Below are 70,735 nucleotides of genomic sequence, written 5' to 3'. Positions count from 1 at the left end.
GAAAACCTTTGAATCAGGATACCAAGGTAGTTGAGGACAACAGTGTGATGACCAGCACTACTCCACATGTTGTGAATAACACCCATCTTATGAGCAGACAGAACAACTTTAGTGAGACACAAGATAATGTTCATTCATACAATAAAACAGCAGAACTACACACCTGCATCTCCTGACCGAAGAATCTGCAACATTTTCTCTTCACCAAATAGTCCTTAACCAAGGCAATGGTATCATTACAATTTAGTTCTCCTTTCATTTTAAAATGAGTGTGAAAATATTTATTCAAATTTGTAATTTTCTTGTCTGAAACTTCCAGGGCCTGCATCATAGTGCTCACTTTGTTACAAGCCACCTGTCAGTGAAGATAAATGCAATTCAGTATAATCACTCACTATAAAACATAGATACAAAAACTGCATGTTAGACATGGACACACAGACATGAAAAGACCAGATTTTCAAGAGACATTTTGGGACACTATCTTATTCCTCATTTCCTCCGATAAAGAAACCTGCCAAAGTTACCAACCCCAAATAATGCCATTGAATGGGTATCTCTCATTCTCTCATTTAATGAAGGATCCTGAACTTTACAATGTTTCTCTTCTCCAGTTGAAAGCATAATGGCACTACATATCACCTTGCAAATGAATGCAATAAAATTTTAAGCTTGATACTATACCTCTTGCATTCCATTTAGATTAACAAAAGACCTCTGCAGACAAAGTACATCAATATGGAGGTCTTTAGCAAATTTTGTAGATAGTTGAGGCAAAGAATTCAACTTCAAAGATTTACATTCTTGAACCCCAGAGCTTATGGTTTGAAATTTTTCCTGCATGCAAAAAGGAATTTCCCAGTGAATCATAATGATATAAAAACAAAATCAATAAAGCACAAGCTGTACCTGTAGCTTCTCCTGCTTCACACGCATCAAGTGCAACTTTGCCTTCTCATACATGACCCGACACATAAGCAATCTTGCTTCAGCTATCCTGCTCAAGCATTTATTCAATGTTTGAATGCAAGACTATTTTGAGCTAAACAAGACAGTTGATAAGAACAGAAAATGCCACACATAACATAAAGCCAGAATGAGAAATCACCTTTTCTCCTTTAGATTTTGAGGAGCAGATGTTTTCTGGAGAATACCGGAAAAGTTTGCATCAATAACTAACATGACTTTTGATTTTTGAAATGTACTAATAGCATGCATTTGTTTCTTCTTTTCCTTATTTCTAGAAAGATGACACCATGTATGCAGACCTGAGAGAGAAGTTCATGGTGCAATGTCTCATATGTTTTTGACTTTTGCATGTAAGGTATGAATTCCTGAAGCATGTCAATCTGCAACTTAAAAAACAAAATAAAATGGGAAAAATTTTCACCAGATAATAAGACAACTTAAAAGGATTCGCCTAAAGAGAGGTAGAGAGTATCTTGAAGAGCACACTAACTTAGAAGCATGAGCTAGATTGAAGAAAATTTAACTATATTAAATATGAAGCAAGCACTTCAATTGCAGAAAAGTTAACTTGTATTAAATTTGAAGCAAGCAATGCAACGGAAGGAATTTGTTATCATATACTATGAAGCAAGAAGAGAGTATACCTCATGTACATTAAGTTTCCCTATTGACAAAGATGCCCATTGATCTACATTTTCCATGAATTTTGACTTTATCTGCAAGTAAAATAGATTTTTAGTTACAGAGAAAATACTAATCATATATTTTACATTTTCTTCATTTCTTAAGAAAAGGTGGTACTTGCTATTAGATTATGCCCAAACTAAAAAACATACATACATCACTCAAATATTTAAGTTCAGTGCCAACTATAAGGTTTCCACTGCACACTTCATCAGGACGAGATGAGATATCTACACTCTGATATTTTTGTAATTTTGGACTCCTTTGCAATGTGATAATTTCATCCTGACTTTCTCTGTGTTCAACCAATAATTTGTTGTTTCCCCTTTCTTGAGCAGAATTATGACTAGATCCATCAAGCATGTTATGTGTGGCAAGCTGTAGATCTTGAGTCACAGAGAAAGGTTTACTATTATTAAGTTCCTGTGGTTGAAGATCTTTCCTTCCTGAACCATGCGTAAGACTTTCAGGAGTCTGCAATTAAGATTTGTTAAGTGCTAAAAAAACAATTGCAGAAGCTGCAATTACAACCTAAAGGAGCATCTGTGCACTGTAAAACATAACCATACATGTAAATCAACAGAACTTAGAAAAGGGAGATAAATCACTAACCTCCAGTGATGGCCCATTTGAGTTCCTCTCAATTAAACAAGAAGCAGGGTCATAAAGAACACAGTCAACTACACCCATAGAAAGGTCATTTTTTGAGTGCGTAGCAGTTTCACAAGTCTCATTCAGAACACTGCTTACCTTCTGCTGATCAAGCAACCTTGATTTTCCATTTGGGCTACACAGGAATTTTTGCAATGTTGACGACAGTTTTTCCGAGGATTTTCCTGGAGAAAAATGAATTTGTTGAGGGGTACCAGTTGCTTGTTTTTCTCCTATAAATTCAGCTTGGAGGGAATCTATTCTAGAAGTAAATAACATCTTCCCCTTAGGGTCTTCTGATATCAATGGACTATAATTCTTCCCTGAGCAATTGAATAAAGGGGAAAAAAGAGGGTGGTCAGTAAGATTTCTGTTAATCAGTACAAAGAATGCCAACAAAGATATAATCTGAAGTTTTCCAACACTTATAACATGGCCTGAAGGTTTTCACTAATAGTTTTACCTTCATCATGTGCCAAAGCCTTGAAACTTTTACTGTCCATGCCGAATGATTGTCTTTCCTGTCCTTCTATCTGAGCAACATCCGAGAATTGCTCTTCTGCACAAATGATAGGAATATCCGCAAGCTTCTCTTTGAGATCTTCATTAACTTTCTCCAAGTTAGAACTAATAGGAGGTGTTTTTATAAACTCCAATGATCTAACAAGCACATCATCAATTCTATCACCCATAGCAGAAGAAAATGCAGAAGCCTTGAGCCTTTCAAGTTTGGAAATGCTTCTTTGAATGGATGCGGAGCTCACCAGGGATATCATATTCTCTTTTCCAATAAAGGAATCATCTTGAGCAGAAATTACCCTAGAACGATATTTTTGTGCAGAGCTTCCTGTGAGTATTAGTCTTCTCTTAGCAGGTGAAGGTGATACAAACCCTGTCAGTGGAGATTTCAATTTATGAGTGCGTCCATGAACATGAAGCCTACTATCTGGACTCAACAGTGTGTCACAATTAACTGAAGAAAGCTTCTCAGATCTCCAGTCCTCAGAAGCATCAAAAGAAGCCTCCATATTGTTATGGATTAGCTTGTCCTGCAAATGAAACAATTAATAATTCCTGCTGAAAAATCAAAAGAAAACATTGAAAGGAGCATAACGATCTAGTCTTCTTCCCATCCTACTGTAACAACCAAATTACCCGAGGATAGAACTAAGAAATCGGTGAAACCTTTTGAAGAGAACAATCACTCTAGCATTTCAATACCCAGACTAATGGCATATACATATTGTGCAAAAGATGCACCGCATAATCAAGGCAACATATGTAGGAACTAAAGCAGGATTGAGGAATAGCTGAACTGTGCTTGTACTGGGCCGGAACATCATGAGCCACGTTTGTATTAGAGGTTGGTGAATTAAAAATAAAATTTAGTTGATTCTGTATAGTCTTTTCAAGTTAAAGATTGCAAACACACATAAGGACTTAAAAGCATGCATGAGATAATGTGTGCCGTAAAGGGTTGAAACTGAGTGGTCAAAATTTCAGTCTTTTAAATGTGTGTGTAGGCAGATATGTATACATAATAACTTGCCTTTAGCACTGATAAAGTACTGAAACAGCTCATTTCGACAGGAATTAGTCTTGGATCTAGAAGGCATAGTTGATATTGGAAGTTGGAAGAAATGTATAATGACAGTTATTTGAATTCCTTAATGATTCTTGATTGTTGCTTTGATAACCAGAGTATATTGTAAAGTTCTGTCTCTATTTAGTTAATGAGATATAAAATGAATATCAACCCCCAGACCCATCAGCATGTCAAACTTGTAAAAATTGTTGGTTTCAGAAGACAGAATGTCTAATGATTTTACATGGAAACACAACCAAGTGACTAGGAATGAGAGTCTTACTTTACTTAATTGATTAGACAACAAAGTTCCATTATCAACTGAAATGCCAGAATCTGGAGGATTGGATACAGGAAATGAGGAACCATAGGTATCATGAGAAAGAGGGGCTAGTCCAAGAGCACCATTTGCCTTATCCAGCATCCTGTCCAGAGTCTCAGATGGCATGTTATTAAAAGCCGTGGCACCTGCTTCCTGCTTACCATTCTCATTAATATCCATAAGACCACTTCCATCCTCTTCTAATGTTAAGTGGTTGGGTTTCTCGTTTGTAGGTAACGTTGAAGCACTGATATTATCTGACCTTGGTGCAATATCCAGTTCCATTTCTCCTTCCGCTAGAAGTGCATCTAAGTCAGGTGGCAATCTACCATACTCATACTTCTGCAAATGTTCACCAACCAGACTCATATCACTTGAATCACTAGTTCCACTTGCAATAACAGCAGGGAAAGAAGAACTAGAAATTGGCTTCTTTGTTTCAGTGAGCACCATGGAGTTTCCTCGAGTGCAAGTTGGTGTTTTCTCTTCAAAGGAGAGATGGATGCCAGTTGGGGTCTTCAAGTCTACCCCTGACTCTGACCTAGCAAGGCTACGGAAATGCATGGAGAAAGCTGTTGAATCCATGGTAATGTCATGATTGTCATCTGAAGCGGCAGAATCTGATAGCCGTCCAGGTCTTATAAAATTGGGTGATACAGGGCCAAAAAAATGATCTGTACAAAAGAAATGTCAGCCAAAAATAATGCACATAAACAATTAACCTAAATATATAAACATAAATCAAATATACAGTTGATTTTCTGATATACAACAATAGACACAAGCAGTGAAAACTGAAAAGGGAAGGGTGGGAGTACTGACCGTCATTTGAGGTAGCAGAACCAATTGTACTGCCCGGAGAAGGAGATTCCATAGGCCTTAGGAACGACCTCCGCATTGCAAGCTCTCCATCCTCATCGTCATCACTCACATTCCCGTCTTCTCCATCCTCCCCATCATCGTTGGCTTTCAAATTGACGAATTGAGGGAAACTTAGCTCGTTCTCTTCAACCGCATTTCCCTCACCCGCCATAGCGAGGGAATCTCGAGGAGTCTCCTCCTCGTCGCGGTCGAAGAAGTGCACGGAAGTCATCTCCGCGAAGCTCACTCTCCGTGCCTTCTTCTTCCGCATCTCCAACGCGGTACCGCAGCCATCCTCCGACGTCGCCGTATGGTTCAGCTGGCGGTCATCGCCACCGGGCGTGGGTCCCGCCTTGGAAGACATGGCGAGATGGATAGAATTCAAAAGATCAAAACTTATTAGGGCTTGTAATGTTTACAGAGAAGAGTGGGAGTGAGACTTGAGAGAAGAAATGATTTTGTGCGCCAAAGAAATGAAATTTAAATTTCTTCCGTAAAATATTCTCGAAATTACAATCCGCCCCATAAACTCTTGAATATTTACACAACGCTATAGTATTCTATATTTCTACCTACGAGGCCCCCAGTCCCCAGTCCAATTTCTTTGTCGAAAATTACCAAAATTACCATCAATTTCATTATTTTGAAAAAAAATTTCGCTTTCAATTTCGTTCAATAATGTATTTAACTATCAAATTTATATATTTTTTAGTTCTCAAGAAAATTAAAATTGATATAATTTTAGATAAAGCAATACATCCAAATGACTAAAATAGATTCATTGAGATAGTAAACAACATTATTGAACAAAATTAAATGCCAATAACTAAAATGGTCAATTCACTATGTTTAATAAACCAAATTGATTAGAGGCAAGACCCACGAGGTTTATGAGGAAGCTTTTATTGAGTGAAAGAGAATGAAACAAATCTCTAAACTCTACACTGCAACAAGGACATAGAATTTTACCCAAATTGCTAGTATGGATTTATATATAAATGATTATTTGCAAGTAGCCATTACAGTCATTTCATATCATATGGGAGAATACAATCAAACAGCTACAGCAAGATGCAAAATTTAACCATACAAGGCGCGCCAAGGCTCCTCGGTCTCCCTACACATCTTCGTTGGATCCAATGTTATCCTTTCCCGTGATAAACAAAGAGACGAGAAGCTGGCCAAATACTCCCCGATCTCATACATAGCCTGCCAAGCATATCAAAGAAAAAAGGAAGAGAAAACAATGAGACTGTAAATATGGGGTACTTTCTGAGTTTCTGCTTGGTGCTTGTAAGAGAATGGCTCAGCAACTGAAGATGCCAAAAGAGAGTGCTGTATGAAAAGTGTAGAAATGTTCATGTTGAATTAATAAGTTTTTTGCTATTGTTTTTTTCTTTTTTGATACATTAGGATTCTCAGCTAGACTAATCCTAAGCCCTCTGCCCAAAGGGGCTGTGGAGGAGGTAAATCGCAAATCACCTAATCAATCCTCAATTTCCACCCCTGCCTATACCCACACAAGGAGTTTTCATCGCCTCTGATCAAATTTTCCTGCCACTCGAGCAAGCTAAGCCCACGGGGCATTTTTTTTGCTACTGTTTTATTTAGTGCAAGTGCAGGTATTATTACTAAGGATGATATAAGCGCGAACATGGAAGTATGAAGAAAGGCTTAATGTCATAGTAATTGCTACCAAAAATGTCTGGCACTATCTATCTTGTCATGCTTGAACTAAAGCAGTCAAAAGCTGGTTTTCTTGCCACGGAGATTTATTTAGCAGCTGTAATAACTTACTGCCTGGCAATACACAAGCCAATCAGCTCGGCCAGCTGCAAAGCACGAGTTGGTGTAATGCTACTATAAGGACAAACCATATTAGAGTCATGACGATCAATATTTTACAATTCATCTAACGTAGCTTGTTACATTGGCAATGAAAAGTGGGTTATAAGTGACGGCAAATCTATTTCATTAAAAGAAAACAAGCTCTTACGATTGAAGCAGCAAAATGGCACATATCACTTGCCAATAGAACACTTCTCTAAGTCTCTAACCTTTTCTTCAAAATTTAGCTGTCATTATTTTCAAGTGCTTTAAGCTCCTCATTTATATTTGACAATGAAGATCCTACAGAATGTAAGGCATCATCTATCCTGTCCTGCTTAAACTCAAGCAGTCAAGAGCTGGTTTTATTGCCACTGAATTTTATTTTAGCAACTGTATCAACTTACTGGCTGGCAGTACATAAGACAGTCAGCTCGGCCAGTTGCAATAGCAATATTTGGTACAAAAATACTACAAAGGCAAACCATCATGAGTCAAGACAAATCTACATTTTGCCTTCTAGTACTTGACAAAAATTTGTCAAGAGACTTCATTATAAGAGTGATCCCAGACTTTATATTTTTTTAAAAATTAACTAACAAACAAACAAACAAACAAAACTTCTTGCCATAAGGATCTGATTTTTACATAATGATTTTTATATTTGACAATGAAGATCCTAAAGAATGTAAGGCATCATCTATCCTGTCCTGCTTAAACTCAAGCAGTCAAGAGCTGGTTTTATTGCCACTGAATTTTATTTTAGCAACTGTATCAACTTACTGGCTGGCAGTACATAAGACAGTCAGCTCGGCCAGTTGCAATAGCAATATTTGGTACAAAAATACTACAAAGGCAAACCATCATGAGTCAAGACAAATCTACATTTTGCCTTCTAGTACTTGACAAAAATTTGTCAAGAGACTTCATTATAAGAGTGATCCCAGACTTTATATTTTTTTAAAAATTAACTAACAAACAAACAAACAAACAAAACTTCTTGCCATAAGGATCTGATTTTTACATAATGATTTTTATATTTGACAATGAAGATCCTAAAGAATGTAAGGCATCATCTATCCTGTCCTGCTTAAACTCAAGCAGTCAAGAGCTGGTTTTATTGCCACTGCATTTTATTTTAGCAACTGTATCAACTTACTGACTGGCAGTACATAAGACAGTCAGCTCGGCCAGTTGCAATAGCAATATTTGGTACAAAATACTACAAAGGCAAACCATCATTAGTCAAGACAAATCTACATTTTTGCCTTCTAGTACTTGACAACAATTTGTCTAGAGACTTCATTAAAAGAGTGATCCCAGACTTAAAAAAACAAAACTTCTTGCCATAAGGATCTGATTTTTACATAGTGTGAATTTCAAAAGAGCATACCCATGGCCCTTTAAGTTGCTGGTTGATATTTTCAATTTCTAGGATTCAAGTAGCATAAAGTTACAGAGTACTATTCTGTGTTTTTTCTCTTTCTTCTTTTTTTTTCCTGGAATATAACAAACCACAAAGTGAAGAAACAAGATACAGTACAAATATTATATGTACCTCAAGCTGCTTGTCTGATGTCTGGCTGTGTATACTTTCAGTCTTTCTGATCAAAACAACTGTAGGCAACATCAATACCCGGACCAACTGGAGCAAGCAGGCCAATTGTTCATGAAAAATCTGCAAAGATGGTGGTGGAGTATGCAATTTTGACACCAAAGCTTGAGTTACATCAGTGGAGGGGCCAAACTGCAGACCATAAGTTAGAGCATGGTCCATTATGGCTGAACTTTTACTGTCCACCTTAAGCTTAGTTGCTGGCACAATGAAGGGGACAAAAACTGTAGGAATAGCTGATGATTCACCTGCTGCTAATACAGACAGAACTTCACTTAAAGCACAAGCCAAGATTGGAGGCTCATAATTTTCCAAAAGCAACACAGACACCTGAGAAACACCAGAGAACCAAACCTCATTTGCAATTCCAATAAAAGTGAGCACAAACCACGAAAGTTAAACATTGATTGTTAAATTACAAACAATAAAGAAGCCAATAAGCAAGTAGTGCAACAGAACTAGCACAAATCACAAAGTACCAAGCACGACAGCACATGTTCAATGTTCGACCTGGATTTGCTATTTGGAATAGATTAATACCTCATAAAGACCAGTGTGAGCTTGGAAATGAACGATCTGGCCAGAAGCTTTTAAATCTTTGATTCCGTACTTTTCCAATGACAAGTCGAATGATTCTTCGCTGGAAATAGAAAATAGAACCGTGTAAGCTAGGTCGCTTGCGGGAGAGGAGGGAGGGGCTGAAGAGATTATGCTTACCGAGATTGAAGGTCGGAGTTAGGGTTTGGTCTGAGAGCATGGAAGATGGCGGCGCCGAAGCCATGCAAATCTTTGAATAGCACTATTACTCTCGGAGCTACCTTCATTTTCAGGCTTTCAGCTTCGCTGCTTTCTTGCTATAAATCATGTAATGCTAGGGATAGGTTTATACCGCCCCGACAGCAACCCGCTTCAACTGTTTTTTTTTTTTTTTAAGAAAATTATAATTTTTTTTAAAGAAAATCATACCAATAATTCAAGTTTGAGTACAACACATTACTGATATAGGGGAGGGTTCAATAATCACTCCGAATAATCATACTTAGAAACAAACTATTGAGCTAACGTATGGACTGCCGGATTCGCTAATCATTTTACACTTGAGAAAATTATAATTTTAATCCTACCATTTTTATGCATTTATATTGTCTTCGCTAATTATCCGTTCTTTTAAATATAGTCCTTCAATTGTTTAATCTATAACAAATTCCACACCTATACTAATGAAGTCATGTGTATCAATTTACTTTATGGGGTGTTTGGTTCAAGGAATCTAACATCACCCTGGTAATCTAAAGAAGGTAATGTTATATTACCATGTTTGGTTTAAGTAATCTAAGATGTTAAGTAATATAAGATAACCACCACGTAAGAAATGGGGGTATGTTTGAGGTGATCTGATTAACAAGTTTTGATTAGATTTTGTGAGATTACTTTTTAATATTTCAAAATTGTCCTCAACTATCCTTCTTTGGTTAAGTTGTTATGGCCGAATGGAGGATTAATTGATTATGGATTGAATTATTTGGTCATGTTGGGCGGTGGTCTTGATGAATAGAGCGTGAGATAATGGAGTGGCTTAAGATTAAAACTCAATTGTTGAATTGTATCTTAATAATATTTTTATGCATTCCATTATTATTATTATTATTAGAAGCATTTTGTTAAATTTTGAACTATAAAAAATGAAAAGAGACTTGCAATTTACACTTTTCAATTTTTATGAGGGCATTTATGTAATTGATATAATATAACTTAAAACATAACCTTCAACCAAACAAGTTAATATTATATTCCTACAACTTTAACCAAACACATCGGGTAGTATTACATTTCCAAAATCTCACATTAGCTTCCTGCATGTAATCCTATTACCCAGGGTAATTTAAGATTCCGCGAACCAAACGACCCCTAAGAGCAGTGATTGAATATTTTCCTCGTTAATAAAAATAATAATGTATGTATAATTATCTTTTTACAAGCTAAGGTTTAAAAAGTGCCATTTTAAATTTAATTTATAAAGTAGTAAAATGTAAAATATGATTAAAGTTGTCGATAAAAAAAAAAATAAATTTGTAATAGTTTATAGAATAACAAATTATAATAAAGCTTGAATATAATGGAGTTTCGATTTCCATCGTCCCACGGGGCTCTACTGTAAGTCTGTAACCAGACTAACGACTCTGAAGCTCCTTCCAGAGAAAACGAAAATATAATTGGCAAAAAAAAATAAAAAATGCATAAAACCGCACAAGCGTGGTTTACGGGAGGCCCGAGCAACGATCTGGAGAAAAAATCGCCGTCTCTACTTGCGGATTGGAACGCATACGCCGCCGCAAAGGACGATGAAGCGTCGTCGAGTCTCGGATTTGATCTCGAAGCCGCCGTCCGTACAGCCAACGACAAGGTCACCGGGACTTTTGGCGTGTAAGCATCTACTCACTATTACTCCGTACAAGTATACAGACTAGGGAAAACAGCTCAGAAAATGCTAATTTCTTAACCCGAATTTCATTCAAGTATTTCTTTCGAAATTGAATTGAACATGCAGTGTGTCTTTACCGATCTTTTAGTGAATTGTGTCTGATTAATCAGGTGAATGATGTACTTGGTTTTAGTGTTTAGATTGGCATAGAAATTGTGCTTTATAATGTAAAGCTAGGGCTGTGATTGAACTAACAAGCTAAAGATTGGCATTTGGAACAAAGTGGGACTTAAATGTTGAAATTAAAGTGAAGGACTCAAGGACAAGTGCAATTGAAGCCTGCTAAAATGCTAAATTTTGATTCATATGATATAGAAAATAGAATAGAAGTGTATGGAAGTTGTGACCAGAACTGAAAGTGTGTGTGTGTTGGTGAAGTTGTGATGGAATTGTGATATTCCCATGTTAAGATCAATCTACCTCATGCTGTTGTTTATGAATTTGAGCTAGTCTCTAGGTTGTGACCATTAAGAAGGTTGGCTATGGCTGGAGAACACAAAAAATTTATCATTGCATATTTGATTACTTTTGGATGGAAAGGAGAACGAACGGTGGAAGGACAAAGGTCCCCTTTTCCAAATGTAATGGAATTACCTCGTCTGAGGGTTAACATTTAAATTTACAACTCTGAACTCCTATTAAGAGGACATTCACAATCCTTATTTCTTTTTGAAAGCTACTCTCCTTCAGTTTATTCAATATTCATTTCGCCACCGTTCCTATAAAATTTAAATGTTCATTACAAGTTAGCTTAGATGCACTCATTTTTTGTGGGTTTAAAACTTTAGCTTAGCTGAAGACAGTATACTTATTTTACGCCTTCATTCACTATGTAATTTCTTTGATGTATAGTCCAGCACATATGGTAAATTCAATTGGGTGCAATTCGACCAATTTTATACCAAGACAAATGGGCAATATAGATTTACTTTGGAACAACTAGATAACAATATAGGACTTGAACTGACCTACTCAGTTCAACTAAGCCATAATTCTACAGCTATACAGTTTCTATGTTTCCATTTCGATCTGTTTAGTGCTAAATTTGTAAATATCCCCATGGACCAACATGTCTTTCTTAAAAACTTTTATCCAATCAAGTTTTGATCTACGGCTTTCCTTTCTCATCTTGTATCGCTGCCTTATTTCACTCTATGCCAGGTACTGATAGATCCACATTGAATTAGTGCAAACCATGTTTAGTCTATTTTCTCTCAATGTCTACTCAGTTGGGATCACTTGTGCCTCACTCCGACTACAGTCATTCTAATATGTATTCCGCATTATCTATCTTAACATTCTCATTTCAACTATTGCTATTTTATTTTATGGGCATTTTGCTTCTCCATTGTTCATTATATTCTATTACTCATAATTCTCCACATTTGTGAAACTAGAATTGGTCACTTGGATAGAGTCAAACCTAGCTATTGAATTAGATTAAAGATGATAAGTGTATTACTAATGAAAGTATGAAACAAATGTGAACATCCTTGGTGAATGTAAAACATAAATCAGAACCAGTAATTATATTTTTGAGATTTACATAGAATGCCTTATCATACCATCATTATCACTATTTAATATTAATAGCTATCCATTCATTCATTTTCTTGTCTGTTATTTGCATATAGGGTCTCTAAAGGAGTGAGAGATTTACCCGGGAACTTTCAATCTGCCACAAGTACTGTTCCTTCTGGAAAGGCTCTTATGTACTTTGGGCTATTTCTTAGTGCTGGAGTATTTTTTATCTTCATAGCATTCACCATGTTCCTTCCTGTCATGGTGATAATGCCTCAAAAGTTTGCTATTTGCTTTACTATTGGATGTGGATTCATTATTGGCTCATTCTTTGCCCTCAAAGGTCCAAAAAATCAACTTTCACACATGTTATCAAAGGAGGTAAATTAAATCTGTAGCTTATGGATGTGTTTACTTGTATAATTTCCCTATTTCCTATGTTATCCACCTTTCATGTCTTAGTTTTTTATGCTTTTCCTTTTCCTTTTCAGAGGCTTCCATTTACAGCAGTTTTCATTGGCAGCATGGTGGGGACAGTTTATGTTTCAATGGTGATGCACAGTTATATTCTCTGTGTGCTATTCTCCGTGGTGCAGGTATTGGATGTTCTTTTCATATTTCATAGATTTCCTTCTGATTTCTTTTATATTGGTCCTTTAACTTTAATGGTTTTCTTTTTCATTGTGGTTTGATTGTATTCAGTATCATAATTTGTTCTTAACATGTTAATTGGAAGAGATTATAAGATCGTAATATTTGGTAAATAGCTTGTTAGGGTTGCATATGTTTCAGATCCTTCATCTAGGGAAGTTTGCCGTGCACCTTGTTTTCATTCGTTATATCTTCTCAATGAAAATCTCTTTCCGGAGAAGTGTTTCTAGTCACGGGGTTCTTATTTTCTTGTCATTTGAAGTCTGCAGAGAACAATTTAAGCATAATGTGAATACTATTAATATGGTCTGTCTAATGCACATGTGACATGTCAGACACCAATATGCCCTGAACATGTGTTTAACAGACACACAAAATTTAAGAAACGGATCCGTGTATTTATTTGTGTTTCCTGGTCAGGGGACATTGATGGCCCGTCAGTGGGACACATATAGGAAATAGATTGATGAATTTGAAGCAGTTTGAACTGAAATTTAATTCTTCCAACTTTTGGCGACAATGTAGCTTAGCTACCACTTTGAATCTTTGTAGGCTATTTCATACTATAATGTTCTCTTCTTTTTTGGGTTTTTGATTGTTTATTGTCTTGTTTGTTGGGTATCATTTGTTGCTTGACATGCATAATAGTAAATTAATATCTTACTTTTAGTAAAGAACTCCCTAGTAAATTAAGTTTAATATCAATTATGAGTCTAATTTTATGTTAATCATACTTAAAAGCGGATCATGCCCCCTATATTTGGAAATCTTGTATCCTTGTGTCTGTCTCCATGCCCAACATGACACTATCCTTGCTTCATAGGGTGGGGGTTTAATAATTGGCTAATGGGATTCCACTCTTGTGCTGAGCTTTTACTTATTTCATATATTCAAAATTTCAAATATTGTTTTCTGCTTTACACCCTTACACGTATGAAGTTTGCTTTAATTTCTTCATTAAGAATCCCAACTATAGAAATATTTGCTCAGACTGATATGTTCTGTTCCATACTTTATTAGGTTCTTGCTCTAGCATATTATGCTATCTCCTACTTCCCGGGAGGATCGACTGGAATGAAATTCCTCTCTTCCACCCTCGCGTCTTCAATACTAAGATGTTTCGGAAGGTGACAGATATATGCTCTCTTCACGCTCCCATAACCGAAACCATCCCTGAGCTGATTCACACTATATTGCCTCGGTGATCCATCACATCTAAAATTTGCTTTTTCACGAGATTATATATTTCTGTAAACTGCATTTTCCGAGCTATCGAGCTTCATGCTGAACCTGGTTTGATACGAGCAGGCTGGTCTACTTGTGCCTACCTGTACCAACCCACAGGTCAAAGTCCACACAAGAAGCTATTTGTTAACTTTGAATTCTGAGTTCATACGTGCTTTAAGAACAATTCAAAGTAGGTGGTGGCTTTCAATGGTATACATATATATATCCAGCTCATTTTTACGTGTTGTGAAAATTCTTGATCCTTGATAGCAAGACAATGACTGCCAGAAAATGAAAGATTACTGTTTTGTGGGGAAACATATATGATATAATATATTATTAGAACATCTATTAGCAGTGTGAGGTTGACCAAACAATATAGGATATCTTAAATAATTATATATTTCTTTTCAACTCTCGATTTTTTGTTTTTTAATGTCTTCTATTTCTGTTCAGCTGTTGGGCTAAATGCAGCTTCTTTGAAGCGTATGAAAGAATGTTTTGTGAAGTTTTACTTAGACATGAATATAATTAGGGTGCGTTTGGTTCGCACATGGGAATCGGAATCGGAATGGGTATTAAATATTTAGTAATGGTAATGGGTTTTAGTGAAAGTATTTAGCATGTTTGGTAGTTGGGTGGGAATGATTATTAATAGTTGGGGAAGAAATGAGGAAGGGAGATGAAACCCTTACTTAATAAGGGTATGGGTTTTCTCATTAATGGGGTATTCCAAACTCGTAGTAACATTTACAAAACCTATCAACCAAACATAAGCAATCACTTTCATACCCATTCCTTATGCTTAAATCCACCAACCAAACACACCCTTAGTCTCGACGTGTAAGTTCTTAAGTATACTTGATTGGTATACTTGATTGAGAAAATTTGTTGTTAAGCATTGTGCAGTAAACAATTGCTTGAAACTCTCTTTAGTTTACAACAATATGATTTAAAAATTTTCAATTTATTAAATGCAACAATATAAATATAGACTTTTATATGCCAATAACAATTTCAAATAATTATATAAACCTGTCAATTAATTGAAACTGAATTGTCTATAATTAATTAGTAATGGTTGAATATTCTAAAGGAAAGGGATTTATAGTGGCACACTTGTTGGGAAATGAGGTGACGGATTTGAACTAAAGTTTAGTGTCTAAAATATATATATAATTTATAATTTAATTACATCTTGAATTCCGAATTTATTGTAAACTTTTATTATAACGCAACTGGCTATATAGATAACACCTAAAATATTAAAGAAAAGTTAAAAGTCCCTTTATTTTTGTTATTTTTGGTTAACAACTTTCTTTTTCATAGTTGAGAAGGAACACTAAAGGACAAAATAAGAAGAGATCACATCAAAATTCTTTCAAGGGTTAGAATTTTATAAAACTAATCAATGGAAAAAAGAATAAGAGGAGGTGAATAAAATTTGGAAACTTGGAGAACCATCCTTTTTAAAAGAAAATGAAAGCACATAGTAAAAGAAATTGTTAGCAAATGCAACTCAGTTGGTTCCTTAGCAGTAGATTATGAGCAAATATCAGCCTACCTAATGAGTCACTGAGTCGTCGTAATTTATCCTCTATTATATATCTTGTGAGGGCCTAGGGCATGGGATTTCGGCTTTTGTGAGTAAGAATTGAAACCGTGTAAGTTGTGAAGATGAGAGCAGGAATGATGGTTAGACTTTGAATGTATGCAAATCCAAACACAAAACGACAGAAGAGGCAGATGCATAATAGAAATGCACAATGTGGAATTTTTTTCCAAAGTTTTCAAAATCTTTAGCTTCCTCCAAGAAACAACCACTTCTCATTTCAGCATTTTGATGGAGCTTTGAGCCTAACTTGATCGCGTGTTGGAAATGCTACCTGCTCTAATACTTCCAACGCAATCTCTTCCCCTATATATTATAATTTTTTTAAAACAATATTAATTAGATTAGGTATTTCTCCATTTTGATTTTTGATACATGCCACCACATTATACATTTTATATTCATAGGTCAATCCACCCTAATTTTCTATCTTTCATTTATCAGCTACTTATAGATTAACTATATTTCTTACAAATCTTTATCTATTCACATTTATATTCACCTTTATAGAAATGACGTGGTCAATATTTTCAGTATATATTATCGAATTATATATATATATATATATATAATCATGCATGATTTGAGTGTTTGACAAGGTTATATAGGTAGAATATATAATAAAAGCATAAGGTCTTCAAACCATGTTTGTCAATGTTCTTTCTTTGATATTTCCCTTCTTGTATTTACATATGTGAAGCTTACCTTCAAATAATAATGTTGAACCCGTGTACCATTTTACCGTTGATCTTGTTTAATCTTGTAGTTTGTAATGTTTTTGACCTGGTAAATATACATCATTGCATCGCTACACTACTACACCATTGCATCGGATGCACTACTCCAAACATCTTGGCCATTTGATCTCTCATCTAAACGGTCGATAGAAGTTCACAAGTTTACATCCAAACATAGATTCCCACATGAAACATACCCCCTCTCTCTCTCTCTATATATATATATATTTTTATTTTTTTTTGAATTAATCAAATAATGATAACTCTAACCACTGATATTGAACATAGTCAAACAAACACTGTTTGCACCTAAATTTTCTGTTCAAATCCGATGACCTCTACCGACAACATATCGGAATGTCCAAGTGCGTTTGGTAGTCGACCATTTTCTACGTACATATCCAATTTCCTCTTTCCCATTTTTGGTTGCCAATGGAAAAACCTTAATCAAATCCATTACTTCATCCAACTTCCACGTAAAAAATTAACTAGGATTACTTTTTTAGTCACTGAGCGGATAGAACATGATTTTTTCATATCAGAAAATTACAAGTTCGATTATTATTAATACTATACCGATCGAGCTCGTTGCACAGACTCTTCCTAATGTAGAATTCACATCTCCTGTGCAGTTTATAGACTATTACAAAGGAGCATGGTTTATTGAGTGCACGCCTTCGAGTATTGGCATCCAAAAATTTTATATTGTGTATGTGCTTATTGTTCCAAAAGTATATACCTACATATAGTATTTTAGATATAACAATCAAATGGATTAGAAAAGTATATATAGAGCAACTCTAAAAAGACAAGACTTGCTTCCATGAAACGTGGTATAATTTTTCATAACGTTTTTCTTAATTAAAAAGAAATATTGATCCATCTAACAACTTTTTTTTTTCTTGTTATCCTAATTTATATGTTTTAATCTTAATTCGAATCTCGTTATTCCATTGGACTGAATCTTACACGAAATATACTCCATATAGTTGAATGCATGCATATATATAGGTATTCTTTGGTCTTCTCTTTTTTCCAAGAGAAGAAGGGTCACACTTGTGTGAGACCGTCTCACGGATCCTTATTCGTGAGACGGGTCGGGTCGGGTCAAAGTACCATGCAAATGTCATACTTATATGTGCAAATGTCATACTTATATGCTCAAATATAACACTAATCAAGAATACAATTTTTGTTACTTATAAGAGAAAAAGTAATACATTTTTCATAATAAGTAATGTTGACAAGTGCCCCTTACTTATAAGGGCAAATATAATACTTTTGAGGAAAAATGTAATACTTTTAAATCGAAATGTAAAAGTATTGTATTTTCCCTTAAAAGTATTACATTTACTCTTATAAGTAACAAAAATTTCATTCCTAATTAATTAGTATTGCATTTGAGCATATAAGTATGACATTTGCATCTTGACCCGACCCGACTCGACACGTCTCATGGTGAGACGGTCTCACACAAGTTTTTGCCAGAGAAGAATGATAGATGGTAGGTTTGGATTATTTTGTAATGTATATTTATTAATCAATAAGTTCAAACTTTTAGTAACAAGACACGTTAAACAGACCTACTTCTACCTAGTTAATGAAACTTGTCAATATTACATTAATGATATGGTTGTTTGGATTAGTAAATAGGGAGAAAATTAGCAAAACTACAAACATACATACATGTAGACAAGTAGGGTATAGTAGTAGACAACAAATGGTTAGGTATGTATCTACCAATTACATACGCAATTATGTGAAAAAATTATAGTAGAACCGGGTTTATTCAACACATATGCTCGACTGTTCGAGTAGTAGTTGTGAGTTTTTCTCGTCATTCAAAAAAAATTATGCAAAAATATTATAGTTTTACAAAATACTGAATGAATTAGAAAAATTTGTTATGGCGCACCTTAAAGAGCATATGGAGTACTATTTAATTTGATGAATACAATTTTTAATTTAATCTTAGTTCTTTTTATTAAATAAATCAAAATGATGATTAATAGAAAATGTATTCTATAATAATTTGAATATTAACAGATCAATGAATATTTTGAGCACAATATATCAATGAGTATGTCGTCTCACTACACATGCATCTACAACAATGGATCATGATACCTCGAAAAGTAAGACCAACAATAATATAAACTTCACCAAAATTGCTCCTAATGAGGTTCAAACACATGATTAATTGAAGAGTATGGCCTCAATGTCCATGATTTATTTATTTTTATTATAGAAAAATGATATTTTGTTATAATTACAATATTCATTGATTAATGATGAATATTTTTAATACAATATATCAATGAATATATATGCCTCACTACAATAATTAAATACAAAACTTTTCAGAGAAGAACCAATGACCTTTAGAAAGAAAGACTAACATATATCTTACCAAAATTACTTCTTGTGATGATCAATCAAACACATGATAAAAGATATTAATAGTCTTAATTAAGGTCACGATCTCTTATTTTTATTATAAAAAATTAAAATTGATATTCTGTTACAAAATATTCATTTATCAGCGAATATTTTCAATACAATCAATTAATAACCGCCTCACTGCAACAATTGACCAAAACGTTACAAACAAGAACCAACAACCTTTACAAAGAAAGACTAACACCCACACACACATAAACCCTACCAAAATTGCTTCTAGTGAAGATCAAACACACCACTACAGATTATATATGGCCTAATCAAGGTCTATATATAATCTTTTATTTTTCTTATAGAAAAACTGATATTTGTCATGATTGCAAACATCCATTGATTAACGAATAGTTTCAATAGACCAACAGTGAGTATGTCCCTCTATAACAGTTTATCACAATACCTCATACATAGAAAACCCAACGCCTTTATAAAGAAAGACCAACATATAAACTCCACTAAAATGATTTTTAGCGATATTTTAATGCATGGCTAAAGATTTTTATTATAAAAAAATTGACATCTAGAATCAATTAACATTAAGTACAAATCTGAAATATGTAACATGTTAGTTTGTTAAAAGTTTATTGAAATCTTCCATCCTATATGAACATGTTTCTTGCATGCCCGGAGTTCAATAAAGTACTGTCTCAACATAGAATATCTTGTATTTATGGAATTCTCAAACATTAAAACCTAGTTAGCTAGGTCATTACAATATCTAGGATTATTAATAATTAATTAATTATGGAGAGTGGTCCAACTCCATCACCGGCCACTAAAAACCAAGATTTTTCACTGCAACTTTTCCTGTGTGTTTATTGATTCTATTAAATAATTTTGCAGAAGTGACAAGCTAAGAAATAGTGCCATGTATTTTCGTGATTGTGTTGAACTCTCTCATCTCCATAAATACATTACATTCTATGTTTATGTTGTCATTTAATTAATTAATTATTTTATGGGCATTATATTTTGTTTCGTATTAGTGAACATTCTGCAACACTTAATGGCAGGCAAACAAACATCCTCAGCTCCCATGTTCTTACTTTCAAATTCCAATATTAATTTGATTGTATGTATTTTTTTTTTTAAGATAATGGTGATTTATTTTATTTTATTTTATTTTTTTTGGAAGGAGGAAGAGGTGAAATGGAGCATGGTTCTAATATTAGAAGATTGCGAGTTTGATTCCTACCAACACCTTCTTAATTGATCTTGTCACATTAGGTTTTCTTAGTACATCGAGTTTATCTCTACTCAATCGAATCTGTAGCACAATATCGCCCTAGTACAGTTTACCTCTATTGTGTTAATTCACCAAAAAAAAAAAAAATTCTAAATAAAATCACAACTATATTTAAGCTAAATTAACATAAAAATTGGTTGAAGTTAAAGGAGTTTACCAATTCAATTGGCAGCCTTCACATCAATATGGAGATCTCATCCGGAATTTAGCTAGGGTTTCAAACAAAATTGTGTGTCAAAATCAATAATTCAAAAAAAGTGATAACATATTCTAATATTCATTAAACGTTCTACCACAAAGACTTTCTAACTCGGTGATTGACTATTAACATAAAACGCAACTCTTCTGTATTTTCTTCTTTTCTTTTAAATCAATTAGGCAAAAACTTGTGTGAGACCGTCTCACCATGAGACGGGTCGAGTCGGGTCAAGATGCAAATGTAACACTTATATGCACAAATGTCATACTTATATGCTCAAATGCAATACTAATCATGAATAAAATTTGTGTTACTTATAAGGGTAAATGTAATACTTTTAAGGGAAAATACAATACTTTTACATTTCGATTTAAAAGTGTTACATTTTTCCTCAAAAGTATTATATTTGCCCTTATAAGTAAGGGGCACTTGTCAACAGTACTTATTATGAAAAATGTATTACTTTTTCTCTTATAAGTAACAAAAATTGTATTCTTGATTACTGTTATATTTGAGTATATAATTAAGTATGACATTTGCACGGTGATTTGACCCGACCCGATCCGTCTCACGAATCCTGATTCGTGAGACAGTCTCACACAAGTGTTACCCAATCAATTAATTAAAGGCACGTAATTGACATATATGATCTTGAAAGTATTAGTCATATTTTCCTTTAATTAATCCGTAGCCATTCTTTATAGAGGAAGATTCTTCCAAGCTTCCGAGACCATAACGTTGACCAAACGAATGATGCGAAACACATAAAGGTCGTAACGGGGTTGTGCTATTTGACGTTTGACCCGGCCCGCCTTAATTTATGGCTGAGCATGCTCGCAAGGCAACTATAAATTATATATAAACCCTGCATTAAATAATAATAATTATTATTTAATGTATAAATAAATAAAGTATCTGTCACTTTTCAAATGACCCTCATTTTTTAATCTTTAATATAACCACCAAACTAATTTATTCTTTGGCGTCAATTATGGTTGTAATTGTTTTATTAATTGTCGAATTTATTGTAAATAAAATTAGAATAGTAGTAAATAAAATCATATCTTAAAATTAGATTCTTTCTTTTAATTATAATAAATATTTCTTCAATTGACTAATCTATTAAGGTGTACTATACTTTTTCTAATAGAACCAATTAATGTGATTTTTGTTGGATTCTCAAACGGTGTTGTTTACCCATAACAGTAGGGCAGCTAGTAAATAAACGGTTACGACAAGTATAAAGTTTGAAATTTGACTCTTGCATGTTTAAAAGCTCTACTTTAGGTATTTTTGTTAGTAAGAATTAAACATTGTTGGTGTAATTTAGTATTACTGAATTCTAGTTTTGTGTTATATAATAGTCGGCAATCATATAGGAGAGAATGAGAGATAATCCACACAAAGAAAATCATGTGGGCCAGGTTGAGTAAACTACGATTGTGTGCAATAGGAGAAATATCTTTTGTGTAGGGATGAGAATGGGGTTGGGACTTGGGAGTGGGTCGGGGAGGACTACATCCAACACCCAACCCATCTTATACTTTCTCCATCTTGTAGTCATGTCCATGGTTCGGTTCCGACTCCGAACCGGCGGTTTTCAATTTTGAAATCGACCGAGCTAGAATCGGAACATTGTATAAAGGTTCTACATTCGGTTTTGGAACACGCGGTTCCCATTCGAACCTTCTTGTTTTAATTTTTTAAAATTTATTTTGTATTTTAAAAATTGTCCAAATTCAACAATTAATTTAATTTTTAATAGAAATTTTTCATATTTTTTTGAAAACCAATCGCAATCCAATTTCATTAAATTAAATGTTCAATACAAAAAATTTTCATTTAAAAATGTTTTACAAATGGTTACATGAAATATTTAAACTTGAAAGTTACATTATTAAAAAAAATTATTATATGTAAACTTTAAAATGTTAGTCAAAGTTTAAACTTCAATAAAATAATAGTTAAACTTTAATCTAATAAAAATAATAATTAAGTTTTATTTTTTAAACTTTTTTTTGGGTTGGAATTGAAATATTATGGGTTCTCGTTCTTAACTAAAACTGGAATCGTTCATACGATTTCTGTTCCAACAGTGCATAGTTTAGAATTAACTACATATTACTCCGTAGTACTTATTAATACACACACACACAACAACAACAACAACAACAACATATGCTCAAGGCGGGTAGGTAGATGTGGAACGGATTGAAATTGCCATCCCTAACATTGTGTGACGGGTGTAACTAATAATGTGTTGATAAGAATTAAAAAAGTGACCTTTATTAGTCTTGGGGTGAATTAATGGTGTTTAATCCTTTATTTCCGTCTAAGATATAGTTGGTAAAATTGGAAAACCTATGTTATAAAAAAACAAAAGATATATATATTGAAAAAAAAAAACCAAAAGATATAAAGAGATTATTTTCGTACATAAATTTATTAAGTATTGACGCAATAAATAGTGTAAAACATGAAGCATTTTAGCATTGGACATACGTACGTGAGTAGTTGCAGGCGTCCCAGTAGTAGTTAATAAGAGTTTACCGGTCTGAACACCCCTACACAATTTGAAATTGAACATTACAGCTTAGCAGTTTGACTGTGTGGAAATTTTTATTCACATTCCGACGTTAAAAATTGCGGTTTTCTTCGATTACCTCTTACGTTTGAATTGAATTTCTCTGTTCCATTTCCATTCAAACTGATCATTTTTTTCATCAATAAAAATGTTGGTTTAGTTTCTATTTTTGTTTTGATTTCTGATTATTATTTACTGCTAATTTCTAAAATTATGATGAATATATAGAAAGCCAAAAGCGCGTAACATGTCTAACCAAGGTTCAAAGTCATTGTTCAAACGCTTAAAATTCCAACTCTCGACCCAAAAACCTCAGTCTTCAAGTCCTCTCTCTCTCTTTCTCTCTCTCTAAGCTTTCTTTACTTAATATCTCTCCACGTTTTTGGTTCTCACAATTCCTGAAAATCCCATTTCTGCAAGTTCCTGGGTTCTGATTGAGTCCTCCGTTCCGGGTTTTCAGTTTCTGATTCAGAAAAAAAAAAAAAAAAAAAGCTGAGTTTTTTTTTGGGGGTTTAATTTAATCATGGTGACTAGGTGGATTGTTTGGTTTATGGGGTTTCTGTTGTTGTGTTGTTCTGGGTTTGTGGTGTCGGGTGGGATTCATAATCTCATGAATGCCACTTCCGGGATTGAACTGCCGGAGCATCCCAGTTTCAACGCCGTTTCTTCGTCGTCGTCAAGCTCCGGTTGCAGCTTCGGGGCGGCGAAAAAGTCAACCACTACTGTTTCTCTGGTGGCCCATCAGAAGGTTGATTCTAATGGCGATGAGGAAAGAGAGGCGGTGAAGTTTCATCTGAAGCACAGATCAGAAGGGCGAGGGAAAATGGGGAAAAAAGACGCAGTCTTTGAGTCAACGACGAGGGATTTGTCCCGGATTCAAACGTTGCATACCAGAATAACCCAGAAGAAGAACCAGAACACAATTTCCCGCCTCAAGAAAGACAAGAAAAATTTTCCGGCAGGGGCGCCGGCGGCGCCGCTGCCGGAAACTTCCATCTCCGGGCAGCTGATGGCCACGATTGGGTCCGGGGTGAGTCTCGGGTCAGGGGAGTATTTCATGGATGTTTTTGTGGGTACACCTCCTAAACACTACTCTCTGATTCTTGATACTGGTAGTGATCTTAATTGGATTCAATGTCTCCCTTGCTATGATTGCTTTGAACAAAATGGCCCCCACTATAACCCCAAAGATTCTAGTACTTTCCGAAACATAACCTGCCAAGATCCTAGGTGTAACCTCGTATCATCCCCTGATCCCCCTCAGCCCTGCAAGTCTGAATCCCAGACTTGCCCTTACTATTACTGGTATGGGGATAGCTCTAACACCACCGGCGATTTCGCCCTCGAAACCTTCACCGTTAACCTCACAACCCCGGCCGGGAAGCCGGAGTTTAGGCGGGTGGAGAATGTGATGTTTGGTTGTGGGCATTGGAATAGAGGGCTATTCCATGGGGCTGCAGGGTTGTTAGGATTAGGGAGAGGCCCTCTTTCCTTTGCCTCTCAGCTTCAGTCTTTGTATGGTCATTCCTTTTCATACTGTTTGGTTGATAGGAATAGCAATTCCAGTGTTAGTAGTAAGCTGATCTTTGGTGAGGATAAGGCCCTCTTAAGCCATCCCCAATTGAACTTCACTGGATTAATTACTGGGAAACCAAACCAGGTTGAGACATTCTATTATGTCCAGATTAAATCAATCCTGGTTGGGGGCGAACCCCTTAATATCCCCGAGGATACATGGAATTTGTCCCCCGAAGGGGCGGGAGGGACAATTGTTGATTCAGGTACCACTCTGAGCTACTTTGCTGATCCTGCTTACAAGATCATCAAAGAAGCATTCGCCACACAGGTGAAACGCTACCCGGTTGTCAAGGATTTCCCTATCCTCGACCCGTGCTACAATGTTTCCTCCACCTCTGGCGGCCTCGAGGCACTGGACTTGCCCTCATTCGGGATCCTGTTCGGGGATGGCGCTGTCTGGAACTTCCCCATCGAGAACTACTTCATCGAGATCGAACCTAACGAGGTCGTTTGCTTGGCCATCCTCGGGACTCCTCGCTCCGCCCTCTCCATCATTGGCAACTATCAGCAGCAGAACTTCCATATCTTATATGACACCAAACAGTCCAGACTGGGGTTTGCACCAACCAAATGTTCTGATGCCTGATATTTTTGCATTATACATAAATACATACACATATATATTTTTTTGACAGAAGAAGGTGGTAATTAAGCTGTAAAAATTGGGTGTGGGCACACCTGGATAGCTTTGATTCTTTAATTTCCCAGAAATCTATAACTGCTGTAGATACAAAATACTCAGAATCTTCATTTGTTCTTCCCTTTTTGTTTGTAGTTTCTCATCATCATTATACATTGTTTAACATACATCACACATCCTATGTACTAGGTTGACTGCAGTTTGCAGAAGATCAGAACAGATGCTTTTTTTTGTTTCAGAACTGCAAATCTTGTTGTTTCTTCTGTAAAGGATATGAAATCTCCAATAAAATTACTCATTTTTCTATTTGCAGTCAGCTTGTAGTTGTAGCCCTGAAATATATGAACTTCACAGTTATCATTCCATCATCTGTACATCTGCAGGGAATACACAATCTTAGACAGATTTTGCAGGCGATTATTGGTATAACCTAGTCAACAATTAGGTTGTTGCATTTACTCCCAACAACCTTGAAAGATGTTTCTCAAGATCTTCTTGGGCCCAAAAACTGCTTCCTATATCAAATTGAAGGACATGCTTTGTTTCAACTAAAAAGTTTAAAGTTGACCGGGAGACTATGGTGTGTCTATTATTTATATATATTATACTCAGTTGCGAGACAACAAAGATGAGACGCTTTACAAGGAGGCAAAAGATTAGGATGGTCCCGGACGAGTTAATCGACTAGGTGCATATGATTTTCGTACTTATGTCACAAATTTAATTCTTACAAACACTTATTTATCTGTACAAATTATCGAACAAGTGGTTGCAAGTTTTATTTCATTCCAAAAGAAAAAAAAGGATGGCGTGGATGGGTAGAAGTTGCAAGTTGGCAGTGATGACTTGGCCAGCTCGCCGTGTACTTTGGTCTTCAGTTGATGATCTCAGCGTTGGACATGTTTTAACCGGTCAACTTAATTGAGGAAATTCAAAATTTGGACAAGAATACAAGTCAAATCTTCATTTAAACTATGAACAAAATATGTGACTAGTTAGTCTTATTCTTAGAGGTATCTACAATTCAGCAAAGAAATTAATCACTGTATTTGACAGAAAAAGTATTAGGTAATAAAAAATATAGGACTGTTATAATGTTAAAAAAAAAAAAAAAAAAGAAGAAACTGAAATAAGATCATCATATCTACTATTGTGTATATATTTATTTACTTAGGTGGGTGTATTCAATCATGACTTTTGTAGATTTTTAAAAACTTTTAAAATGATAGATTTTAATAAACTTTTATTGACTTTCATAAAGTCGTTCGAAACTTTTTAAAACTTTGTAATACTCTATAAAAGTCAATATAAAAAACTTGCATAAACTTTTATCAACTTTTTTATTTTAAAAATTCTACAAAAGTCATTAAAATTCTAAATTGAGTTTATTACCGAAACGGTCCCTAAACTATTGCGAAATTATCAATTTGGTCCTCGATAATTTTTTGTGCCTAATTAAGTCCCTCAACTTTGAAAATTTTAACCAATTTGGTCCTCCGTTTATTTTGCCGTTTAAATCGGGACCAAATTGGTATTTTTGCTATATTCAAGGGACCAAATTGATAATTTTTTTATAGTCAAGGGATCAAATTGGTAATTAATTTTTCACTGAAATGGTCCATTGACTATAGTAAAATTACCAATTTGGTCCCTTGACTATAGCAAAATTACCAAATTGGTCCCAATTTTAACGGCAAAATAAATGGAGGACCAAATTGGTTAAAATTTTCAAAGTCGAGGAACTTAATTGGGTACGAAAAATTGTCAAGGACCAAATTGGTAATTTCGCAATAGCCGAGGGACCATTTCGGTAATAAACTCTTCGAATACATCCTTACAAACTTTCATAAGCAATTCATAACAATATTAAACACTAAAATTTATAGTTATAGAATTGTTCAAATAAAATATTTAAAAATATAATTACTTTTTCTTGAGAAATTAATATTTAAAAAAATTATAATTACTAGTTGCATAAAATAAAAAAAATAGTATATATAAAAATTATATTTGATACACCCTTCGTCCCATTTTATCTGTCTTACTTTCCTTTTTAATCCGTCCCAAAATATTGTCCACTTTCTAAAAATAAACATCATTATATTCTTACTATTCCCACTTTGCAAGTACTCCGTATTTATTAGTGGGTTATACTATCAAATCAAATATATAGATATTCACGAATCACGAAGTGTTGTGTTTATCTTCCTCCTCTCACTAAAAGATTGAATTCAACCAATTAGCTAGTCTAACCCATAGCCTTATAAACTCATATTATCTTTCTTATTTTATCAACGTGGGATTCTTAACATTATTCTCCCCCGTCTCTCTATTTTTTTTTCTATACTGACTTGCAAAGAAAATTTGTTCACTATACTTGAAGACGCAAGCAGCAATCTGGTCGTATTCTTGTATTTTCAGTTCCCAGTCTGTTTGTTTTTTTTTTAAACCTTTTTTCCCAAAAAAAAAAAAAAAAGTTGCGAGTTCATTTTCGGATTTTTTTAAAGATAGTGCAGTAAATTAAGTTCTTAGTAGGAACGTTCTTCGGTTCAATATGGGAGACGAATTCTTCGGCTGACGGAACTTCGTTGAATGTTTGAATGCGAAGAGATTATCCACTTCCATGTCTCGCGGACCTCTACAGTTTCCAGTTTGCTTATTCTTGTATATATAGAATACCAGTATTTTATGTGAAGATAAATAAATTGTTTATTGAAGAAAGATTAACAGAGGTGAAGAAATGTAGAGATGAGATAAAGAAATTCTTTACTGGAGGAAGATGAAGAAATGCATAGAATGAGATGGGAAATTGCAAAGTTGTCAGGGCGTTTGAGGGTAAAAACGTAAAGAGGGAGAGTTTCTTTTAACTGTCTTAAAATGCGTGCCAAAAGTAACTAAGACATATAATTCGGGACTGAGGGAGTATATTGCTAGATATCAAACAATGAACTATTATTTGCAATAACAATATGGGACTGCTAACAACAACAATGTGCTTCTCTTTGTAGCCTCAAATTGCTAGTGCAAATAATAGTTCACTATTCATTATAGCATGTTGTTAAAAAGAAAAAAGAAAAAATATATTACGAATAAACATATGAATATTATGAAACATATAGTAAAAGTTGACGGTAATAGATAAAAAAAATTTACTCTGTTCATGTATTTAGGTGAAAAAGTTTAGATGTTAGGGATAAAAAGTTCATAAAAAAATCAAAATATACAAGCAACAATGAAATAATATTAATATTATTTTGAATTTTTAGAGGAAGATTGTAAAGTTTAGGAGAGAGAAAAAAATGGTAGAGTTTAGGTATGTAGAAAATATAATGAAGAAAAAATAGTTTATTGAATTTAGGTATAAGCTTTATAAAGTTTAAAGTTTTAAATAAGGAGAAAAAAATAGAGTTTAAATAGAGAGAGAAAAAAAAACCTTTCAGTGTTGGTAGAAATAAAATTTTGAAATCTTGGGATTGGGGGTTGGATTTCAGCTATTTATATTTGAGAAGGAAAAGTATATAAAAGTCTACAGAAATTCTAAAATTAAAAAGTCATTACAAATTCATAACTTTTTGAATACCACATGACTTTTAAAGATTCTTTAAAAGTTTTAATTGAATACCACATGACTTTTAAAAACTCTTTAAAAATCTTGATCGAATACCGCATGAATTTTAAATACTCTCTAAAAGTTTGAATTGAATACCTCCAAACTTTTAAAGTTCATAAAAGTCTTTAAAATTCTATGAAAGTCATGATTGAATACACCTCCCTTGATTTTAATTATTCTTTGTGTGCTATATATATTTTTTGGTTAACATACATGTTAGTAGTGGTCAAAATATTGATTCAAATGCAAATCACCTAAGTTAACATATAATCAACTTTGACCTAGGAACTAATCGTCAAGCAATCAAATTAGATCCTTTATTAAGAGAGATTCGACTTGAATTGACTCGAAACCAACCGTTACCTTGAAACTCCTGTAATGGTTTGAACTAGACCCTCCCCTCAGAAGTCTTGGCTTGAATTGACTCAAAATCGACCATGAACTTGAAACTAATAGTTCAGATTAAATTTGTCACGCATGGTCTCCCTAGTGTGATTTTATATCTCTTTTGTGATTTGTGAACTTTGATTCATGAATAAGATTTATCTAATAAACACCCTCGGATGATAATTACGATTTTTCTTGTAATTTTTTTTTTAAAGCAAGCTAGCATCGAGATTGACCCGGTTCACAACCACCTCAAATACAAAGTCAACGCAAATTCTAATTACCAAAAGAGGCAAAGACTCGGTTCAATTCACATATTGACTGAAATCGGTCCAAATCTCAAACGTAGAGTTGGGCCTAGCTGGCGTGGGCTTATAACAATTTTGAGCTGGTAAACTATGGCCGAATATCTGACTCACGGCCCAATAATGAAAAGAACCATGGTTAATTGGTTATACCCGAGTCCTGGACCATAATAGGTAAACCACTAATAATTATGTTCATTTTTTTTGAAAGCTGATATATGTGTTCATTTTTAATATATTGTAGGCCCATTTTTGTAAATTCATCATATTTTGATATATGTTTATTTGTAGTGTACTACTTAAAAAATAAAAATAAATCTATAGTACATTAAAAATTAACATGTATGATTGATGTTTTCAAAAAAAAAAAAACCTGTATGATTGATCTGTCTTGAACTATGGTTTACCATAAAATTTCCCTGTGAAAGGAAATGCATGTTTTTGTAAGAGATTATACCAATCTGACCAGGAAATGCATGTTTTTGTAAGAGATTATACCAATCTGACCAGCACTTTGTCATTTAGTTGGACTGGTTTGGTGCAGATGAAAATTATTTTGAGTATGATAAGGGCTTTAATGTACCTCTTACCGTTAAGGTATGCTCAGCTGCTCAGGACAGCTCGTGGTTTGACAAAAAGAAGAAGAAGATGAAGAATTTATTGTATTTTTTAAAATACATTTTGCAGATACATCGTAAAGCCCAAATCAAAGTGCATGCATGCATGTTAATTTCAGTAGCTGTTCTGCCATAAGCCTTCTTCAAACCCCATTTCTTCTCCCAAAAATGCACCATTATTATTATTATAATAACAATAATTATTATTGTTATTATAATAGTTATAATAATAATCAAGGCCATACTCTCCCATATCAAGCATCCCACCACCCACCTCCACCGCGCACGGCGGCGCCGGAGACATCTCAGTCACGTCCAGCAGCCACTCCACCTCATCGCCGAACACCTCCTCCTCCTCCTTCTTCTGGCGGCTGCCATTACTCTCCTCAATCCAACCGCCGGCCGGCGGCTGAATTGCGCATCCGCCGCCGCCCTCTTGCTCTTCACCGCCGGCAGCCGGCTCTTCTTCCAGCAACTTCATAAGCGTATCCGCATCCAGCTCCGCCATATCAATGTCCTCAAATTCGACAGACGAAGAAGAAGCTTCGAAGCTCATGATAGAATCAGACGCCATTAGAACTGAAATTAATTGTGTGTAGAGGAAGAAAGAAAGAAATCGGAGCTTTGCAGGATATGAACATATACAATATGCAGGGACCAATGGGCTTAAATAGGCAGCATGCATAGTGGGTTAGCTATAAATAGATTAAATATACATAATTCAATAAAAACTTAATTACAAGAAAAGTAATATTAAAGATGAAATATCTCATGTCTTTCTTATTTGTACTGTGTTGCCTCTAGAACGATAGACTACAACTCTACAAGAAAAAGATATTATGACTACTATAAATTTTATGTGCTATATATTGTACAATATAGGCTTATAGGTATAGCTTTTAATAAACTAACAATATCTAATAATTTAGTTGAATCAAACATTTTAATAAGCCAACCTAGTTAACTTGCAGTACATATATAATTAATGTCTTAATATATGAAATATATTATATAGGTTTATGCAGTTATGTAATGTACTGGCTCTTGGTAACATAGTTAGCCTATCAATCAATTTTGACTTATTGACCACTATTAGCTATTTGGCTTAGTTAAATTCAATATAACTGTTTGGTTAATTAGATTTTTGTAATAGTTTATTGCTATGAAATGTAAAAATTCAAAAAGCTGCTTAAAGTAGCTTTTTCTATAAGTTTTTTTTGCATGTAATAAGCCATCAGCTAATAGCTAATTACCAAACTTACAATCATCTAATGTTATCAACTAATCAAACACACTAATCAAATCGACTAACAACTATTTACCAAACACTCCATTGCCAGATTGAAAACGCCAAGAACCTATATTTTGCGGGAGAGAATTGAAAAGCACGAAAACGTATAGAAAGATTGGGAAGAAAGTGAAAACTTCTAGCTTCTTCGGCTTCTTGTTCTACTTTTTGCATATAAAATTGATGACAAATTATATTTCTAGTCAGCAGAAATGCCTGTTTTTTGCAAAAGTGGGATCTGCTTATCTGTTTGTGGATAGAATATGAAAGCGATGTGTTTGGTAAGTCCATTGGTTGCGTTTTTGGGCGGATTTCATGAGCTGCAAGTTGCAGTGAGTTGTGGGGGTCCATACATTTCCATTTCTTCATAATAAGTCACATATAATTGAAGTCAGAATCAACTGCTATACTAGGGTAAGTTTTATTTCCCAAGATTTCTACGTGGACTTCTCATGAAAGCTGTCTATAGGCAACTCTGGTAAACTATAATGTTTCAAGTTTCACTACTCATAGAAGTACAGTCTATTGACATTTTTTGTTTGAACGGTCGAATATAGTCAACCTGGTTACCTCATGGTGGTCCTTTGCAAGGTAATTAAAAGACACAAAACTGACTTCACATATAAATTATAATGCATATTCGGATAGCAAATGTAGCCTACAGGTTTTCTCGTAAATCAAAACAATCTGTAATTTGGATTGCTTTACTTTAATTTTTTGTGATTGTTTGTCGGCTAGAGACTTAGAGTTACACAAGTTTGATTTGTGTATGTTACTTCTGAACTAAGTTAGGTTGAAATTTTGGTGTTGGTATAACAGTACAGCAGTGGTTATTAGGGGGGTTTAGTTGTTTCGTTTTGAATTGAAGTATATATACGTACAACTCCGTAGTTAGAAAACATTTTTGTTGCGAGGATTCAATCTCCTTTTTCTCTGTTGGTAATTTTGTGTTTTGGAGTGTTTGTCATGTCTTTCTAACCTGCGGAAAAATGACATTTAAATGACCTGGTTATTAAAATTCCGAACCGTCGCCGCCGGTCTCCTTCTCCGGCCGGAGGCGACCATAATGGCCTTGTCATCTCAGAAAAGGTGATCAAGATTAAAAAGTAATAAGACTGGCTCAAACCCAGTAATTTGAGGTTCAAACCTACAATCTCTCGGTTGTAGGTGGATCGCTCTTAGCACTTGAGCTGCCCGTTCCATCCAACGGATTATCAATGCATACCATGAACAAGGGAAAGGTGGTTTCCACTGTCCAATTCACACATTAATTTGCTTCTTTAATTTATAGATATTTTTGACAATATAAATAAATAAATAAGTATATATATATATATATCCAATCATGATGGGTGGGGATCTCATATAGCTAGCCTTAACTAAGTTACAAGTCAGGCAATCATCTTTGCCCCCAAACATTGTATGATAATAAAAAATTCACTTGCCAAAACAATCATACTTATCATCATTTTTCTCAACAGAAACACAATCCATTATAATTAATAGTTCAAAATAACTGTTATCAGTACCGAGTTATAAACAAATTAAATCCACCAAGCCATTCTTCGGATCTTCTCATCTCTAAGAACTCTGATCCCTAAATTGTAGGCTCACCTGATTGTCTACGTGCATTATATTGCCATCCACATTAGTTTTAACAAAGTTGATAAGAGGTTTACTCTTGCTACTTCTAAAAAAGTATGTAGGCCAACTTTCCTCTTCATTCATGCCAAAATTTGGGTATACAGTTAGATAAGCTATGTATGTGCCTTTTAGGCAGAGAGTATAGTTGGAAAAGTGTTGCACTTTTAGGTAAAAAGGAAAGTATTTATCATATCTACCCAACTAAACCTATAAATTGGTAGACAAAGTCCTTAGATTATATGGGTCTGGCATTAAGTTTCCATTTGTGTTGCCAAATTGGCAGTGGCCCCTCATGACTTTGCTCCAATTCTTTGTTTTATTTTCTTTTTATTTCTACTTTTCATCTACCCATGTAACATGTTGGTGGATGGGTGATTTATAGGTGAACACGCTTTGGTATGAGACTAACATTATATTTTATTTATTTATTTATTTTTCACTATTGTAACACATTTTGATTGATAAAAAGTGAATCATTTAGGGAATTTTAAACATTTAGGTTTCTCAATTATTTATTTATTTTTTTTTTTTTTAAATTGGGGCAATGGGTTATAGGGTTGTTGAATTAAAATGTGGTTTAATTGAAAGACATTTTGAGAAGATATTGCTGGGAACATAGTAGAGATCCCCATTTTCAATTTATTGAAACTTACTATAGGATATTTTTCTAGGAGAGATTGGATGTTTAAATCCCAATATGTTCTAAGGAATGAAGCCTAAAATCTATGTTGATTGGATAGCATTGAGAGTTGGTGGTTTATCATTGGGGTTGCTTAAGTTTGATTGCCTTTTAAATTATATTAAGCAACTAAGAACTAATTGTGCGCGTGTGACATGACAAAAAAATTGTAATTTAATATTTTTTGTTCATGTCTGGATAGAGATGATAGAGTGAGTAGAGTATAATTCTTATATTAAAAGGATATGTGTTCAGTTTTTGTTAATATTCTCTTAGTTGAACTTGTCTAGAGTCTACTTCTCCTATATATTTTATGCCTTAAATTTACAGTGCATATTCTCGAATAATGGTTGCAAATTTGATCATAAAAAAAAAAATTGATAGGTCATCAATTGTTATATCATGGACTAGGGTTCATATTGTATTGTAAGTCTGGATACAAAAATTTTGTACCTTCAGTTAACACATTTTATATCTACAGTTAATCGTTTCTGTACATGTAAACAAATAACTTGATAATTGCCAACACATAATATGATAGCTACAGGTACATAAACGGTTAATGCAGGTATAACATGTGTCAACTACATATATAGAATATTATTTTTAGATCATGGTCTACAATGCAAAGTAGATCATAGTCCATAGTATAATTTGTCATAGGCCATGTCTATCATAAGCTAAAAGTATATTATTTTTATTATACTGAAAGTACATTATTTTATAGTACTATAAAATAATATCGTACTATAAAATAATGTACTTTATATATAAAAATAATGTACTTTTTATTTATGATTCAGATAGCTGTGTGGACCATGGTCCCTGCAATAATAATTGAATTATGTAGTTGCAGGCTTCTGAATTCTGGACTTTTGGATTGGTTGTCGTATGATGCCACTTGCAAGAAGCCCATTATTGCATTTGCAAGTGTAACTCTTTTTATTTCAAGTTGGTTGCTTTTAATTTTTAGGCTATTGAAATTCTAGAAGTGGGCCCGTAACTCTATATTCTAGACTTTGAAAAGTTATTAACCTTTTTATGCTTAGTTTTGGATGAATTGACTATTGGTATTCTTTTTCCAAAAAATTGAATCTCTAATCTTATGCGTTTCAACTCTCTGACCTGATAGCGTATGAGTATAAATACATTATGATAACTCAATAATTTAATAGAAATGACTAAATATCGGTGCATATAAAGAATTTGCCTACTTTAAAAATAATCCTTACACTGTTGCTGTCTAATTTTAGAATCGATATCAATTCTCTTATTATTTTATTTTATCTTTGTCACTTTTGATTATTCTCCATTATAAGTTTGGCAAATTTCTTTTAGGAAGGAAGACAAATTTATACTTTCTCACAACTTACCTCTAATTTTCGTGCTCAGAAGTTGTATAAAATTCAAAGGAAAACCTCAATTTATTTTCATCTCGTCAATTTATAATAATGAAGATGTTGACTTTCTTGGCGAACAAAGTTCAAATTATGATTTTCATTAAGTTTATACAACTATAAAAGCCATAAATTAGAGTAGAGTGTTGATAAATTACGCGTTAAGAAATCAGATATCCGAAATTAGTTATGACAGAGGACTAAAAATGACAAAAGTGAAATAGTTGGGGGATTAATATTGAGTTTGTTTGTTTTTTTTTTAAAAGACAGCGCGTTGGCTGCTTCCATGATTTTTGTTGACTTGCTGTCTTGTCTTTCTAAATGGTGTAGAAAATTAAAAAGAGAAATTAAGAAAATCTCAAAGAATTCTGTATTAATTATGAAATTAAGCCTATTGGGCATTAGCCCATACAAATGTGTCATTCATTTACTGATGACCAATCAAAATGCAGGTCAAAATTCCACAGAGACCACAGTCAAACATCTCTTATTATTATCTACTATACTAATAAGAGCCAAAGAGAGTTAGGCCTAAAATGGGTAGAAAAAATGGCGGTCAAATTATTTAATGAAATGGATGGTTCAGATGAATTATTTAATCGAATAGATGGTTAAGATAATTCAGATTAATATTATTAATAGAGATTACCTAATTTAACCTTACTTTTATGATTATCCGTTAGGTTTTCCGTTAAATATTCTATTTTCCGTTAACTTTTAACTTACCCATTAATTTCTATAAGAAAGGTCTTAGGTTCGAACCTCATCTCAATCAAATTTGGCATAATTAAGTTTCTCACTCTATTTTACTCTTATTAAATTAGTAGCTACAACAAAAAATGATACATATGTATTTCTTTAATTTAGAATTATTTGTCTACAATACCTTTATTTGAAAAAATTATTCATTATCAAAAAATTAAATTAAATAAGAGAAATAATTTCATTAGTTATATTGTCTTTATTTTCTCTCATGCAAAGATTCTTTACATTCAAATTTATTAATTGATATTCATTACATTGTCCATTATCTTATTTTTACAATATCTTGTAATTAAATAACAAAGTTATAGTATAAAATAATGTTATATATTTATTTACCAAGTATTTTATTAATACTATGAAAAAAAATTAAAATAATTTGAAGCTAATTATATTAACTACTTGGGTAATGGTTGACAAAGAGAGTACTCAAATAACCCAACAAATTGAAGCGGAATCACTCTATTTTACTCTTATTGAATTAAATAAATTAGTAGTTACACCAAAAAATGATACATATGTATTTCTTTAATACCATGAAAAAAATAAATAAAAATAGTTTGAAACCAATCATATTTACTTGGGGGATTTGTTGGCAATGAAAGTACTCAAATAACCCATTACCTAGCAAATTGAAGCGAGAAACTACCTTTTAATATCTTTGGAATACATAATATTTTAAATTTTCAAATTTTTATTAATTTATTTAATCTTTTTTCATAAATTAGGGATTTCTTTATCCACAATAACTCATTCAACAATAATGGTTGACCCAAATGAACCCCAAGCAGAACACCTAAAGGAAAGTCCATAACTCCTATATCATAATATATCTCATTGTATAACGTTGTCATCTATGCTACCAAGAATAACCGAATTGCAAATAACACACTACCAACAAAAAGGAAGAGAACAAATAGTAAAAATGAAGACAATGCCAATGTTACTCAAAAGAGAATTAAGAACACTTAGAAAAATTCAAATTAAAGTACCATTTATTTAGACTATCATTTTTAGACCAAATATTTAGACTATCGATTTTACAAAGTTGCAAACATTTATTTTAGTAATAATTATAATGAATTTTCTATATTATCTTGGATTTATATACTTTGAGTTAAGTTTTAAATAAAAAAATTCAACATTCAATTACCCATGTATAAGCTTCTTCTATATAATCTTGCATTGATATACTTTCAAATATTTATTTAAATATAAGCATTGAGCATTACCCATCCACGTAATACGCGTATAAAACTAGTTTTTTTTATAATGATTGAAAAATCACAACCACCATAAAGTAATGTATTGAATAAATCATGTTCTAATATAATAATTCATAAACTATATTAATATAAATAAATTGTTATATCCTTTCAAAAAAAGAAATAAATTGTTATATGGTAGGATTGAGAGTCAATAGATACACTACCTGAAACCATGAAACCCAACTATGTTTTCCTCCTTGTCCTCTGTTGCATACTCTCATCAGTTTCTAAGGCGAAGATCGCCGCTCCGGCGGGTTCCAACGGCTTCCGGGTTCGCGCTGTTAATCTGGGCGGGTGGCTAGTCACCGAAGGATGGATCAAGCCTTCTCTCTTTGACGCCATTCCCAACAAAGATCTCCTGGTTCAATATAATATAATTCAATTCGCTCCTCCTACTATATATATATATATATATATATTAACTACTTGCATTGTCGGTCATTAACGTTGTTAGTTGAAGTAATTATTAACTCTTCAAATTAAACTTGTTGCCAGGATGGAACAGGAGTCCAATTTAAATCTGTTACGGTCGGAAAGTATCTCTGCGCAGAGTCCGGCGGCGGGACCATCTTGGTTGTTAATAGAACTGACGCTTCAGGATGCGGAACTTTCTCGGTAAGTGATTATTTCTTTAAAATGCTCGGTAAATGACTGTTAGCTAATAACATTAGCTGATGGTAGGAGAGGTGCTTGGTAAATTAACTATTTGCTGAAAACGGTTAGATATAATTTCTTTTGAAAAAAGGTTAATTGAAAATGTTACTTTGAACAGTTTTTTAAATTTTAGCATTTTGACTGAACAATTATATTAATTTTTTTATTAAATCAAACATTTAATAGTGATCAAATAAGTTAAAATTAGCTGATAAACTAATTATTTTACCAAACAAGGCTTAAAACTGCTTAATCTGTATGTAATATTCGGTTATTCTTGTAGTTGTGGAGGATCAATGAGAATACCTTTAACTTGAGGGTGTTAAACAGACAATTCGTCGGATTAGACACGAGCAACGGCCGCGCAGGAGTCAACCTCGTGGCTGTCCAAAACACACCGGGTATATCGGAGACATTTCAGATTCTTAGAAACTCCGATGACCCAAACCGTGTTCGGATTAAGGCCTCCAATGGTCTTTTCTTGCAGGTGAGTATGCATTTCCTCATCAATTGTAATTTTATAAACATATTATCTTTCCTTATTTTTGTTCGTCTTTTGTTTTGCTTTGCCTTCTGTTTTTGGTTCTTTTTTGTTCTTTGTCTATTTGTGTTTTTGCATGTGACGAGAGATCCACTATATAGTTGCTAGTAAGGGAGAGATCCACTGGTTGCTAGTGAGGAATGGAGAGTGATTGAAACATTATTCTTTTTTTTTTTTTTGAGAAGGAAACATTATTCTCATACTTAACAATTAGAAGTTTAGATCATATTATTATTGTCTAACATTGATCAAATCCGTTGCATTTTTTTGTGTAATTTAATTCTCATGTATGTTTTCTGAATTTACTCGGTGCAAAATTAAAATAGTAATTATAAATTTCTTTTATCACTCGAAAAAAATCCAGTTAGTTAAGCCATTATATTCATGGATCAAAATCAAGTTGGGGAAATCACAATACTATAGTGGAGCATTTATTTGATTTTAGGGATGTCATGTCACATACATTCAAGAATCTTACATTATCTAAAACAATATTACTATATGTTTTTAGTTTTTGGGTATATGAGATTTTTGGATAGATGTAATTAATGTGAATTTTTTAGAATGATTCTGTAATTTGTTTCTTTCACATACCTAGTATTTTATTATTATGAAATTCTCAAATGATGTGATATTTATTAAAAAAAAAAACATTAGTGAGGGTTGATAAAGTCAACTAAAGACATTCTAAAGTATATTGGTAGAGTTAATTACCGATTTGGTCCCTCGACTATTGAGATTTCACCACTTTGGTCCTCGACAATTTTTCTTGTCCAATTAAGTCCTCGACTTCGAAAAAATTAACCAATTTGGTCCTCCCGTTTACTTTACCATTTGATATCCGTTAAATCGGGACCAAATTGGTAATTTCACTATAGTCAAGGGACCATTTCAGTCATAATTAATTACCGAAATGGTCCATTGACTATTTAGATTTCACCAATTTGGTCTTGATTTAACGGTTGTTTAACACCAAAATAAACGGAGGACCAAATTGGTTAATTTTTTCAAAGTCAAGGACTAAATTGGGAAAAAAAATTGTCGAGAACTAAAGTGGTGAAATCCCAATAGCTGAGGGACCAAATCGGTAATTAACTCTATATTGGTAGAAGAGTTTCACTTAATTTTGGTGGCCCAAGATGGAATTCTTATAGGGTGTTTTTTTCAACTTGTCAAACAAAGAAATTAAGATTGCATTTACTTTAATTTTTAAAACGTATTTATTGTTATTTTTATTGTTCAAATTGAAAAATGTATTAAAAAACACGTATTCTTTATTTTTTAAAAAAATTATTTTTAAAATGAATAAAAATTCTCTAATTAATAAACCGTTCTTAAGGTTAAAGAATTGTACCTCCTCTTTTTGTTGTTTAAATTTGAAGTATGAAAATATCTTCTTCTTTTTTTCTTTTTTTTTTTTAATATTGTCGATTAATGAAAAACCAATAATATGTTCTTAGGCGAAAACAGAGGAACTTGTCACGGCAGATTCTAAAGGGAATGAAGGATGGGGTGATAATGATCCCTCTGTTTTCATCATGAAAAATACTGGAGGATTACACGGAGAGTTTCAAGTTACAAATGGCTACGGTCCATTTGTAGCACCAAAAGTTATGAAGGTAAGTACACATACATACATATATACATATATACATATATGGTAGTGTAAACAAAATATCTACTAAGTCCAATGTATTTTTTAAAAAATAAAGCTAGATAATAATGCTTCTTATCAATCAATTATCATCAAAAAATAAAATTTTATACTGTAATATTTCTAACATTATTCAATTGTACATGGTGCTTATTTACAATAAGTATGAAAAATAAATATAAATGTTAGTAATTTGATAGTCGACAATATAATGATTAGAGCAACCTCAACAGTTGAGTTGTTTTTGTCCATGAGCCCCAATATCCATTTCATCATTCACTATTTCACTCAATTTTAAAAACCCCATCTTCCTAACAATTTTAGATTTTTTAAAAGTTTGTTGTGGACCCACTAAACTATAATCAATTATATTTTAATTATTTTAATCATTTTAAATTATAGTTATAATTAAATCATTTTAAATTTAATTAAACTAGTAATTATAAAATATTAATTACAACTAAATTATTAAAATGATCTATTACACCAAAAAATTATGTTACATATTTAATTTTTTTTATAATAAGGAAAAAATTAAAAGAAAAAAGAAAAATCCATTTAAATTTAACAACAAAGAAAAAGTTGGCCACGAGCATATATATTTAAATTTAATTTTTTTTAGAGTGGCTACAAGTTGACGGTCACCCTGAAGCGTCTAACATGTATATTTTGAAAATTCATTCACTGAATGCAGCCATATCTTCATGTGCCTCTTTTAATTTTTTATTTATTTATATATTTATTACAAAAACTCTCCCTCTTATATTATTAGTCAAAGATCTCACACCTAATATTTACTATTGTAACATAGTCAATAGTACTCAAAAAAAAAAAAAAAACTCTTAAAAACCCCCCAAAAATTACTTCTTGTTAAGTCCTCACTGTCAGCAGCCCACTAATGTAAATGCAGGCAAATTATGGTCCACACAGCTATGTGGACCATAATCAAATGTACATTTTTAATGTACTAAATGTACATTATTTTTGTATTGAATGTACATTATTTTTATACTATAAAAATAATGTACATTCAGTACACAAATAATGTACATCCCCTGAATATAATGTACATTATTTTTATACTGAATGTACATTATTTTTATATTGAACATGCATTATTTAATAGTATGGTCTACGCAACTGTGTGGACCATGATTGTGTAAATGCAAGAGTCGGCTGTCAATGACCAACACCTTTTGACCATTTCAATAGAAACGTCGATTTGTTGACCTGGGCCAATAAACCAGGTCAACGGTCAACGGTGCATTACAGTTCATCCATTAAAGGGGAGAAAAAGACATGGAATATGAACTACATTAAAAACAAGTGTCATATATTAATATTATATGTATTTATTTTCACCTTTTATATTTTTATTTACCGTAACCAAGAACATTGTGCTCAAATGGCACTTTTGTAACTCTTTTTGATTGATCTCAGGATCAAACCTTTGCAACAGATAGAACAAATATTGCATTCCAATAGAATTAATAGTACTAAAAAAAATATGATTTATTGTATGTTATATATGTCTGTGTATTCATTTTCCATTCAAATCAATGTATTCTTTTCATTCTTTAATTTCAAATACCAAGTATTCGGACTTTTGCTTACTCGTGTCCATACGACCGGAGGGAAGAAGCTCATGTCTCTTCTGCATTTAAGCTAAGGTCTAGATCATACCATAATGTCAAATATTAGCGACTTTGAATTCAACTATGCCCAACATGCAATGCAACTAGAAGGAATGAGACATATATGAGGTCTTAATCATATCATGAGTTCAACTATTTACTTGTCTGATATATGTTATGTTTGAATTAAATGTTGTTATTATGTACTTATAAGTTAAGAATAATAACAGTGTTAGTAATTAATTGTAATAATGTTTACTGAAATTTTCCTATACATATACATATATATATATATATATATATATACACTCTTGAAGGTGGGGAGGATCTTAATTATTTATAGCACTCACTTGAGTTCGTTATGTATAGAAACACTGGAAAACATTCATAGTGGAAGAGGACTTCAAATTCATCTCCAGGAACGGAATAAATGCAGTGAGAATACCAGTTGGATGGTGGATTGCTTACGATCCAAACCCTCCAAAGCCCTTTGTGGGGGGATCCTTGAAGGCTTTAGACAATGCTTTTAAATGGGCTACGTGCGTATCATACATACATTCAACACTATCTATCTATCTGACAAATTAAAGCTTATATATATATATATATATATATATATATGTTGAAATTTCACCTTTCTTTAATAATGTACAGGAAATATGGACTGAAGGTTATAATAGATCTCCACGCTGCCCCAGGATCCCAAAATGGTTGGGAGCACAGCGCCTCCAGAGATGGGTCTCAGGAATGGGGAAACTCCCAGGACTACATTCAACAAACAGTTGCAGTCATAGATTTTCTCACTGCTAGGTAACATGTAGTATATACGTTTACCGGGCAATCCAGCCTGGTTGGTTAGGCTGTTTGTCTGCTAACTATAACTTTTCAAGTTCAACTCTATTTAAAGACAGTCTATTGATTTTCTTGGTTTTGGCCAATCAACTATGACTTAACATGTGGCAATCCAGCTAAGTTGATTAAACTGTTGGCTTAGCTAAGATTTGAAGTTTGACTTTAATGAGAGTGTCATTTATGGTCGATTAGACTTGGTTTAATATTTACCTCTTTGTGATCAGGTACGCACAGAATCCGAGTCTATACGCGGTGGAGCTCCTGAACGAGCCGCTGGCGCCGGGGGTTTCTCTGGAGACGGTAACGGAGTACTACAAAGCCGGTTACGAGGCGGTCCGGAAGCACTCATCGACGGCGTACGTGGTGATGTGTAACCGGCTGGGGCCTGCATCAAACACGGAGCTACTCGCGATGGCCGGCGCGTTGAAGGGAACCGTGGTCGACGTCCATTATTACAACCTCTTCATCGACCTATTCAGCAACATGACTGCGCAGCAAAACATCGACTATGTTTACAACGAGCGGAGAGCGGAGCTGAGTGCTGTGACAACCTCAAACGGGCCTCTCAGCTTCGTGGGAGAATGGGTGGCGGAGTGGACCATTAGAAACCAGACAAAGGAAGATTATCAGCGATATGCTAAGGCCCAGCTGGAAGTGTTTGGTGGTGCGACGTTTGGTTGGGCGTATTGGGGGTTCAAGAATAATGTGACCGGTTACTGGAGTTTGGAGTGGATGATAAAGAATGGATATATCAAGCTTTAATTTTTTGTAATGGTATTTGGCAATAACAATATAATTATAATATGAAGCAATCGTGATGTAACCTGTTTGGTTTTGTAACATTTGGGCAGTACTATACCCGGCTTGCCAACATTGGATAAGAAATAAAATACTTAAACCTCAACATAGTGATTTGTTGCTTGACTTGAAATCATGACGGAAAGCAGCAGTGAGCATTCGAATAGTACTAGAAACATGAATAGAAAGGGTCTAAATTAAATCGCTTGTGCGCACAAGAAGATTAGGGTATGACCGATGGATAGATTGAGTAAGTATGCATTGGCTCTAGGGAATAGGGATGGGGTCCTGTGGTCTTATGATTAATTCCACGAAACTGATATCATCTAAGTATATATATAAAAGCCAATGACCTTGTGGTCTAGTGGCACCCGGTTGCACCAGAGTTAGTACATTAAAAATGTGCATTATATTCAAGAAAAGTACATTAAGTACTGAAAGTATATTTTCTATAATGTACATTTAGTACATGAATAATGTATATTTTGCTATGGTCCACACAGTGTGGACCATAGTCCATACAATAATCTGCCGAGTTCAGCATGAGGTGGTTGTAACTAGTTTCTCCTTTTTAGGGGGGCGGTTAGGTGCTTTATAGTATAAATAGCTACTTGAATGTCTTGTTAAGACATGATATGCTACATTGTTTAATTCGGAAAGTATGATAAATTTAGGGTTCATTTGGTTGGTAGGTTTAGGCATAAGGATTGTGTATAAAAGTGATTGCTAGTGTTTGGTTGATAGGTTTTGAGAATGCTACTATGGGTTTGGAATACCTCATTAATGAGAAAACTAATTATTAAATTAAAGTCTTCATCTCATCATTAACCGATGATTTTAGAGGCGTGTGTGTCAATGCTTCCATGAGTCTCGTTGTGTTGCCTTTCTAAATTATAATCTCATATATAGAAAATGTTGGATAAATAATAATCAATATTCGATGTCGAGTACCTTCTAGTCTAATAGAATTATTGCTATCATTTCAAACGGAAAGTCACATATTAGAGTCTAATAAATTAACTATCTAGGTAACCAGATAATTTACAGTTTCCTTTGGGGCATGGAAAGCAAGCAGCAGGCTTCCCATATAGCTACACGAAATATTAATAATAAATGTGACAGTACAAATGCTAGCTAATAAATTAACTATCTAGGTAAGCAATAGCTACAGTATTATAAAATAAGTTGTTATTATAGGGAGGAAATTAACAATTTCCTTTGTTCGAACCTATATATTTTATGGCTAAAATTTACAATGCATATTCACGCATAATGGTTGCAGATTTGTTCATTAAAAAATTGATAGACCATCAATTGTTATATCATGGACCGGGTTCATATTGCATTGTGAGCTTTGATACAAAAATTTTATACTTTCGTTAACACATTTTTGTATCTACAGTTAACAGTTTTTGTACATGTAACAAATAATTTGATAATTGCCGACACATAATATGATAGCTACAAATACAGAAACTGTTAATGCAGACACAGAATGTATGATGTGTCAACTACAAATACAAAATCTGAAAGTTATTTTTTAAATTTTTAGACCATGGCCCATAATATAATTTGCCATAGGCCATGGCTATCATAAACTAAAGGCCAAAAGTAGCAATTATGTAGTTGCAGGCTTCAGAATTCTGGACTTCTGGATTCGTTGTCGTATACTGCAACTTGCAAGAAGCCCATTATTGCAAGTGTAACTCTTTTTATTGCAAGTGTAATTCTTTTTATTGCAAGTTGGTTGCTTTTTATATTTAGGCTACTGAAATTCTAGAAGTGGGCCCGGGTACCACGTTCTTTTTATTGCAAGTGTAATCTTTTTACTTAAATCTTTTTATTCTTATTTTTGGATGAATTCACTATTGGTATTTTTTTTTTCAAAAAATTGAATCTCTAATTCTATGGGCTCAAAAGTTTTGACTTGACAAAATATGCGGGGGAAGATAAATCACGATAACTCAGTGATTTAGTAAACATGGCTAAATGCCGATGCATATAAGAAATCTGTTCGCTTTGAAAATAATATTCACACTGTCGTCGAATGTTAGACCTTGATCATAAGTGTAAAAAGAATAAATATTAATTCTCTTATAATTTTATTTTATCTTGGTCACTTTTGATTATTCTCCATCATAAGTTTGACAAATTTCTATTAGGAAGGAAGACAAATTTGTACTTTCTCACAACTTAGCTCTAATTTTCACGTTTAGAAATTGTACAAAATTCAAAGGAAAACCTCAATTTATTTTTCATCTTGCCAATTCGTAATAATGAAGACGTCGACCTTCTTGACGAACAAAGTTCAAATTATGATTTTCATTAAGTTTATACAACTACAAAAGATATAAGTAGAGTGTTAAGAAATTACGCGTTAAGAAATCATACATTTATTGTAAGTTATGATGGAGGACTAAAAATGACAAAAATGAAATAGTTGGGGATTAATATTGAGTTTTTTTTTTTTTAAGACATGCGCGGTGGCTGCTTCCACGATTCTTGTTGACTTGATGTCTTTCTAAATTGTAATCTATTTATAGAAAATTAAAATGATAAATTATTTTATTTGTAAGCAAATCTCAAAAGGATACTGTATTAATTATAATATGCATATTCTTCTTAACTTGTAGTATTTTATTATGAAATTAAGCCTATTGGGCATTAGCCCATACAAATGTGTCATTCATTTACTGACCAATCAAAATGCAGGTCAACATTCCACATAAACCACAGTCAAACATCTTTTATTATTTTTTTTATGATGATGAAAAATCACAACCACTTTAAAAGTATGTATTGGATAAATTCTATTCTAATATAATAATTCATAAACTATATTAAGAGGAATAAATTACAACGGAAAAATTTATTAGGCTGTTGATTTTGTAATCATGAAATTGTATGTCGATCTGACTCTTAATAAAAACAAAGAATGTAGACTGATTTATTTTTTTTTGAATCTATGGAGTCTATCAAGCAGGAATGTTCCACCCATTTTGGGGTTTTATAGTCAAACAACCATATAAAAAGAGGCAAAATCATGAGAATAATGCACAAGAAGTAGAATACAGTAGCTGCAGCCATGAAACCCAACTATGTTTTCCTCCTTGTCTGTTGCATACTCTCAGTTTCTCAGGCGAAGGTCGCCGCTCAGGCGCCTTCTAACGGCTTCCGGGTTCGTGCTGTTAATCTCGGCGGCTGGCTAGTCACCGAAGAATGGATCAAACCTTCTCTCTTTAACGCCATTCCCAACAAAGATCTCCTGGTTCGATCAATTCAATTCGCTCTTCCTACTATATTAACTACTTATCGGTCATTAACGTTGTTAGTTGAAGTAATTATTAACTTTTCAAACTTGTTGCCAGGATGGAACAGGAATCCAATTTAAATCTGTTACGGTCGGAAAGTATCTCTGCGCAGAGTCCGGCGGCGGGACCATCTTGGTTGCTAATAGAACTGACCCTTCAGGATGGGAAACTTTCTCAGTAAGTGATTATTTGTTTAAATCAATGTAAGAGAAAATGGGTTCTGATAATAATTAAAATGTCCTGGTAAATAATTGTTAGATGAGTTGATAACATCAGTTAATTATGTAAAAGATGCTTGATAAATGAACTATTTGATGATAACTGTTTGGTATAATTTTTTTTTTCAAAAAATTAATTGAAAAAGTTCTTTGAATAATTTTTTAAATTTTAGCATTTTGATGAAACACTTATATGGGTCAAATAAGTCAAAATTGACGAATAAACTAACTGTTTTACCAAACAAGACAACGGCTTAATCTTCTGTACGTAATATTCGCTTATTCTTGTAGTTGTGGAGGATCAATGAGAATACATTTAACTTGAGGGTGTTCAACAGACAATTCGTCGGATTAGACACGACCAAGGGCAGCGCCGGAATCAACCTCGTGGCTGTAAAAAACACACCGGGTATATCGGAGACATTTCAGATTCTTAGAAACTCCGATGACCGAAACCGTGTTCGGATTAAGGCCTCCAATGGTTTTTTCTTGCAGGTGAGTATGCATTTCCTCATCAATTATAATTTTATAAACATATTATTTCCTTATTTTTATTCCTCTTTTGTTTTGTTTTGCTTTGTTTTTGGTTCTTTGTCTTTTTCTGTTTTTGCATGTGATGAGAGATCCACTAGTTGCCAGTAAGGAGAAATCCACTAGTTGCTAGTGAGGAATGGAGAATGATTAAAACATTATTCTCACACTTAACAATTAGAAGTTTAGATCATTATTGTCTAACATCGATCAAATTTGTTATATTTTTTAAAATTTTTTTGTGTGCAATTTAACCCTCATGTGTATTTTCAATCTGAATTTACTCCGTGCAAAATCAAAATAGTGACTGTGACATTTTTTTTTTGTTACTCAACAAAAAAATCTAATTAGTTAAGCCATTATATTCATGGATATATAAAAATCAAGTTGGGGAAATCACAATAGACAATACTATAATGGAGCATTTAATTGATTCTAGGGATGTCATGTCACATACATTCAAGAATCTTTCGTTATTATCTAAAACAATATTATATGTTTTTTAGTTTTTGGATATATGACATTATTGGATAGATGTAATCTGAATTTTTTTAGAATGATTTCTTTCACATACCTAGTATTTTATTACTCCCTATTATGAAATTCTTAAATAATGTGGTATATATATGTGTGTGTGTGATAAAGTCAACTAATAAAGCCATTCTAAAGTATATTGGTAGAAAAGTTTCACTTAATTTTGGTGGTCCAAGGATGGAATTCTTACAGGGTGATTTTTCAACTTGTCAAGCTAAGAAATTCATATTGCATTTAATTTAATTTTTTAAAATCTTTAAAAAGTTTTTATTGTTATTTTTATTGTTCAAATTGAAAAATATATTAAAAAACACGTATTTTCTATTTTTTTAAATGAACAAAATTTCTCTAATTAATAAACCAATCTATTTTTGTTTAAATTTGAATTATGAAAATGTCTTTTTTATATTGTCTATTAATGAAAAAAAAATAACAATATGTTCTTAGGCAAAAACAGAGCAACTTGTCACGGCAGATTCTAACGGTAACGAGGGATGGGGTGATAATGATCCTTCTGTTTTCATCATGAAAAACACTGGAGGATTACACGGAGAATTTCAAGTAACAAATGGCTACGGTCCATTTGTGGCACCAATTGTTATGAAGGTACGTACAAATATATATCTAAATGGTAGTGCAAACTGCAAACACAATATCTACTAAGTCCAATATATTTTTTAAAAAATAAAGCTGCGGCCACTCTGAAACGCCCAATATATATATTTTGAAAATACATCCGCTGAATGCAATCGTATCTTCACGTGCCTATTTTATTTATTTAAATATTTATTACAAAAACTCTCCCTCTTATTAGTCAAATATCTCACACCTAATTTGTAATTAACTCTTAAAAAACCCCCAAAAATTACTTGGTCTTAACTGTTAAGTGCTCACTGTCAGCAGCCCACTAATGTAAATGCATGCACACTGATGTAGGCAAATTATTGTATGGACAATGGTCCACACAGCTATGTGGACCATGATAAAATATACATTTTAATGTACTAAATGTATATTATTTTTGTATTGAATGTACATTATTTTTATACTATAAAAATAATGTACATTCAGTACACAAATAATGTACATCCCCTGAATATAATGTACATTATTCTTATACTGAATGTATATTATTTTTATATTGAATGTGTATTATTTGATAGTATGGTCCACACAGCTGTGTGGACCATGGTCCATACAATAATGAAAGAGTCGGCTGTCAATGACCGACACCTTTTGACCATTCCAATAGAAACGCCGATTTGTTGACCTGGACCAATAAACCAGGTCAACGGTCAACGTCAACGGTGCGTTACAGTTCATCCATTACCGGGTAGAAAAAGACATGGAATATGCACTTCATTAAAAAACAAGTGTCATATATTAATATTATAAGAATTTATTTTCTCCTTTTATATTTTTATTTACTGTAGTGAAGCATCTTATGATCACATAGCACCTCTATGATTCTACTTGATCTTGATGGATCGCATGATCAAATCCTTGCTACAGATAGAGAAAGTATAGAACAGATATTACCTTCTAATAGAGTACATAGTATTAAAAAAAATTATTTATTGTATGTTATATATATATATATGGTGGGGATGATTAATTATTTATAGTACTCACTTGAGTTCATTATGTATAGAATCACTGGGACACATTTATAGTGGAAGAAGACTTCAAATTCATCTCCAGCAACGGACTAAATACAGTGAGAATACCAGTTGGATGGTGGATTGCTTACGATCCAAACCCTCCAAAGCCCTTCGTGGGGGGATCCTTGAGGGCTTTAGACAATGCTTTTTTATGGGCTACGTGCGTGTCATACATACATTCACCACTATCTTATTTATATATGTTGAAATTTCACCTTACCTTTCAACAATGTAATCTTGATTTTTAATAATAATAATAATGTACAGGAAATATGGACTGAAGGTTATTATAGATCTCCACGCTGCCCCAGGATCTCAAAATGGTTGGGAGCACAGCGCCTCCAGAGATGGGTCTCAGGAATGGGGAAACTCCCAGGACTACATTCGACAAACAGTTGCAGTCATAGATTTTCTCACTGCTAGGTACCATGTATTTATGTTTATGGGGCAACCCAGCCTGGTTTGTTAGGCTGTTTGCCTGCTAACTATAACTTTTTAAGTTCAACTCCATTCGAAGGCGGTCAGTTAACTTTTTTAGTTTGAGCCAATCAATTATGACTTATTTAGCATGTGAAAATTCAATCAAGTTAATTAAATCTGTTGACTTGATTTCAAGTTTGATTGTCTTACTAGCGTTATTGGTTTGAGATGATTATTTATGATCAATTAGACTCAATTTAATTTACCTCTTTGTGATCAGGTACGCCCAGAATCCGAGCCTATACGCGGTGGAGCTCCTCAACGAGCCGCGGGCGCCGGGGGTTTCTTTGGAGGCGGTAACGGAGTACTACAAAGCCGGGTACGCGGCGGTCCGGAAGCACTCATCGACGGCGTACGTGGTGATGTCGAACCGGCTGGGGGCTTCAAACACGGAGCTACTCGCGATGGCCGGCGCGCTGAAGGGAACCGTGGTCGACGTCCATTATTACAACCTCTACATCGACCTATTCAAGGACATGACTGCGCAGCAAAACATCGACTATGTTTACAACGACCGGAGAGCGGAGCTGAGCGTTGTGACAACCTCAAACGGGCCTCTCAGCTTCGTGGGAGAATGGGTGGCGGAGTGGGACGTTAAAAACCCGACAAAGGAGGATTATCAGCGATATGCTAAGGCCCAGCTGGAAGTGTTTGGTCGTGCGACGTTTGGTTGGGCGTATTGGACGCTCAAGAATGTGAACAATCACTGGAGTTTGGAGTGGATGATAAAGAATGGATATATCACGCTTTAATTTTGTGTCATGGGATTCGGCAATAAACAATATAATGATAATATGAAGCAATCGTGATGTAATCTGTTTGGTTTTGTAACATTTGGGTAGTCCCTGACTTGCCAACATTGGATAAGAAATAAAATACTTGAACTTCATCTTAGTGGTTTGTAATTTGACTTGAAATCATGACCGAAAGGTAGTACTAGAAACACATGAATAGAAGGGGTCTAAATTAGATCGCTTGTGCGCACAAGAAAACTAGGGTATGACCGATGGATGGATTGGGTGAGTCAGCATGAGGTGGTTGTAACTAGTTTCCTCCTTTTTAGGGGGCGGTTAGAAGGTTTATACTTTATAGTATAAATAGCTACTTGAATGTATTGTTAAGACATGATATGCTATATTGTTTAATTAGGAAAGTATAATAAATTTAATCTACTAATTATTAAAGTCTTCATCTCATCATTAACCGATGATTTTATAGGCGTGCGTGTCAATGCTTCCATGAGTCTTGTTGTATTGCCTTTCTAAATTATAATTTCATATATAGAAAATGTTGAATAAATAATAATCAATATTCGATGTCGAGTACGTACCTTCTGGTCTGATAGAATTGCTATTATCATTTCAAACGGAAAGCCACAAGTCTAATAAATTAACTATCTAGGTAACCAGATAATTTACAATTTCCTTTGTGGCATGGAAAGCAAGCAGCAGGCTTCCCATATAGCTACACGAAATATTAATATTTATAATAAATGTGACAGTACAAATGCTAGCTAATAAATTAACTATCTAGGTAAGCAATAGCTACAGTATTATAAAATAAGTTGCTATTATAGGGAGGAAATTTACAATTTCCAGTGTGGCATGGAAAGCAGCAGGCTTCTCAACACGAAATATTAATAATAAATACAAGCACAAAAAAAAAAAGTTACCAATTAATAAATTCAAGTCGTATGATACTTACAATTTTTTAGTGTTGTTATATTAGGCGTTCAGTGAACCAGGTTGTTCACGTGCTTGTTAAAGCTACAAGATCTCAATATGACGCTCAGTGTTAGGATGATGTCTGTTCAGACTTTGTTATTTCTTTGCTCTAGCTTTCAATATATATAGCTATTCGATTTCCCGTTTAAAAATTCTTATTTACTATCTCGTCAAAAGTGTTAGTAGCGTTGTAGTCTAAGTTTTTCAGGATAAAAAATATATTAACTCAATTTTACCCTTCTATCACTATCCCTCTAGCATTAATTGCTCTCCTGCTAATTTTATATTTTAATGGGGTTGCAAACTATATAATTTTTTTAATGTATGTAGGTACCCAATGAAGGGGTGGAAAATAATATCCATCCTCTATTCATCATGTTAATGGACAATATTCCACATAATATATTACGTTGAGTAAACTATATTACTTTATATTTTCATATTAAAATATTTTTTGTTTGGTATGAAATTTAATTAATACATAGCGTACTATGCTCAAATATTATTGAATATTGTTAAATTTTATTATTTAACAAATAGTAGTTACAATTGATTTTCTTTCATATTAAATGTGTTTAAAGGTTATTTGTGATTGCAATACACTTTTTGAATATAGAGATTTCTGAGAAAAATATAACTAAATGGTAATTATAAAAATATAATAATATAATTACAAAATAAATATATTTTTAGCGGTAGTTTAAAGACAACAAAAGAAATATTTAATTATGAAAAAAATGGTTAGCAACACTTAATAGCCACTAATATTTTAAAGAAATAAATAAAGAAAAACATTTAGAAGTGGTTAGAATGAACCCCACTGTTATTTAGGGGCGGTTATAACTGGTACTATTATTCAAATGAATAAATGAACAGACATATTTAACGGTGGTTTCTAATCGCCGCTAAATGATGTTTTTGATGTAGTGTGTAATATCAAATAAGTTGGGGGTCGAAACCAGCTTGGTTGACGTGAGTGACTGTGCATTTTCATCTTGTCCCTTAAGAGAGGTTGTAAGTTAAAACTCCCTCTTGTATGAAAAAATCAATCTGACCAGCACTTTGCCCCTTAATTAGACCGACTCGTGCAAATCGGAATTAGTCCTGAGTATGATACGAGCTTAAAGGTGCATTCTATAGTTAGAGCCTGCTCATGACATGACCTCATGGTCTAACAAAAATAAAATTGGGATGCAGGAAATTTTCCTTTAATTTGTGGCATAGAGCATGCTTCTCAACACCAAATATTAAGGGTGGGTTTGATTCGCACATGGGAATCGGAATCGGAATGGGTATCAAATACTTGGTAAGGGATAATGGGTTTTGGTAAAAGTATTTAGCATGTTTGGTAGTTATTTTATTATATGATATAGCACTTATTTTTGTGTGGGTTCTAATATAAGTGTCAAAATCAAGATTTGTATGTGGGAGTAATAGTTGAGAGTAAAAAATAAGAGTACACATAGTATTTTTCTAAATCAACTACCTGACTAGCTAACAAGATAGCTACTATATTATTTATTATTTATGGTGTGTTTGATTGACAGATTTAGCTATCCAGAATGAATATTAAAGTCATTGTTATTGTTTGGTTGACAAGTTTTTAGAACGCTACTATGAATTTTGATTACACTTTAATGGCAAAACGCATTCCCTAATAAAATAAGCTTTTCATTACCTTTCTTCTCAGCCGCTTCTCCAACTTTTAATAATCATTCACATTCCACCTTATATATACTACCAAACATGCAACATACTTTCACCAAAATCCATTACCATTACCAAATACTTATACCCATTCCAATTCTGATTCTTATGTACAAACCAAACACCCCCTTACAATTTCCTTTGTGGCATGGAAAACGAGTTAGGCATGTATAAAAACAGGCAAAACTATGAGAATTGATAGAATAATATATGCACAGACAAGAAGATGGATACACTACCGATCATGAAACCCAACTATGTTTTCATTCTCGTCTGTTGCATACTCTCAGTTTCTCAGGCGACGGTCGCCGCTCCGGCGGCTTCCAACGGCTTCCGGGTTCGCGGTGTTAATCTCGGCGGGTGGCTAGTCACTGAAGGATGGATCAAGCCTTCTCTCTTTGACGCCATTCCCAACAGTGATCTCCTGGTTCGTTCAATTCGATCACTTATTAGTTTGTCATTAACTAACGTTACATTGTTGAAGTAATTATATATTATTAATACCCATTTTTATTGCGGCATGACCATTTTTAGTCATCCATCAACAAAATAGTCGAAATATTGTTTTTTTTTTGAAGAGAGTCCAAATATTGTTAAATGTAAAGATATTTTAATTTTTTTGTACAAAGTATGTTGAACTGCTATATTTTTTTATGCTTATTTTTTAAAAAACATTTATAGTTGAATACCGAAATGTTCTGGTATTTAACAATATTTAAATTGTTTTGTTGATAAAGAACAAAAAATGATCTTGCCATAATAATACTATGACAAAAAAAAAGTGAATGTTCTAATAAAAAACGACTTAAATGGACTGTAACCTATAAATCTAGGACAAAAAAATGAAATTAACTCTATTATTAACTCTTGAATTGAAACTGCTTCCTTTCCCAGGATGGAACTAATGTCCAATTTATATCTGTTACGGTCGGAAAGTATCTGTCTGCAGAGTCCGGCGGCGGGACGATCTTGGTTGCTAATAAACCTAAAGCTTCGACTTCGGAAATTTTCAGAGTAAATATTATATTCATTGAAATTGATGTCCGAGAAAATGGGGTTATGATCATCTATAAGGTTAAACCCGCTTGATTATCCATTAATCTGTTTGTAATATTCACTTAATTATTCCTGTAGCTTTGGAGGATCAATGAGACCACCTTTAACTTGAGGGTGCACAACAATCAATTCGTGGGATTAAACACGACCAACGGTGACACAGGAGTCAACCTCGTGGCTCGCGAAATGACACCAGGTATATCGGAGACATTTGTGATTCTTAGAAACTCCGATTACCCAAACCTTGTTCGGATTAAGGCCTCTAATGGGTTTTTCTTACAGGTGAGTATGCATATCCTCACCAAATATAATTTTATAAACATATTTTCTTTCCTACTGAAAAGAGGTGGTCCAGTAGTGGACCAAACATAGTTTACATATTACGAATTTAATTTTTGTTAATATTATTTTAATTAAATCTGTTGCATGTATCGTTCTAGTGTGATTTAGGTACTATTATTATATATGACGAATTTACTCGATACATACTAATATAGTGACTATAAATTTCTCACATCACTTTAAAAGAAAAATCGAACAAGTTAAGCAATTATATTCCATCCATCATAATCAAGTTGGAGGAAGCCTAATACTATAATTTTTTTTTTTTTGCTTAGACCACGAGATGGTCTGGATAAGCCCTAATTGTATAAGACGCATTTAAGCATGTACCATACTCAGACTAATTCTCGTTTACACCTGACCGATGGAGCATTTGATTCTAAGAATAATACCATCTAAAATAATATTATATATATGTTTTCAGTTTTTGTGTATATGAGACTTTTGGATATAATGTGAATTTTTTAGAATGATTTTGTAATTTTCTCTTTCATATACCTAGTATTTTATTATTTTCAAATGCTTAAATAATGTGATATTTAATAAGGTCCAGCTGCCATTAGAACTATGTCTAGGTGAGAATGTGTTGACAAATCTAAATCATCAATCTAGTAGATTTTACCCTTGAAAATAAAGAAAAAGAAAATAAAAAAGTATGTGTCATTTATATATATATTACCACAAAATTGTAATATTTATGAAAATGACATCCTTTTCTATCTATCATAGCTTGTATGATGATTTGTATTTATCCACAAGTTGTTGTGAGTAGTTATATATCCTATGATAAAGTCAACTAAAGTCATTGTAAATTGGGAGAAAAGTTTCATTTAATTTTGGATGGAATCCAATTTGAGCAAAACTAAGAAATTAAGATTGCATTTATTTTAATTTTTGTGAAAATTTTAATGTTTTTATTATTATTAATTTATTATTCAAATTAAAAATGTAATAAAAATGAATTCTTTATTTTTTAAATTATTTTTTAATAATAAAGATTTCTCTAGTTAATAAGCATACATTAAACTTAACGGATTGTAGCACTTGATTTTTTTTTGAATTATGAAAATGTCTTTTTTTATATTGTTCAATTAATGAAAATATAATAACATTTTCTTAGGTGAAGACGGAGGAGCTCGTCACTGCAGATTCTAAAGGGAATGAGGGGTGGAGTGACGATGATCCCTCGGTTTTTATCATGTCAAGCTTTAGACAATTCGAAGGAGAGTTTCAAATTACAAATGGCTACGGTCCATTAATGGCACCAAAAGTTATGAGGGTACGTACATATATGTATCTAAATGATAGTGCACTATACATTAAATTGTACACACACTAGTATTTTTTATGCGCGATGCACAATAATATATGCACAAAAATAGATGTCTAATATTAGTAATCTATATTAAAATCTTAGATGTATTTCGAATTTAAATAATAAATATTATTGTATAATAATAATAATGTAACCATTTATATAAGTTTGATTACTTTGATATTTATATTTAAGGAAATAAGTTATATAGTACTCCAATATATAATGTCTATAAATTATTATTATTGAAGAAGATAAAAAAAATATACTGTGGATGCATATACATGGTAACACTAATTAGAAAAAATAACCAACTTTAAGAATATTTTTGACCAAAATATTTATTGTACAACTCTTATAGGATAGTCTACGAAACAAAAAAAGGTAATGGAAAAAATGATCATTTGAGTTGATATTAATTAATTATTATATGTATGTATAGGAACACTGGGAAACATTCATAGTGGAAGAGGACTTCAAATGGATCTCCAACAATGGACTAAATGCAGTGAGAATACCAGTTGGATGGTGGATTGCTAGCGATCCAAACCCTCCAAAGCCCTTCGTCGGGGGATCCTTGAAGGCTTTAGATAATGCTTTTTTATGGGCTAAGTGCGTATCATGCATACATACATATATATAGTAGTTTTAAAAAATGTTGATGATTAGAATTTTTTTTCATAATCTATATATGATTATAGGAAATATGGACTCAAGGTTATCATAGATCTTCACGCTGCACCAAGATCTCAAAATGGGTTCTTTAATGGCGGCTGCAGAGATGGGAGTCTGGGATGGGGCATAGACAGCCTTGATCAAACTGTTGGCGTCATTGATTTTCTCACTGCTAGGTAGTACGTACTGTCCATGAATATATATATAAAAGATCGCGTTCAAGTGCGAACCACCCCGCTCAGAAAAGAACTGAGAATGCATGTCATCCGATCACGTGTCCAGATGTAGTTGTCGCTAACGTTATAATTAGGTGCACCTAGGTGCATGAATGTTGTAAGTGAAAATAGGTGCACTTGTAAGTGATTTTACTTGCAAATGTGTACCAGCTACTTGCACTTATAACACAATTACTTACACCAAAGTTCGAGTTATTTACAAAAATGTCACCACATCTTTTTTTAGGACACGTGGACGGCTGTGAAGCGTCTCATTTCCTTTCTGCTTCTGGGCAATGGTTCGCACATGAGCGAGCCCCTATATATATATAAAAGTTTGTTACGTTAAACATACAGTGTTGCAGAAATTGTGACTAAACACTGGCTGACTGCCTAGTTTATCACCGTAATTGGTGGTCTAGCTTAGGCGGCTGGCCAGCTAGACGACCAACTAGGCCGCTAGCATTGACCGCCTAAATCTTCTAGACGCCGACGACTAGGTCTCCTAGCCACAGACTAGGTCGCCTAGTATGCTGATTAGCTATTGTTCCATTCTTTTTTAAATGGATTATTTTACTCAAGACTAAATGGTTTTGGGCGAAATAATTCTAAATTGTTCAAATTCTAAATTAAATATTTTAGCACTAATTATTAAACTATTAAACAAATTTTAAAAGATAAAAAAATAGACTGTCGCCTAGGCGCCCTCAGTATGCCCGAGAAGGGCCTTGCAATTTTTTCAACCATGAGTGTAAACATATATATAATACACATATATAGGTACGCTGAGAACCCGAGTCTATACGCGATACAGCTGATGAACGAGCCGGTGCTGTGGGATTCACTAGAGATAGTGATGGAGTACTACAAAGCCGGTTACAAGGCGGTTCGGAAGCACTCATCCACCGCGTACGTGGTGATGTCCACTCGGATGGGGATCGCAAACGTGACGGAGCTCCTCCCCTTCGCTGCCGAGTACGAGGGATCCGTCATCGACGTCCATCTCTACGACTACGGGTACACCACCGTGCAGGACAGCCTGGACTTCATCAACACCTACTACAAAGACACGCTTAACGCCGTGACAACCTCAAACGGGCCCCTCAGTTTCGTGGGGGAATGGGTGGCGGTTTGGGGCGTTGAAAACGCCACAAAGGAAGAGTATCAGCGATTTGTTAAGGCCCAGCTTGAAGCGTTTGAGGTTGCCACTTTTGGTTGGGCGTATTGGACGCTCAAAAATGTGAAGAATCATTGGAGTTTGGAGTGGATGATAAAGAATGGTTATATCAACTTCACAGAGTCTAATTCCATCTCATCTCATCTCTCCATTTAATATAATATATAGTATGAAGCAATCCTAGCTAAGCTACCTTCTACCTCGGCTAATGCATGTAATCCTTCAAAATTTTAATAAATTATATTGTTGGTCTGGGTTGGTTTTAGTATAATAATAAGACAACAATTATATTATTATTAATTGTTGAGTTTTAGTTCCATAAACTTATGTACCTCCGCATAACAACCGCTTTTATTGCAAGTTGGTTGCTTTTAATTTTTAGGCTAATAAGAGCATCCACACCAATAGCTATTGGTGTGGATCATGTCAGATTAAATCCAACATGAAAGACAGAGGTGGGGGAGAGAGAAGGATTTAGTATCTTCTGCAAATGAAGAAATATTGCAGAGAATTTGGGTCCCACTGCTTTCAATACAACTAGTGACAGCCATGCGTGGCTGTCACTTTATGCGCCCAGCGGGCGCGTGCATTGCACGCGCGTTAGGCGCGCCTGACAATGTGCATTAATTTTTTTTTATTTTATAAATCAGATTTATTATTTTTTTTTCTTCCCACCAATTTTCTCTTTCCTAATTACACTTACAAAAACTCCTCAATAACCGCGAATAAACCCCATTGATAAGGATGCTCTAAAATTCTAGAAGTGGGCTCTGGTACCATATTCTTTTTAGAGTTATATATATATATATATATATATATATATATATATATATATATATACACACACACACACTACATATACTCCCAAATTCAACTCCCTGATGTGACAAATAAAGATTAGATATTTTCATCATGTGAGTCTTGAGACAAGTGTCTACATCAAAAGTTTGTGAGATGAAGTATAAGTTGGGAGTATGAAATGGGAATGCATGTAGTATTTTCCTTCTTTTTATTGGAAGTGTAACTCTATATTCAATTCTACACTTTGGAAAGTTATTACTTATTAATCTTTTTATTCTTGATTTTGGATGAATTCACTATTTTTTTTTTGAGTTTTAGTGACTCTGTTACAATTCACTGTTGCAAGTGTAACGACTCTGGATGAATTCACTATTGGTATTCTTTTTCCAAAAAATTGAATCTCTAATCCTATGGGCTCCAATGCTCTAACCCAATAAAGCACGTGGGAGAAGATAAATCACAGTAAATCAGTGATTTAGTAGACATGGCTAAATGTCAATGCATATAAGAGATCTGTTCATTTCAAAAATAATTCTCACACTATTATTGCTGTCGAATTTTAGACCATAGTCCTGGCGGTAAAATGCATCAATATTAATTCTCTTATTATTTTATCTTTGTCACTTTTGATTATTTTCCATCATAAATTTGACAAATAATTTCTATTAGGAAGGAAGAAAAAATTGTACTTTTTCACAGCTTTACTCTAATTTTTTGCGTTTAGAAGTTGTATAAATTCAAAGGGAAACCTCAATTTATTTTAATCTCGTGAATTTATAATAATGAAGATATTGACTTTCTAACAAACAAAGTTAAAATTATGATTTTCGTTAAGTTTATACTACTACAAAAGACATAAATTAGAGTAGACTATTAAGAAATTACGCGTTAAGCAATCAGATATTTGTTGTAAATTATGACGGAGGACAAAAAATTGGAGAGGGGGATTAATATTGAGGTTTTTCATTTTTATTTTTTTTAAGACATGCGTGGTCGCTGCTTCCATGATTGTTGTTGTCTTTTCTTTCTAAATTGTAATCTATTTATATAAAATTAAAATGAGAAATTATTTTATTTGTACGCAAATCTCAGAAAGATACTGTATTAATCATATTGTGCACATTCTTCTTAACTTCTAGTAGTTTATTATGAAATTAAAAACTTAGTGTACTGTTTAAGAACAGTACACATGCCCAATATTGTAAATTATGGCAGACATAATATGTGTTTATAGTACACCAATAGTTACAATTTGATTAGTACAATAGACACAATTTAGTACACTAATAGGCAGTAATTACAATATGATTATTAGTACAAGATCGAGCTAATTAATAATCCTATCTATCTTAATATCTCAATGAAAATTATATTACTAGTCATGACTTATTTTGATTGGTGCTGCTTTAAAAACAAAAATCATGATCTATACTAAAAATAATTGAGTAAATACCAAATTTGGTCTCACAAATATTAGTAAAATGACAGTTTTGGTTCACACGTTTTAGTGCCGAAATCATGGTTGAAAAAATTGTTAGGCGTTCCTCGGGTGCTCGGGGAGCGCCTACCGCCTAAGATCGATTTGAACATTAATAAAGGGACTTAAGCCCTAAGATCGATTCCAATTCACAGTTCTCTCCCTCGAATTAAGGTAAGATGCGGAGGAGAATTACAAATTAGGATGGATCGTAGGACTTAATCTCATTATTCATGCTCAAATTGGGATCATAAGTTGAAAATGACAAAAATATATTAAAATTTTAGATTTCGGCATGTCTTAAACGAATGAGTGACCGACATGACGAATTTTGGCACTAAAGTAATAGTCGGGAATGAAAATTAGTACTAAAACAATAGTCGTGGATGAAAATTGATAGAAATTAAACATGTGGACCAAAACTGTCATGTGGAATTAAACAATAGCCGTTATATTTTAAAAAATTTCGTATTTTTTGTGTGTTCATAACAAAATGAAACTACAGTGTATTTAAAATGAAACTATGTTACGTGTTGTGTTTATATTATGAAATGAAACTGTAATGAATTGAAGTGATACTTTAGTTGTGTTGAAATGAAACTGCAGTATGTATAAAACGAAACTGAATAATATGTCTCACATATTGAGTGTATATATATTGTCAAATAAAACTCTACTTGAATTGAAATGATACTTTAGTTTTGCTGAAAAGAAACTACAATATGTATAAAAATAAACTGAATAACATGTCTCATATATTGAATGTGTATTGTCAAATAAAACTCTAGTTATATCAAAATGATACTTTAGTTGTGTTATAATGAAACTACAGTGCATATAAAATGAAACTGGATAACAGTTTCACATATTTAAGTGTATATTGTTCAAGGAAACCGTAATTGACTTAGAATTACTATAATTTAGTGATATTGTAATAAGACTATAATGTGTATAAAATGAAATTCAATAACTGGTCTCACTGTAATAAGACTATTGTATAATGTCAAATGAAACTGTAGTTGAAACAAAATGAAACTTTAGTTATATATGCTGAAATGAAACTACGACGTATATAAAATTAAACTGAATATGTTATATAAACAGAACAAATTACACGGAACGGAGTGTCTTTTTGTTTCATTAAAAGAAACGAGACCATTACGGACCGGGTACACACATGGTCCCAAGTAAAGTTTGCCCTAGGAAACCAGAAAGCTACTGTATTATTAGAAAATAAGTTGGGATGGATGAAATTTGCAATTTCCTTTGCGGCATGGAAAACGAGTTAGGCTGGTATGAAAGGAGGCAAAATCATCGGAATTGATGGAATAATATAGTGCACATACAAGAAGATGGATACACAGACACTACTACCAACCATGAAGCCCAACTATGTTTTCATTATCCTCGTCGTCTGTTGCATACTCTCATTAGTTTCTCAGGCGAATGTCGCCGCTCCGGCGGGTTCCAACGGCTTCCGGGTTCGCGCTGTTAATCTCGGCGGTTGGCTAGTCACCGAAGGATGGATCAAGCCTTCTCTCTTTGACGCCATTCCCAACAAAGATCTCCTGGTTCTTCAATTCCTTCCTCCTTCCTATACTATATTTACTAAATTTTCCTTAAATTGCAGAATGTGTTTCATCTCAACTAAAAGTCTAAACTAATAGTTGGATTGCACATTTCTGTTTATATATTATTATATGTTCAACATGTTCACTCACGTGTGAGGGCTCTATCTCAACTAAAAATATAAACTAATAGTCAGATTGCACATTTATATTTATATATTATTATATACTCAACATGCTACTCACGTGTGAGGGCTCTGATATCAAATTAAAACATGTGTTCTATTTCAACTAAAAGTCTAAGTTAATAGTTGGATTGCACGTTTATGTTTATATATTATATGCTCAATAGTTAACCTACCGTTGTTGAAGTAATTATTATTAACTCTTGAACTGAAATGCTTTCCAGGATGGAACTATGGTCCAATTTAAATCTGTTACGGTCGGAAGGTATCTCTCTACAGAGTCCAGCAGCGGGACGATCTTAGTTGCTAATGAAACGGTGTCTTCGAAATTGACAGTTTTCAGAGTAAGTATTATATTATTCGTTGAAATTAATGTCTGAGAAAACGAATCCTAATTAAGATTAAACCTGCTTAATCTATGTAATATTCACTACTTATTCTTGTAGTTGTGGAGGATCAACGAGACCACCTTTAACTTGAGGGCTAGCAACAATCAATTCGTCGGATTAGACATGACCAACGGCGGCGCCGGAGTCAACCTCGTGGTTGTCGAAAGCACACCGGGTATATCGGAGACATTTCTGATTCTTAGAAACTTCGATGACCCAAATCGTGTTCGGATTAAGGCCTCCAATGGGTTTTTCTTGCAGGTAGGTAACTATATATGCATGCATATCAACAGCAATATAATTTTATAAATATATTTTCTTTCCTAATTTTTATATGTTATTGATTATTAACAATAACATTTCTTAATTAGGTGAGGACAAGGGAACTTGTCACGGCAGATTCTAAAGAAAATGAGGGATGGGGTGATGATGATCCATCAATTTTCATCATGACAATCTTTGGAGGATTCCAAGGAGAATTTCAAATTACAAATGGCTACGGTCCATTAATGGCACCAAAAGTTATGAAGGTAAGTATATCTATCTAAATGGTCTTTGATTATACCAAATATCAACCATTTAAAGGTCTTGATTATACCAAAATATCAAATATTAGTTACTTTGAGTTCAACTATGCGGACAAATAGATGGAATGGGACATGAGGTCCAATCATATCATGACTTGTAGTCTATAGGGTTATGAGATAGTAGTGTTAGTTAATATATTTAATGAAGTTTGGTGGTTATTAGAGCATCCTTATCAATGCGGTTATTTTAGGATTTTTGAGGAGTTTTTAAGTGTGATTAAGAAAGGGAAAATGAGAGGGGATGAATTAAAAACAAATCTAATATTAAAAAAATTTAAATGTGTCAAGGGCTCGGTGCAGGTGATGGTAAAATAGAATTGTCAGCTTTAACTGTTCTATTCTCCCTTCATTGCAGAAGCTCCCTTCCCCCTCTCTCCCCTCTCCTCTCTCATGTCAAGTTGGCTTACTTTCTGACTTTAAATCCTAAATATGCATCATTGTGGATGCTCTTAGGACTCTAGTGTTAATTTTTTGTTAATACGACTAACTCTATTATAATGCAGTATTTGTTCATAACTACTTTTTCAACCAAATGAAGCACAAAGAGTCAATATATGCTCGAACTCAAAACCTCCCATATGAGGGAGCAACTCGGTGCCACTAGACCATAAAGCCCTTGGCAGACTCTAGTGTTAATTAGTATCCTTGTGTAGCTCATGTTTCCTTTGTATCCTACACTTTGTATACGTAATTAATTATTCATTGTTCAGTTTGTATCCTAGTGTTAATTAAGAATTCCCAAGAACTCATATATTGTGATGATATTATTATATGCGTGTATAGGAACACTGGGAAACATTCATAGTGGAAGAGGACTTCAAATGGATCTCCAACAATGGACTAAATGCAGTGAGAATACCAGTTGGATGGTGGATTGCTAGAGATCCAAACCCTCCAAAGCCCTTCGTGGGGGGATCCTTGAAGGCTTTAGATAATGCTTTTTTATGGGCTAAGTGCGTATACATAATTTTCACCGTACATACATATAGTACGTAGTTTTCAAAAATGTTTATGATTAGAATTTTTTCATATAATATATATATTATAGGGAATATGGACTGAAGGTTATCATAGATCTGCACTCTGCACCAAGATGTCAAAATGGGTTGGCTGTAGGCGCCACCAGAGATGGGTCTCTGGAATGGGGTATAGACAGCGTGGATCAAACCGTTGACGTCATAGATTTTCTCACTGCTAGGTACGTATGGGACCACGACGGGTTGAATCTTAGACCTGTTAAACAGATTAGATCTTTCAGACTCATTAATTAAAGATTTGTCTCACAATTGAGATCAGATTTGCCAGACTGGCTGAATCTTTCTGACTCATTAATTAAAAATCAGTCTCATAATTTGAGATCAGACGGTCTGGCACAAGTGTTTATATAATATATAAGTTTGTTAAATTTGGTAGGTACGCTGAGAATCCGAGCCTATACGCGGTACAGCTGATGAACGAGCCGGTGCTGTGGAATTCATTAGAGACGTTGATGTGGTACTACCAACGCGGCTACGAGGCGGTTCGGAAGCACTCATCCACGGCGTACGTGGTGATGTCGGTTCGGATGGGTGTTCAGAACGTGACGGAGCTCCTCCCCTTCGCCGCCGGCTACGAGCGATCCGTCATCGACGTCCATCTCTACAACTTGGCATACTGGACTGTACAGGAGACCATCGACTTCCTTAACACCTACTCCAAAGACATGCTGAGTGCCGTGACAACCTCAAACGGACCGCTCAGTTTCGTGGGAGAATGGGTGACTGAGTGGTTGGTCCCAAACGCCACAAAGGAAGAGTATCAGCGATTTGCAAAGGCCCAGCTGGAAGTGTTTGATCGTGCCACGTTTGGTTGGGCGTATTGGACACTCAAAAATGTCATCAATCACTGGAGTTTGGAGTGGATGATAAACAATGGTTATATCAACCTCACAACCACCTCTATAACTCCATCTCCGATCATCTCTACGTCTCCTAGCTCCATCTAATGCTATTTCGCACTCACTAAGAATATATATATCTACTATCTGTTTACTATACTAATAAGAGCCAATAAAGTAGGCCTATAATGATAAATAGTAAAATGAATGAGAAATATTCAGAAATGAAATAAATGAGTTAGATTATTTTGTGGTTTATGCATCAAAACGATATGATGCCGCTTTGATTAATGAAAATAAATGGTTGAAACGACTTTCTTTCGCGTCGTTAACTCTCTATGTATAACATATTCCGTTTTGTTATATATATATATATTGGAGTTTCATTTTAATACAACTACAGTTCAACATTATACACTCAAATATATGAATTAAACTCTTATTCAGTTTCCTTACAACACAATTACAGTTTCTTTTATAATACACTACAGTTTCCTTTCAACACAACTATAATATCATTTCGATATAACTACAGTTTCATGGGACAGTATACACTCAAATATGTGAAACTGTTATTCAGTTTCATTTTATATACACTGCGATTTTCTTTCAGCACAACTACAGTTTCATTTTGATATAACTACAGTTTTATTTGATAATATAAAAACAAATGTGAGGTTGTATATTTTGAGATGAACTGTAGTTTCATTTACGGAGCTCCGTTAAGATGTTACGGCAACTGTTTCTTTACTTAATGAAACGGCGGCGTTTTGGGACCATGGTTCACCGTATAACGATTGATCTACGCAAATTATATTGTGGATTATGGTTCAAAACTGTGTCGTTTCTTTTAATGAATAGAAACGACATCCGTCGATGCCATTAGCAGTAAAGTAGCTCTACAGTAGTGTAACATATTCAGTTTCATTTTATATACATTGCAGTTTCCTTTCAACACAACTACCGTTTCTTTTCGATATAACTATAGTTTCATTTGACATTATACACTCAAATATGTAAAACTGCTATTCAATTTCATTTTATATACACTGCAGTTTACTTTCAACACAACTACAGTTTCATTTCGATATAACTACAGTTTCATTTGATAATATAAAAATAAATGTGAGACAATATCATTTGAGATAAATTGTAGTTTCATTTACAGAGCTCCGTTAAGATGTGACGGTAGGCGTTTCTTTACTTAAAGAAACATTGACGTTTTTGGACCATGGTCCACGATGTAACAACTGAATTATCTACTTGCAGGCTTCTAATTCTGGACTTCTGGATTAGTTGTCGCATGCTGCAACTTGCGAGAAGCCCATTAATCATATTTTGTTGCTTTTAATGATTGGGCTACTAAAATTCTCAAAGTAGGCCACATTGTTTTTGGGTAAGTGTCTCTATGGCAAATTATGGTGTGGATCGTGGTCAATAATGACGTTGCTGAATTTTATGAGTTAGAATAATTTATACATTATATATGCCAAAGATCTTGTGGTCAAGCGGTATGAAATGACTTTCCCAAATGAAAAGTTATGGGTTCGAGCCTCGTTGGGCTTCAATAGGGTGAGAATAATGTAAAACAAAAAATTGTGCAAATCATCGACAATAAAAATAATTAATATTATTAGTTCTTTGGCTACTTTGTCTTTGCCTCTTTTGATCCTTCACCACAATTTTGACAAATCTCTATTAAGGACAAATACAAATTTGTAATTTCTAATAGCTTTGCTCTAATTTACGTGTTTTGAAGTTGTAAGTATAAAACTCAATGGAAAATCCTAATTTATTTTCATCTCACCAATCCATAATGATGAAGATGTGGACTTTCTTGGCCAACAAAGTTTAAATTCTGATGAATATTTCCTTTTAGTTTATGCAACTACAAAAGGCATATATTAGAGCAGGGTTTTAAGATATTACGAGTTTAAATCGTACTCTCTCTAACTGGATATTTGTTGGAAGTTATGACGGAGGATTAAAAGTGGCAAAGATAGAATAGTTGGGTATTAAATATTAGTTATTTGTATGATTAAGGATAAAAGTGAAATTTCGTTAAGGACAAAAAATCAAAAGTGGAATTAAATTGTAATTTTTTTCCATGTCTCAAAATGTTCTAAATCAATACAATATCTAGACATTTACATCACATTTGGTCACGGAATTAATTTTGAAGGAATACAATATATATAAATTTCATTTGCATTATTTCATTCATTGAAGATATAGATTTTAGAAATTATATTATAATATCTGACTCCATTAAGGAATAGAATGCAACAAACATTCAAAGGATATAATTACCATGCGCATTGATGTACATAATTAAATTGATGGATCATATCAATCTTTACTTAGTAAAGTATAATAAATTTGAGTACTATGGAAAGTATAATAAATTTAATCTACTAATTATTAAAGTCTTCATCGGTCAAGACTTTATGGTCTGGTAGTACCTGGTTGCACTCTCATATGGATGGGGGTGGTTTTGAGACTCAATCGAGACGATATGGAAAGTAAGCAGCAGGCTTCCCATATAGCTACAGTATTATAAAATAAGTTGGCATGGAAAGCAATCAGCAAGCTTCCCATATAGCTACACGAAATATTAATAATAAATGTGACAGTACAAATGCTAGCTAATAAATTGACTATAAGGTTATTTCAAAAAAAAAAAATTGACTATAAGGTAACCAATAGCTACAGTATTATAAAATAAGTTGCTATTATAGGGAGGAAATTTACAATTTCCTTTGTGGCATGGAAAGCATCAGGCTTCTCAATACGAAATATTAATAATAAATACAAGCACAAAAAAAGAAAGTTACCGATTAATAAATTCAAGTCGTATGATACTCACGATTTTTCAGTATTGTCGTATTAGGCGTTTAGTGAACCGTGTTGTTCATGTGCTTGCTAAAGCTACTGGATCTCAATATAACACCCAATGTTAGGATGATGTCCCTTCGGACTTTGTTATTTCTTTGCTCTAACTTTCAAATATATAGCTTATTGATTTTCTATTTGTGAAAAAAAAAAATCAACTCATATGATACTCACAATTTTTATTTTTTTTTAAATCTTATTGATTATCTCATCAAAAGTGTTAGCAGCATTATAGTCTAAGTTTTTCAGGATAAAACGAATATATTAACTCAATTTTATCCTTCTATCACTAGCCCTCTAGCATTAATTGCTCTCCTGCTAATTTTATATTTTAATGGGTTTGTAAACTATATAATTTTTTTTTTAATGTATGTAGGCAGCCCATGAAGGAGGTGGAAAGCAATATTCATCATCCTCTATTCATTATGTTAATGGACAATATTCTACATAATATATATTAGGTTGAGTAACCTATATTACTTTATATTTTCATATAAAAATATTTTTTGTTTGGTATGAAATTTAATTAATACATAGCGTACTATGATCAAATATTATTGAATATTGTTAAATTTTATTATTTAACAAGTAGTAGTTACAATTGATTTTCTTTCAAATTAAATGTGTTTAAAGATTATTTGTGATTGCAATACACTTTTTGAATATAGAGATTTCTAAGAAAAATATAACTAAATGGTAATTATAAAAATATAACAATATAATTACAAAATAAATATATTTTTAGCGGTAGTTTAAAGACAACAAAAAAAATATTTAATTATGAAAAAATTGGTTAGCAACACTTAATAGCCACTAATATTTTAAAGAAATAAATAAAGAAAAACTTAGAATGAACCCCATTATTATTTTAAATAATAAACAAATAGATATATTTAGCGGCCGTCATAACTAGTACTATTATTCAAATGAATAAATGAATCTACATATTTAACGGTGGATTCTAATTGTCGCTAAATGATGTTTTTGATGTAGTGTGATATATCAAATAAGATGGGATGGAAACCAGATTGGTTGGCGTGAGTGACCGTGCACTCTTATTCCTTAAGAGAAGTCGAGAGTTTAAATCCCTTCTTGTATGGAAAAACTAATCTGGCCGGCACTCTGTCCCTTAATTGGGCCAACCCGGTGCCTCATACAATTAGGACTTGCTCAGGACACCTCATAAATAAGTTAGGATGAAGTTCCTTTGTGGCATAGAAAGTAGCGTCCGGTGCCTAAGTTCCTTTGTGGCATAGAAAGCAGCACAAAATGAATTTTTCAAGTTAACAAATTTGAGTCGTGTATACTTACTCGGTTAGGAGCCTTGTAGCCTAGAGTTTTGAGGATAAAACTAATTTCAATTTGAAAGTTGAGCAGTACTTAATGATTAAACCTGAAAAAAAAAACAAGAATAAGGTAGAACACGAGTTCCTCTTATTAGAGCTGAGGAAGGAATATCAAGAATAATTTAGGGAGAATTCTCAATAGAGAAGATGACTTAGCTTCTAAATTGTATCTCTTGAACTTGTTCTAATAACTACACAACTAAGGAGTATTTATAGGAGAAGATTATTAAAAATATTAATAGCAATTAATCATGACATTACAATTTAAATTAAATAGTCCTTGCTATTCTCACCAACAGGTAGGTCCAAATTAAAAATTAAATCTTCATCTTCCCTGTTAGTTGTTATCAGGGACAGAGCCAGAAAATTGGTTGAGTGGGGGCGAAATTTAAATTATGTTAGAAAGGTCAATGACAAAATACCAAACAACTATAATAAAGTTAAAATACAAAATACATTATAGATTACAATAGAATGTTTTTTGAAAGATTACATAATAGTTAGGGTCGGAGCCAAAAATATACTTTAAGTGGGTGAAAATGTAAAAATATTTATGACAAAATATGAAACATAATCAAGTAGATAAAATAATTTGAATAACAATATATTCATAAATACTTTTTAATTTTATTTTCTTTTAGTTGAAGCATTTAATTTGTTAAATAAATGATTCATAAAAGGTAGTTTAAAAAAAATATTTAAATTATCTTGTGTAAGAATGAAAGAGATTAAATAAAAATAAGTGTTGCTAATGAGATTTGAACGTATGACATAGGCTTTCTAAAAATAAATTTGGAGTTTAACCAACTAAACCACTAAAAAACTATTAACAATTTGAATATAAATATAAGTTTTATATAACCTTTAATACTATATATGTATATATACATACATATATATATAAAGAAGTGGGGTGGGGGAGTGAGGACAGCTGCGCCCACTGCCCCCACAATGTCTCCGTCACTGGTTGTTACGTAGTATTAATTAACTGGGGTAATAGTGGGGAAGTCATCTTTTATCAAAAAAAAAAAAAAAGGTTTTAAGGTTGTAGGAACGACCCAACCTTTGTTTAGTAAATATGTGTACGTACGTGCCTGCACAAATATAATGAAAGCTAATAAATGAATGAG

The 70,735-nt window shown here is 33.4% G+C and overlaps 9 protein-coding genes across 11 annotated transcripts in view; 6 read left to right on the top strand and 3 right to left on the bottom strand.

Moving 5' to 3' along the window:
• The window catches only part of LOC116011236, a 10,956-nt gene extending 5,298 nt beyond the window's left edge, over nt 1-5,658 (bottom strand). Inside the window, exons 1-12 of one of the 2 annotated variants that reach the window (XM_031250774.1) lie at nt 5,034-5,658; nt 4,173-4,885; nt 2,768-3,353; nt 2,266-2,627; nt 1,810-2,127; nt 1,614-1,685; nt 1,269-1,355; nt 1,109-1,143; nt 910-997; nt 685-837; nt 164-355; nt 7-86 (exon numbers count right to left, since the gene is read on the bottom strand). In XM_031250774.1, coding sequence (XP_031106634.1) covers nt 7-86; nt 164-355; nt 685-837; nt 910-997; nt 1,109-1,143; nt 1,269-1,355; nt 1,614-1,685; nt 1,810-2,127; nt 2,266-2,627; nt 2,768-3,353; nt 4,173-4,885; nt 5,034-5,436 — 3,089 coding nt within the window. In that variant the 5' untranslated portion in view covers nt 5,437-5,658. The remainder of the gene's footprint in view (nt 1-6; nt 87-163; nt 356-684; nt 838-909; nt 998-1,108; nt 1,144-1,268; nt 1,356-1,613; nt 1,686-1,809; nt 2,128-2,265; nt 2,628-2,767; nt 3,354-4,172; nt 4,886-5,033) is intronic. The other variant, XM_031250775.1, reaches the window with a different exon arrangement.
• Nucleotides 5,659-5,959: 301 nt separating this feature from the next.
• LOC116004706 lies at nt 5,960-9,386 on the bottom strand. Its single transcript, XM_031244868.1, has 4 exons — nt 9,232-9,386; nt 9,055-9,154; nt 8,458-8,844; nt 5,960-6,281 (listed from the first exon to the last, which is right to left on the bottom strand). Exons 1-4 carry the CDS (start codon nt 9,336-9,338, stop codon nt 6,153-6,155), a joined length of 723 nt encoding a protein of 240 aa, XP_031100728.1. The 5' UTR covers nt 9,339-9,386; the 3' UTR covers nt 5,960-6,152.
• A 1,265-nt stretch (nt 9,387-10,651) lies between these two features.
• On the top strand, nt 10,652-14,813 carry LOC116005562 (protein transport protein SFT2-like). The gene is made up of 4 exons (XM_031245791.1): nt 10,652-10,938; nt 12,631-12,898; nt 13,009-13,113; nt 14,189-14,813. Exons 1-4 carry the CDS (start codon nt 10,748-10,750, stop codon nt 14,297-14,299), a joined length of 675 nt encoding a protein of 224 aa, XP_031101651.1. The 5' UTR covers nt 10,652-10,747; the 3' UTR covers nt 14,300-14,813.
• An 8,680-nt stretch (nt 14,814-23,493) lies between these two features.
• On the top strand, nt 23,494-25,760 carry LOC116010476 (aspartyl protease family protein 2-like). The gene has a single exon (XM_031249902.1). It carries the CDS (start codon nt 23,754-23,756, stop codon nt 25,392-25,394), a length of 1,641 nt encoding a protein of 546 aa, XP_031105762.1. The 5' UTR covers nt 23,494-23,753; the 3' UTR covers nt 25,395-25,760.
• Nucleotides 25,761-30,377: 4,617 nt separating this feature from the next.
• On the bottom strand, nt 30,378-31,079 carry LOC116011282. Its single transcript, XM_031250834.1, has 2 exons — nt 30,598-31,079; nt 30,378-30,561 (listed from the first exon to the last, which is right to left on the bottom strand). Exons 1-2 carry the CDS (start codon nt 31,050-31,052, stop codon nt 30,483-30,485), a joined length of 534 nt encoding a protein of 177 aa, XP_031106694.1. The 5' UTR covers nt 31,053-31,079; the 3' UTR covers nt 30,378-30,482.
• Nucleotides 31,080-37,569: 6,490 nt separating this feature from the next.
• Nucleotides 37,570-43,639, top strand: LOC116011038 (glucan 1,3-beta-glucosidase A-like). Its single transcript, XM_031250537.1, has 7 exons — nt 37,570-37,766; nt 37,901-38,020; nt 38,343-38,546; nt 40,061-40,219; nt 42,258-42,427; nt 42,543-42,698; nt 42,965-43,639. The coding sequence occupies exons 1-7, from the start codon at nt 37,578-37,580 to the stop codon at nt 43,500-43,502; spliced, it is 1,536 nt and encodes a 511-aa protein (XP_031106397.1). The 5' UTR covers nt 37,570-37,577; the 3' UTR covers nt 43,503-43,639.
• A 2,908-nt stretch (nt 43,640-46,547) lies between these two features.
• On the top strand, nt 46,548-51,167 carry LOC116005475 (probable glucan 1,3-beta-glucosidase A). 2 transcript variants are annotated; one of them, XM_031245680.1, is made up of 7 exons: nt 46,548-46,806; nt 46,907-47,026; nt 47,359-47,562; nt 48,580-48,738; nt 49,784-49,953; nt 50,061-50,216; nt 50,494-51,167. In XM_031245680.1, exons 1-7 carry the CDS (start codon nt 46,624-46,626, stop codon nt 51,023-51,025), a joined length of 1,524 nt encoding a protein of 507 aa, XP_031101540.1. In that variant the 5' UTR covers nt 46,548-46,623; the 3' UTR covers nt 51,026-51,167. The 2 variants fall into 2 exon arrangements, with proteins under 2 accessions (XP_031101540.1, XP_031101548.1); XM_031245688.1 differs by lacking the exon at nt 47,359-47,562 and having other exon boundaries at nt 46,551-46,806.
• A 2,762-nt stretch (nt 51,168-53,929) lies between these two features.
• On the top strand, nt 53,930-58,784 carry LOC116011154 (probable glucan 1,3-beta-glucosidase A). Its single transcript, XM_031250677.1, has 7 exons — nt 53,930-54,131; nt 54,599-54,718; nt 54,839-55,042; nt 56,223-56,381; nt 56,860-57,029; nt 57,119-57,268; nt 58,088-58,784. The coding sequence occupies exons 1-7, from the start codon at nt 53,931-53,933 to the stop codon at nt 58,638-58,640; spliced, it is 1,557 nt and encodes a 518-aa protein (XP_031106537.1). The 5' UTR covers nt 53,930; the 3' UTR covers nt 58,641-58,784.
• Nucleotides 58,785-62,104: 3,320 nt separating this feature from the next.
• Nucleotides 62,105-65,715, top strand: LOC116011171 (probable glucan 1,3-beta-glucosidase A). The gene is made up of 7 exons (XM_031250699.1): nt 62,105-62,333; nt 62,740-62,859; nt 62,962-63,165; nt 63,276-63,434; nt 64,275-64,444; nt 64,540-64,689; nt 64,905-65,715. Exons 1-7 carry the CDS (start codon nt 62,115-62,117, stop codon nt 65,473-65,475), a joined length of 1,593 nt encoding a protein of 530 aa, XP_031106559.1. The 5' UTR covers nt 62,105-62,114; the 3' UTR covers nt 65,476-65,715.
• The last annotated feature ends 5,020 nt before the right edge of the window (nt 65,716-70,735 follow it).

Source organism: Ipomoea triloba, chromosome 2 (genome assembly GCF_003576645.1).
Source record: "Ipomoea triloba cultivar NCNSP0323 chromosome 2, ASM357664v1".
In the NCBI taxonomy this organism is placed as follows: Eukaryota; Viridiplantae; Streptophyta; class Magnoliopsida; order Solanales; family Convolvulaceae; genus Ipomoea; species Ipomoea triloba.
This window is presented reverse-complemented; position numbering and strand designations above follow the sequence as displayed.

What these genes read in the sequence shown, in the direction of transcription:
- LOC116011171 (XM_031250699.1), top strand. Translation starts at nt 62,115, where the DNA reads ATGGATACACAGACACTACTACCAACCATGAAGCCCAACTATGTTTTC. An exon ending in CGAAATTGACAGTTTTCAGA is followed by an intron (nt 62,860 to 62,961) that starts GTAAGTATTATA and finishes TTATTCTTGTAG; the next exon opens with TTGTGGAGGATCAACGAGAC. An exon ending in ATAGATTTTCTCACTGCTAG is followed by an intron (nt 64,690 to 64,904) that starts GTACGTATGGGA and finishes TAAATTTGGTAG; the next exon opens with GTACGCTGAGAATCCGAGCC.
- LOC116004706 (XM_031244868.1), bottom strand. Translation starts at nt 9,338, where the DNA reads ATGAAGGTAGCTCCGAGAGTAATAGTGCTATTCAAAGATTTGCATGGC. An exon ending in AACTCCGACCTTCAATCTCG is followed by an intron (nt 9,155 to 9,231) that starts GTAAGCATAATC and finishes TTCTATTTCCAG; the next exon opens with CGAAGAATCATTCGACTTGT. An exon ending in CATCAGACAAGCAGCTTGAG is followed by an intron (nt 6,282 to 8,457) that starts GTACATATAATA and finishes TATGCTTGGCAG; the next exon opens with GCTATGTATGAGATCGGGGA.
- LOC116005475 (XM_031245680.1), top strand. Translation starts at nt 46,624, where the DNA reads ATGAAACCCAACTATGTTTTCCTCCTTGTCTGTTGCATACTCTCAGTT. An exon ending in CCAATGGTTTTTTCTTGCAG is followed by an intron (nt 47,563 to 48,579) that starts GTGAGTATGCAT and finishes ATATGTTCTTAG; the next exon opens with GCAAAAACAGAGCAACTTGT. An exon ending in AATGCTTTTTTATGGGCTAC is followed by an intron (nt 49,954 to 50,060) that starts GTGCGTGTCATA and finishes AATAATGTACAG; the next exon opens with GAAATATGGACTGAAGGTTA.
- LOC116011154 (XM_031250677.1), top strand. Translation starts at nt 53,931, where the DNA reads ATGGATACACTACCGATCATGAAACCCAACTATGTTTTCATTCTCGTC. An exon ending in TTCCCAACAGTGATCTCCTG is followed by an intron (nt 54,132 to 54,598) that starts GTTCGTTCAATT and finishes TTCCTTTCCCAG; the next exon opens with GATGGAACTAATGTCCAATT. An exon ending in ATTGATTTTCTCACTGCTAG is followed by an intron (nt 57,269 to 58,087) that starts GTAGTACGTACT and finishes ACACATATATAG; the next exon opens with GTACGCTGAGAACCCGAGTC.
- LOC116011282 (XM_031250834.1), bottom strand. Translation starts at nt 31,052, where the DNA reads ATGCATGCTGCCTATTTAAGCCCATTGGTCCCTGCATATTGTATATGT. An exon ending in GGAGAGTATGGCCTTGATTA is followed by an intron (nt 30,562 to 30,597) that starts TTATTATAACTA and finishes TAATAATTATTG; the next exon opens with TTATTATAATAATAATAATG.
- LOC116005562 (XM_031245791.1), top strand. Translation starts at nt 10,748, where the DNA reads ATGCATAAAACCGCACAAGCGTGGTTTACGGGAGGCCCGAGCAACGAT. An exon ending in GTCACCGGGACTTTTGGCGT is followed by an intron (nt 10,939 to 12,630) that starts GTAAGCATCTAC and finishes ATTTGCATATAG; the next exon opens with GGTCTCTAAAGGAGTGAGAG. An exon ending in CACACATGTTATCAAAGGAG is followed by an intron (nt 12,899 to 13,008) that starts GTAAATTAAATC and finishes TTTCCTTTTCAG; the next exon opens with AGGCTTCCATTTACAGCAGT.
- LOC116011038 (XM_031250537.1), top strand. Translation starts at nt 37,578, where the DNA reads ATGAAACCCAACTATGTTTTCCTCCTTGTCCTCTGTTGCATACTCTCA. An exon ending in CAGGATGCGGAACTTTCTCG is followed by an intron (nt 38,021 to 38,342) that starts GTAAGTGATTAT and finishes TTATTCTTGTAG; the next exon opens with TTGTGGAGGATCAATGAGAA. An exon ending in ATAGATTTTCTCACTGCTAG is followed by an intron (nt 42,699 to 42,964) that starts GTAACATGTAGT and finishes CTTTGTGATCAG; the next exon opens with GTACGCACAGAATCCGAGTC.
- LOC116010476 (XM_031249902.1), top strand. Translation starts at nt 23,754, where the DNA reads ATGGTGACTAGGTGGATTGTTTGGTTTATGGGGTTTCTGTTGTTGTGT.